This window comes from Corvus kubaryi, unplaced genomic scaffold, assembly GCF_017639235.1.
Source record: "Corvus kubaryi isolate FWS band 111438036 unplaced genomic scaffold, C.kubaryi_AGA036_p1.0 split3-73, whole genome shotgun sequence".
In the NCBI taxonomy this organism is placed as follows: Eukaryota; Metazoa; Chordata; class Aves; order Passeriformes; family Corvidae; genus Corvus; species Corvus kubaryi.
The window spans coordinates 37,123,469-37,194,819 of record NW_024582091.1 but is presented as its reverse complement, the minus strand read 5'-3'; the positions used below and the strand labels follow the sequence as shown (position 1 = coordinate 37,194,819).

General features: G+C 42.6%; 2 protein-coding genes across 4 annotated transcripts; one reads left to right on the top strand and one right to left on the bottom strand.

Moving 5' to 3' along the window:
* The first annotated feature begins 13,437 nt into the window (after positions 1–13,437).
* On the top strand, positions 13,438–43,520 carry SLC22A3 (solute carrier family 22 member 3). Its single transcript, XM_042017090.1, has 11 exons — positions 13,438–14,198; positions 23,247–23,350; positions 25,313–25,467; positions 27,901–28,066; positions 29,045–29,162; positions 33,789–33,886; positions 34,024–34,238; positions 36,639–36,747; positions 36,991–37,103; positions 38,283–38,382; positions 39,114–43,520. Exons 1-11 carry the CDS (start codon positions 13,785–13,787, stop codon positions 39,169–39,171), a joined length of 1,650 nt encoding a protein of 549 aa, XP_041873024.1. The 5' UTR covers positions 13,438–13,784; the 3' UTR covers positions 39,172–43,520.
* Positions 43,521–43,529: 9 nt separating this feature from the next.
* Positions 43,530–67,944, bottom strand: LOC121659186 (plasminogen-like). 3 transcript variants are annotated; one of them, XM_042017084.1, is made up of 19 exons: positions 67,835–67,944; positions 64,482–64,617; positions 62,018–62,124; positions 58,255–58,369; positions 57,266–57,405; positions 56,553–56,673; positions 56,312–56,430; positions 55,284–55,446; positions 54,572–54,702; positions 53,652–53,817; positions 52,734–52,900; positions 51,680–51,828; positions 50,098–50,191; positions 48,429–48,549; positions 47,630–47,704; positions 47,153–47,293; positions 45,973–46,079; positions 44,991–45,136; positions 43,530–44,218 (listed from the first exon to the last, which is right to left on the bottom strand). In XM_042017084.1, the coding sequence occupies exons 1-19, from the start codon at positions 67,881–67,883 to the stop codon at positions 44,057–44,059; spliced, it is 2,409 nt and encodes an 802-aa protein (XP_041873018.1). In that variant the 5' UTR covers positions 67,884–67,944; the 3' UTR covers positions 43,530–44,056. The 3 variants fall into 3 exon arrangements, 2 of the variants coding, with proteins under 2 accessions (XP_041873018.1, XP_041873020.1); XM_042017086.1 differs by having other exon boundaries at positions 56,553–56,670; XR_006014199.1 differs by lacking the exon at positions 43,530–44,218 and adding an exon at positions 45,339–45,844 and having other exon boundaries at positions 45,046–45,136.
* Positions 67,945–71,351: the final 3,407 nt, after the last annotated feature.

Here is a 71,351-nt window from a genome sequence, read left to right as displayed (position 1 = left end):
CAGCCCTGCTTCACTTTAGCCCCAGGACTGCTGAAATTTCAGTGGGACTAGCTAGAAGTACACTAAAGAGGCTGGTCAGAGAAGTGAGGGGAGTCAAGGATAAGGACACTAGCTAGCATGAAAATTTGAAGCCAAATGCATACCACATGAAATAGGAAATAGAGAGCAATGTTTTCTGGTTGAGTCTTCCCATGCTAATTGTCCATCTGTGCTGCCCAGTGGGCTTCAGTGCTCCCTTCCCTGCTGCCATAAGTGCCTTCATAATGGCCTCCACAGTAAGAAATGAGGCAGTAGGTGGACATTGGTGGTGGAAGAAGCAACGAGACAGTGATAGTCACCATCAGATATCCTGTTTGGGGCAGTGGTAGGTGAGTCACATGCTTCAGTGAAATGTGACCCTTGAGCACTGTAGGGTTGATTGGCTCTTCAACAAGCATCTTTTGAAGTGAAATATCCATGGGAAAACTGAGCCACTTTACAGCTAAGGGAGTGGGTGGAATGAGATCATTGAACTTGGCACTTTGTACGGGTGAAAGATAAACCCAGCATGGGGACGCTGCTCAGCCAGAGCAGGTCCACTTTTGATTTGGGAAGAATTGGCTAAGTGAAGGCAGGGGAGCTCCCTGTGAAAGAGCCATTCTCAGTGGACTGAAACTAAGACATGAATTCAAGCAAGTTAAGTCACTGCTGAAGCTCAGCTTGTTAATCAGATCAAGATAAAAGCAAGGACAAAGTGTAGGAAGCATTCACAGAAGGAGCCACAGTTTCAAACAGTAGAACAGCAGCATGTCCCTGTGTGTGTGTACATGGGGGCAGTGTTTTTGCAGGCAGGGTCTGGCACTACTCAGCAGGTGATGGCGAGACAGACTGCCCATGCCCTGCATGGCCAGCCACGCCAGCACCACTGGTCCCACTCTGCTTTCCCGAGACTGAGGCAGCAGAGCTGGCAGCACTGGCAGTTTTACAATGCACAGGCAGCTCTCAAGGGAGGTATTTTGGACTAAGTGACCTTGTAAAACGCATGTCCTTACTCTCCTATGGAGCAAGCTGTCCATTCAGTACAAGAGATTACTGATAACTTCTGAATTATTGGGCTGCTCCCATAAATACAAGAGTAAGTGGCCTATGAGTATACCAGGAAATTGTGAGCCTAACTTGTCATTAAATTTTCTCTGAGTCCCTAAGGTTGGAAGTGGGTGGGAGGAGTGGTTAGTCATACCTGTGGAGATAGCCAGGTGAGTGGCTATTCTCAGACACACATTCAACCAAGTATGTAATGCACAATGCATGTAATACTGTTGGGCCAGGTCACAGCTATATCACAGAGATGTTAATTTTTAACTGCATCTGCCCCTTGGTAAGAGCAGAAGATACTGTGATCTCAGCTTTCCCTCCTAATTTCAGGGCATGTTTTCTCTGCGACCTGCAGCCAAATTGTCCCACACCGGTGACACCAGTGCTGGTTCCCGGTTCAGGCAGCATTCAAAACTGGCCCGGAGCCCAGCTCATGTTCCTGTCAAATGAGTGCACGTGACATAGGATCTATGCCAGCTCTGCTTTTACATTAGTTTCAAGGCCAGCCCTGGCATGACAGTTCATACCCAACCTGCAGATAGGGAGGGACCTCAGCCAGCACGGATACTGTTATGTCTCTTCAATACTTTCTGGCTAAACCATAATCAGCTGAGCACGTTTATGCATCATCTTTACCCAGCACTAGCAGCCTTACAGCCACACTGACCACAGACTCTGTGCCTGACGTTGCTCCTGGTAGCGCATGGGCACTCCTGTGCATCAGGCACTTCTGGTGTGTGGGACGTGTGGCTTCACTTCTTGTTTTCTTGAATGCCACAGGCCAAAGGGAGTAGCAGATAGAAATACAGCCATCAAGGACAACACCCAGCAGGAGTTTCAGTCAGTTTGGGAAGGTAGAGCTCAGCAGAGACTCCTTTCCCAGGGTGGATGTACTTTGTGGTGGTTCACACACAGGTGCTCTGTTGGGCTGATCTGTGCTTCCAACAGGCCGCATAGCCATGCCCAATGAAAAATAAATCTGACAGATACTGAGCAGGGAGAAATACACTGCAGACTTCCAAACTCTGACGTTATCAAGAACATCCTGTAATACTTGTGTGTGCTCTGAGATAATTACAGGTGGCAATAGTTAAGAGGAAAGCTTTCAAGTGAGTCATATGATAGCACACAACAACTTTGTTTAAACTTCAGTTTGCACTGTGATTTTCTTGGAGTTCCCAGAAACAGTGAAATCTATGAAAAAATAATCTCAAAAAAATAATCTTAAGAAATAGCCCCTTGGTCTAAATGAAACTGCTGCATAGAAAGTGAGAAGTTAAAACCTGTCTGAAAATTTTCAGAAGCTCCAAAGGAATGACCCAAGGTTTTCTAAGCAGGCACCAGGAGTGATCAGAGACACAGGCTGAATGAGAGGGTACAGGAATACCATGTCCCTACAGATGATATATGAAAGTGGTGGCTGTATTAAATCTGCTCTAACAGTCAACAACGCTGAGTTTCAACATTATTTATCTGTACTTGAAAGTGACAGCCACTGGATGAGCAATTGTGCTTCCCCTTACTTCTGCAACCTCATTAGTCCCCTCCTGGGGACAAGACTTCCCTGCTCCCATGGCATGGCAGCTGGCCAGGAGCCTGTGCTCAGGTGGTTCCCACCACACCATGGCGACACCTGGTGATGCAAACCCCTGCTCTGACCCTCAGAGCTTCTTGAGTTCAGTGTGACGTGGTGAAGGTTTTGCTGTTAGAAAGATGCCACTCTGTACCAGTCTGGCTGATGCCTGTGTGCGCATGAACTCTTACAGGGTTTTCTCTCCATCCCTGCACCTCATTTTTCTCCTTGGTCCCAGGGTCACACTGCTCACATGTTGTGTCCCCATAAAGGCTCACTGCATTCCTGCTTCTTCTGCAAACACTCCTCACGATTGAGTTTTTCTAGCCAGGGGCCTTTGCCTCAGGTCTTGTCTTTCATCAGGTCTCCACAAACAAGCCATCACCTCAGTGATGTGCCACCTTGTCTGTCTGCTGTCACAGTCTGCTACCACTGCCAGCCAACAGTGTGGCACCACTGAACCAACAAGCCTCAGCCAAAGGTGGGCACACCCAGGCACACACACACCTGTGTATGCATGCATACAGTGTTTGTTCTTTCCTCTGAGAAAAATGAATGGTAAAGGGAAGGCCACTTCTGCCAGGAGAGCACCAGCTGCATGCCTGACCTCACCACTGTGTCATGGGCACCACAGCAGCAGATGTGGTGTAAGGAGGACACAGTACAGCAGCTTCCCTGTCACGCCTCTGATGTAATTTTCCTCTGCTCAGGAGAACAACTTCTGAAATACTGCCCTCAGGGACAGTCCTGGAGACACTTCGTGGGCACTCATGGCTTTCATGAAGACAGGTTTTTTCTACCCCTAGGTTGTGGCTTGGCATCACAATGCTGACAGTCAGAGCTGCCTCCTGAGCTGTTCACAAGGAGGACCAAGGAAAAAGGACACCTCCTGCCTCTTTAGCCCATCAGGAAGCCCTTCTCCTCTCATGCCCTTTGGTGAGGGTCTTGCCCAGGCTCTTCTTCTGCTAGGAGCCTTCAGAGGTGGCTGCAAACCTCACTCAGCTTCTCTGTAATTACTCTATGGCTGCAAAGCATGGGAGGAGTTGAAGGCTGCATCAGCGGGGAAAAGGATGCCTGGATGCCAGTGTGAGCTGTGGCAGTGAGGACGGAGCCGTCTGTGGCTGCCACGGTTCTGGGGAAGGTGGCACAGTGGAGCCTCTGCCCTCAGGAGGAGGTGGAAGTGATCAATGCAGAGCTAGGCATGACCAGCATTCCAAGGAGATGATCACTTTCTCCTCTGCCCCCTGACTTGTCCCATCTCTTCCACAGCTCCTCAGGGTCTGCACCAGAGGAGCTCAGCAGCTCTCCCATGGAGAGCTGGCCCTGCACCGTCATTGTGCCAGCTAAGCTGTTCCCTCTGTGCCTGCTGCCTGCTTTGCACATCTTTCCCTTTGACCCGCTCACATGGGTGCACAGAGTTTTAAGCAAGTCTTTGTTCCACAAGCTGCTCTTTGCTCTCAGCAAGGCCAAACCCACCTTCAGGCAGGGAGGGAAGCAGAGGCAGCAGCAAATAGCAGCCTGGGACAAGAAGAAACCAAGGAGCCCTGGCGAGAGTGAGCAGAGACTGCCAGCCACCTTGCATCAGAGCAAACTGGCAGCAGGCAATACTGTGTCCTCCCATGCCCTTTTCCTTAACCATCTTCATCCCTTTCCAAACAGGCTGTCCTGTTTGCTCTTAACCCCCAACCCCAGTTCTGCCAGTTTAACAGTGGTATGTGGTATCAGTGGCATGATAGCACAGAGTATAACCTCTGCACTTTCTACCTGGGTCATCAATTCCTTTAAACTACTGCTTCCCTTTCACCATATACTTAATCCTCCTCTTTTATGCAATTTCTCATGTTGCTACTTCACAACTTCTTGTGCAGTTATTTTGTTTGTGTAGGTTTGGGTCAGAGCTGCCCTTTTTCCAGGGTGCCCCAACAGAGTAAGCTGTGGTGGCTTAGCAAGGCCAGGCAGGATGGGGCTCTGAGCAACCTGGTGACATCCCCACCCATGGCAGGGAGGCTGGAACTAGATGACCTTTAGAGTCCCTTCCAACCCAAGCCATTCTGTGATTCGATGGTTCTGGGACAGCCTGGAGGTGAGTGAAGGTTTGTCCATCTCAGGTATGAGCGTGACAATCTCTCATGGGGGTTAGACCCACTGCCTGGTGAACAAAACTGGTGTGGCACCCCCACGGCATGCAGAGAACAGGAATAATTTTGCTATTTGGCACTCCCATATCTTTTTTTGCACACACAGAGTATTTTTTGACAAAAGCATAAGAAAGCAGAGCAGAAGTCAGGCAAACCCAACTTGCATTTCCGGGGGAATGAGTAAGTACAGGTGACACAGACTACTGCTGCTTGGAGCTTTGCAGGGAAAAAGAAACACAGAATCATCACAGATTGGTTGAAGCTGGAATGCACTTCTCAAGATCACCTGCTCCAGCAGGTTCACCTAGAAAAGGTTGCCCAGGATCACTCCCAGATGGCTCCAAGGGTGGAGATTCCACAACCTCTTTGGGCTGCTTGTTCCAGTGCTCAGTCACCCTCACGCTAGAACGATGTATCCTCGTGTTCAAAGGGAACATCCTGTGGTTCAGCCTGTGCCCACTGCCTCTTAAAACATGCTTCTCAAGAATGTGCTGTAATCCCTTCCTGGCAAAAACTCTGCAGCCTCTGTACACAGAAGTCTGGACACAGCCCGAGTCAATGAACCTCTAGAAAATCTTGGCACAGTATGAACTATCAGGGATCACAGCTGGGACTGTGGTTGCAAGGCCTGAGGCTTCCTTGTATTGGTCACAAGGCTAGAGTTTCCTCCTGCACTGCTGGCTTTATGGAACAGGAGAGCAGTGGGAGCAGGGATTTCTCATATTGTACACAGAGGTTTTCAAGTTTCTGGTTTTGTCCAGAAGCAAACAGGGCTTTCCTGAAAGGTTCATTCTCAGAGGAAGGAAAACTGAAGTGGAGCAGAATAATATCAGAACAAAGCATCATGTGACGGAAAAAACAAGAGAGAAACTTCCCTGGATATAGAAAAATCAGTGAAGGATTAGCTGGGAACACCTTAGACTTCCAGAAGATAAACAAGGCGAAAAAAGCTGACATATTGCTTACCAGTGCCACCTGTCTGAGCAAATGCTGTTACCAGGAGGAATTTGAATGAGGCATTACTGGTTCTTTAGTACAAATTGCCATTTTAATCATAATGCTGGAAAGAAAGAAGAAGAATGATTTTGAAGCAGAAAGAGTTTGGTGAAGTTGCCTTTAAACATCCCCCAAGCTGGGATGAAGGCTGGGAGAGTGATAACCAGGGCGTGCCAAGCATGAGGTGTGTGACAGACAGCCTTCCTCGGCTCCACAAACTGCTCCAACAGGTGTAACACCTTGCACCCCTGCTCCACCAGCCTGTGCTGGATGGGGCAGTGAGTGGGATAGGCTCTGCCCCCCTCACCCCATGGGAAGGTGGTGAGGTCTGCAGTCCTACTGTAGATGAGGAGAGGGTAAGGTCCATGCTGGTGCCTGCTTTCTATGCAGAAACATAAATGTCTCCTTGGCTCCACTGGCCCAGGAGCAGTTTGCTGTTGTACACAGGACTGCAGGAGGATAGTAACTTGAGATGTCCGGATGGTGCCAGCTGCTGTACTGATGCGTATATGGAAAGTATATGGTAATGTTGCTCTTTTCATTTATTAAACAAACCCAAAGTAAGCCCTTTTTGCTTTTCTTCAGCTATCATTTTGCTAAAAATACCATATGAACTAATCCTCTAAATAATCTTTTCATAAAGTTTATCTCTGAATAAGACTCCTAAATCTAAGTTTCAAGCAGCTGGCAGTTTGTCCAGGAACTTCTTGTTTACTGAAATTGGTCCGTTCCCCATGTCCTCATCTCAGTGCAGAAGAGCAGATACGTGGGACTGGCTCCCCTGAAGGATGGATGGTGGGCCTGCACCCAAGGAATGCTACCCACCCTGGCAGCAAATGGCACAATCCCAGACTTCACAAGACCTCCCAGAGTCCCCACTCCACTGCAGCTGGCCAGCATGGAGCTGGGGGAGCAGTGGTGCCATCCCTTCTCTGTGGTTGATAACGTCCCTTCATCCTCCAGCAGCCCCAGTTCTTGGCTATGGCATGGCTGCAAGCATTGAGTCAAAGGCTGCACTCCTTCTGCTGAGACCAGCTGCCAAGGGGAGCAACCTTGCAGCAGGAAGAAGTCTTTTGCAGACGATGCCTTCCAGTTCCCGGTGCCCCGGGCTTTCCATCTGCTGCATTGTGGTCACACTGCCAGGGATCACCTCTCCAAGTTTCCTGGTCACCGTACTCCCCTTACTTAGGGTTTTCTGTTAAGGCCTGGGTTTGGTGACTGAAAGCTCAGCCTACAAATACAGAATTCATCTCAGGGACTTCCTTTGCCACCTACCTGGGCCATTTTACCCGGGCCAGCTCCCCACAATACAGGTGTTATGTTTTCCATCCAGTCACTGCAGAATTGTTTCATGGGAAAATGGATACAACTGCTGCATCCTTTTCAGATATACTCAGCTTGAATGGCCTTTGTTTCAGTTCATCTATTTGCTTGGGGTCTGGGGATCTTAGACCAATGTAAACAATTCCTTCATTTTCGAATTTGTTGAATCATCCTTGCTTTGCGTCTCCACATCAGATATTTACATCGTTATGTTTTTTGCTTAAATACACTCAAATACACCCAGGAACATTCACTACGGAAGGGAAAATATAATAAATCCTGTGTAATAAATATACTGACATTTAAAATTAAATAAACATTAAAACAACTGAGTAACTGAACTACTCTGTGGTAGGGCCACATACCCAAAAATGCCCATTTTAAGTAGTGTGCTAAGAGCTGGATCATGAACAGAGAGCATGTTCATCCAGCTAAGCGGCCTGATGAGAGTAGTCTGGTCCCTCTTTCTATTAATAAAGCATGCTAATAAAGCAGGAGGTGAGAACCCAGCCATGAAGAATTCCTTTGGGTTGGTATTGTGCAGTCAGGACAAAGGACATGATGTTATAGCAGAGATAAACTACAAAAACAGAGTGAACTATAAATAGATTGTAACTGCTAAGGGTTTCCAAAAACAACAGGGAGAATAGAGAAAGGCACTGAGGAATTACTAGTTCTCATCCATACTTCCAGGATGACTTGAACGTTCCCTGGTCCATTTGGAGCATGCTGGGTCTCTGCTGCTGCTCTGAACTCACCCTGATCCTGTAGCTTTTTTTAGTTTCTGCAGAGCTGTTTCTCAGTTCTTTTTCAGTGGCATTAAAAATAACTTGCAATTGTCTTGGAAAGACAGAAACAAGAAATCTGTTGAGATTAGATAATTTTTCACATAAATATGAAGCATGTATTTGTTCTCCCATGTGGACTTGATCAACTAAATGTTAAGGCTCATGGGGTATTTTGAACCTGAATTCTCTTCTGCAGCAGATCATACTGCTTCTACCCAAAGCTGCCCATAAGATGGACAGTAGTGGTCTAGGGGGATTTCTCTGTTACTTTCTTCTTACATGTATGAATGCTGGCATTTTTGTTACACTGGCCACCTTAGTGGTCTTTTACATTCTCAAGAGTTCTTAACCAAAAAAATGCAATAGAAAGGCCACAAAAAAAGGCTTGTTTGGAATACTGAATATAAAAGTAAAACTGAGAAACAGTATGAAAGTAGATAATAAAGTCTAATATTAAAAACCCTGGTTTCGTGTGATTTTTTCCCCCCTTTTTTTAATAGAATTCCCCCTTCAGAAATAGCTAGGCAAGTAGATAGCTAGAGAGGGGCACTCTCAGAACTCTTCATTGCACTGACACCATCCTTGATAAGATTTAAAAGTTTCATCTTTATTCTCATAAAATGGACCTAGAAACCTTAAAGGAAAGTCCTTTTCTTATTATTTAGAAATGTTGGCTTCCAAGCTTAATGGAAACTGAGTCATAGGGGAGGGATGTGCAACAATGAGGAATCACAGACAAAACTGAGGTGATTTTTACTGACTTTCCAAGCAGAAGTTGAGGTCCGTGCAGCTGAGAGAGGAAGCAACCTTGTGATTTACACCTGTCTGATAACATGAGAGGGAACATTTTCATTTTATTAGGCCTTTACAGCCATCTCTGGAAATATACTTTGTTTGTTCCATTGTGTAAAATACCCTCTGGTGAACTTGGCTTGTCTTATCTTATAGCTGAAATGCTTGCTTATTCTGAGTCATTAGCAAGGATCCTGATAAAAATTCTGTGGAATTACGGCATATTTATCTGAACAGGAAGGTAGAGCCTGGTGTAACCTCCTCACTGGCCGCCACTGTGACCGGGTGAAAAGAAAAATGATGAGGGAAGCCACATATAGACTATGAAAATGGATGTGTAGGAACCCTTTATCCTCTGGCTGCCTTTCCTTCAGCTGGCCTTGAGGAAGCTGGTGAGCCCTTTCGGTTCCCCAGCCTGTCTCAGATCCTGACCTGAAATCCTGGCAAGCAGGTGTTCCCACACATGCGTGTAGAGACACATTGCTGCTGCTTTCCCTCAGTATGCTGAAAGTCAGTGAGGAAGGCTATCATCTGCAAGCACACAAATGTGTGGTACCTGATCTTCTCCAACAGGCAAAGATGAGTGGTATGCAGCCACCATGGGGCTGAAACAGCACTGGGTTTGGGTAATAAAGCACAGGCCCAGCATCATCCCATTTGCCTTGAGCAGAGACTGCTTCACTCCAACAGTGAGCCTGTGCAAGGAAGGGTGTGGGGTGTCAGGGAGGGAAACCTGGTGGCTGCAGAGGGGATCAGCCTGGGGGAGCCTCAGGGGCTGTTTTTTTCCTCATTTCAATTTTCCCTTCTTTCCCCATGTGTCTATTTTCCTCTGCTGTTTCAGCTGCTGTCTTAACAATGAGTACAGATTCCCCTGGTTGTTGTATTCTACAGTTCCAAGTACTACAGTTATTTATATTTGTTCCTGGGATCAAGATGGTAAAAATAGCTTGCAGTCCATGGAAATAGTGAGGGAGGGGAGTATAATATATTGTGCATTGCTTTAATGGATTGCCAAAAGGTGGAAACCCTGTTGATTGGAATTGACTCTTCCCACGTCTCAAATTCAGCCTACAGCTTCCTAAGTTGATCTAGAGGCCTGGGAAAGGACATATTTCATTGAGTACAGTTGCCACCTTTTAGAAAGAAAAAGAGGAAATCTGGAAGAGGAAGAGGGAGATAAAAGAAGAAGATGAAAGTGGGTGTGGGAGGAAGAAGAAAGATCAATAAAGCAAAGGGAAAAAAGCCAACAGCAACAAAAGCCAAAATACAGGAACTGTCAGAGAAAAAGCTACATGTAATTTAGTGTCCTGACCTGGAATGTAATTGTACCATGTGTGGGAGAGGGGAGTCTCAGCATCTCTAACTGCCCCATAAAGAGGTCTCACTCTGATCTTAAAAAATCCACTATGTATTTAGTCTCCAAAACCGAGCTCTGATATCCTTTCTAATTCCTGCCATCTGCTGTGAACCAAGCCTTGCCATTAACATCTGTGCAATGTGCATTGAGCTGCTACTGCCTGGTTCCCTATTGCAGTCTGTGCTGTGGGGTCACCAGTGAGCAGAGGCTCAGGTAGTCCTCAGATGCAGGGCTGTGGAGATCCCCACCCCTTCTCCTGGCATGGAGAGCGGAAGAAAAGGCTGGTGTAGGCAGTATCCTGGGCCTAGGTGTGAGGCTGACTGGTTTGCACCCCTGCTGCTTAGGGCTATCTATTCTCAGCAGTTTAGTCTGGGGGACAAATATTTGGTACAATATGAAGCTGCATTAGGCGAGATAACAAGCAGGGTGGATGGCTGCTGCCCAAGCTTGTTCATAGGCACTCTTTTATTTAGCAAGAGGATTACGTCTGTATGGATCTTAAACCTAGGTCATGGTTTTCTGCAGAACTTTATCAGTGCTGTTATGTAGGATGGTGCCCTCAAGTGCCTGCAAACTGGGTGATGTCACCGCCCCACTGCTGACAGTGTTCCAAGAAGGATTTTGAGGTTTTTAAGTGATTATCTGATGCACTGGCAGAGGTTATCCTGGGTGTTGCAGTAAAGTTTTAACTTTCCAGGATTCAGTCAGAGCAGGTATTGATCAAAATGTCTCATGCTGTCATCCAGGCATGTATAAATGGTCATCTAGTGCCACATGTGTACAGGGTGTGTATGTGCCTTCCTCTCTAGACTACATAGTTTTCATTCCATGTCCAAAATAGCTGTGACATTTGGGCTGCTAAACAGAGCTCCAAGTGAAGATGCCTGTGATTGTAATTTAGTTGTATTTCTATATCTCTTTCTTCTCTGCTCCCCTTTCATCACCACTTCTGCATCTGCTCTTTCCCTGGCTTGCTCTGTTTGCACTCTTCCCCCTCCTTCTTTCTGTTCTCCACATCTATTTTTACTGCTTCTGTTCTTCTCATCACTCAACATCTTCCTTGTCATCAAAGAGCATAATATTTTACTGTATGCATAGGCTAGAATGTTTAAAATGATGACCCAGAGATCTGTTCTCAAAGATTTAAATCATTCTTTCCATGAGGTTACAGTTACAGGCTTTGTGTACAAACCCATTATCCTCCTGTCCTTAGATGTGCTCAGCTGCCACAGCACATGAAGCTGAAGTTCATGGAAAACCACACAGAAGCTAGGAATTGCTTGCTGTGGAATAAATGCACTAATGCACACTCTCACGCACCTGCCACTGGGATATTTTAGATTTCTTTGACAAACTGGAGTCTTGCCGTACACTGATATGGTGCCAAACACTGATAAGCTGTTTTTGGACAGAGGACTTAAAATACAGGTTAACACTGAGAAACCAAGGTTGCTATGACATCACGTATGCCAGGCAGTGGAAATGATTTTACTGAATGAGTCCTTGCCTCTATGACCAGCAGTGTAGCTGCAGGGAATGCTAGGGAGAATCCCAGATGTCCTCTGCCATGACCTTAGCACTGGTCCCTCCCAGGCTTTCTGGCTTCTGGTCTGACAGACTGCAATGCATGTGCTGTGCATGACCAGAGCACAATGGACAAGGATGTGTGAAATTTCGACAATGGGTTACTAGACCATGCTTTCTTTTAGGGAAGACAGTAACTCCAGAAGCAAGGTTCCAACAGTGGACTGAATTCTCCCTCAACTGAATCTGGTCTAGCTCCACTGATTATCAAAGAGGTGGCCACAGTAATGACACCAATGGATTTCTGAAAAAGGTGGAATGCTGGGCACAACTATGTTGGTGCAAGGGGACTAACCCTCATGATTCAGAGTTGAGCTAATATTCTCTATGTAATAGTAGAAGGTGTCCCTGCCCATAGCAGGGGAGTTAGGACTAGATAATCTCCAAAGTCCTTTCCAACCCAAAGCATTCTATGATTCTACGGTAATATTCAACAGGGATAAAACCAATATTTTTTTTATTGGGGTAAGGCTTGAAGAGCAGTGGGTGTTTAATACACCCTTGGTCGGATCTGTGAGAGCAGCACACAGCCTGATTATCAGGCTCTGTCCACATTTCTTCTCTTTATGGTGTTCCCTACATAGACAATCTCCTCCCCAGTCACTGGAAGCTGTTGGAATAAACATAATACCTTTGACATCTCAGCATGATTGACTTCCTAGTTAGCCCTATTGAGATAAAAGAACTTATCTTGTTTGAAACCAGCCATCAGAGTGTTCCCCATCTCCACCTGGACCCAAAGGTGATACATTCATGGCCTCTACGCTTGAGTACTAAAAAATAGCATAACCAGGCATCAAACCAAATTCCCTCAAAAGCATATTCTGATGCAAGCACAGGAGTGCACCCACCTAGAAATCTGCATCTCTGCTGAGCTCACACTACAGTATCAGTTTTCATGCCAGATAGCCTGTATAGTAATCAAAGCCTTCCTTGATTTGCACCTGTTTTTAAAATTGTATTTTGTTTCCAAACCGTAGACAACCATAGTCAAAGACATCAAGTCAAAGGTAACCAAAGACAAGGCATTGCAGGAGGCATGTTTGATAGGTCCTGTCCCTCTGCTCCTTCTCACAAGAGAATTGAGTTGCCATGGACCTCATGATCCTGAGGTTCAAAAGACCCCACTATTGCATCTCTGCTTTGATTCACGGTGTTCTGTGCAAGATGCACTCACAGGCACACAAAATGCACCCTGGTCCTGGCTCCCTCTTCCCTTCCCCCCCTCCTCAAACAGCTGAGTAGAAAAGTGACTTAACTTGTTTTCCATTCATTTTTGATAAAGAAACACTGCCATTTCTCTTTTAAATATTTGAGATATTTTTTTGAATAATATTTAACAAGGTCATATAAAAGCCTTCTTGAACAGATAGATCAAACTTCAAGAAGAAAGTCTTGGATTTTGGTTGCAGTTTGTGACCTTCACTTTATTTATGCTACAGAAGGAAAAGACCCTTGTGAATTAAGTGTGTACAGATGCCGAAGTAGTGCCTTGGAGAAGTAATTAAACTTTGCCAGAGTATTAATTTCTATTTGTGGAAGGAAAGACTATAGGTCTTTTAAAACAACTTTCTTCCGGCCTCTGCCATCCTGCAGAGAGCCTGCATCACTCACTGATGCTTTTTGCAACAGCTTCTGTGCTCTTTCCTATTTAACTTTCAGCTTTATCCTTGCACCTATTAATTTATCGCAGCCGCTGCGGGAGCTGGCCTTTGCAGCTGGCTCGTCCCTTAAGGAGTTAACCGGGTTTATTGCATAAGCTGTTTAACATTCGGAATGAATAGGAAATGCACGCCCCTCCTCTCCTACAATCTGTTTGTTGGCTTCAGCTCGCACTCCTCCCCGTCTGTGTGTAAGCCCAGTGCCACTTGTCGTGCCCTGAGTCTCCTCGTGTGTGCCTGGGTGTGTGCTGGGTGTGCGCCTGCATGTCCGCCTGCCGCCGAGTCCCGCTCCGCCTCCGCTCATGCCACCGGCAGCATCCTGGTGTCTCCGTGCCTGCCTGTCTGTCTGTCTGTGCGTCTGTGTGTGCTCATGAGAAGAGAGGAGCGAGGGGAGGCGAGACCGTCACGTTTGTAGGAAGTGTCAGCAGCCGATGCGAAGTGTGAAAGAAAACTCTGCCATCTCTCGGGCTGCTGCAAGAGGACAGACCACCTCACATAATGCCATCTTTTGATGAGGTTTTGAAGGAGGCCGGGGAATTTGGAAGATTTCAAAAGAGGGTCTTTTTCCTCCTTAGCCAGACAGGCATAACTTTTTCTTCCCTGTTCGCCAGCGTAGTTTTCCTTGGGCAGGCACCAGAGAACTTCTGGTGCAGGATCCCTGGGGCAGCTGAGTTAAGTGAACGATGTGGCTGGACACTGGAAGAGGAACGAAACTTCACGGTACTGCCCCTGCACCTGGGGAACAAGTCCATCAGTGGGGAGTGCGAGAGGCTGGATGTCACTTGGGACACCTCTGTCAGCTGCACCAGCCCGCTTGCCCGCTATGGCAATCACAGCACGGGCAACCTGCCACTCGCCACTTGCCACGATAACTGGGTCTATGAACAGCCCCACTCATCTGTTGTCAGCGAGGTAAGGAAAACACCCATCCTCTAATCGGTGGTGTCTATCCTGGTGTGGGATTGCAGCAGTAAAATGGGATTGCCAATGCAAGGGTCATTGCTTTGCTGGCTGGTTTTCCTTCCCAGATTTATTTCATTTTGAGTCATGAGCAAATCGGGACAATGAGTATGATCAAGTGCTGGCATCAAGCTTTTAGGGAAAGGTGAGCTGATATGAAAGGTGGCTATTCAAAGCCAAGTGCCCAAGCAAAGCCAAATATCCTGAAGAGATATTGCTCTGTCTGTAGAGGAATGTCAGATTAAAACAAAAACTTAAGTCCTTGCAGCTGAGGCTTCTGCTGCTCAGTTTTGGGCCAGCAGCTTTGGCGGTGTAAACTCCAAGGGTACTCTATGACCTGGATCAATGTAGATTATCTCTTCTCTGTATTTCCAGTATTGAATATTTAAGTTTGCAGGTAATAAAAAACAACAGGTGGCAGACTGCCTATCTGAGATCCGGCAGGAGTCAGCAGAAGTGATTGTGCTTACTGAAGAAAAACCAAACGCACATTTCTGCCCAAAGCTGACATTCATGCTTTTCCTCAACATCAGTGTCAGAGAACAGCAGGCTATTGTCACTAGTGGTAAGCACTGGCAAGTGCAGTGATTTTTTTAATGAGGCTGCAAAAGGCCATTGCAGATTCTTTCCTAGGAGATCCTCTGTGTAATCTGTAATTGTGCCATGGATGTGCTGTGATTTGGCTCCAAAATACAGTCTGCACTCTAGGAGTGTGTATGTTAGGGTCATTTTGACAGCAATTGTCACCCACGCAGTGGTGAAAAATACAAAGTGTGCTTAGAGGGATTGGCTCAGAAATCATCAAGGTGCACTGCAAAATGTGTCAGCACAGCTGAGGGCTCTGGTTCCTCTCTGTCTCAGGAGCCTCCCACTGTGCTTACACCGGAGCTGTGTCCTCCGAAACACAGAGCAGGGCACAGCAGGCAAAGCCCTGAGCAAACACTGAAAAGAGATGCCTATCCCATCCTTTCAATTCACCATCCTTCTCCCATCCAGCTGGAACTGCTGTATCCACTTGCAGGCTTCAGGCTGTCCGTTCCCTGAGCACCGCATGCAACCTGAGCAGCTTTAGCCAGGGTCTACGCTCAGGAGAAGAGAAATCAGAGCACCTGACTGGCCCTTGAGCAAAGGTTCAGAATTGGCTTTTGTGTATGATCGATGAAGTCAAGGCTGCTCAGAGGGCTGCAAATGACACGCAGGGAGCTGGTGTCAAACTTTGGTCCCTAATAATGATGTATATCTGCCCACATTGGCAGTGGAAGGTAGGGCTGGGTGGGCAGGAGGCCAGATGGTGCTTGGGAGCTACAGCCTGGCTGTGGAACAATCCATGGGACATGGATGTGGTGGGAAGTTTATACTGCCACTTCCAAGGCACCTCTGCTGGGGCACTGTGAGGAATTAATTTTAATTAATTAAAATTAAAAATATAGATTCCTTTTCTGTTGATGTCCCTTTTTTTTCCTGTTCAGCCTTGCTATAGGTGAAAGCATGTAGGTTGTGTCTGTAAGATCATGCTCAGAGTCTGTTTATGGCAGCACTTTGTGTATCAACAGATACACTGTGATTTTCCAGCAGTGATGAGTACAGCTATGGGAAAAGGAAACCAGTATTTGTCTTGCAGCAATAAATAGGAGAGAAAGGTTCAATGTTCTCGGGCAAATACCTCATCCATCTTCACCTTCTTCCTCTTTTCTGCTGGGGAGACCCTTCAGGGCCAGGGAAGGGAGGAGGGATGAAGGGATGCTTGGGGAAAGCACTTCCCACCTGTGCTCCCAAAGGTGCATATTGGGAAAACCATGAAATAACAGTCTGCAAGGAATGACAGGCTGGGACTCTCTCTCCCCTGTGCCAGGGCAGCAGGTCCCACCAGCGGTGTCACTGTGACTCCTAGAGGTACTTTTGCTGGCCAGGTCCACCTTGGATAGAGGCTGCTGGGCTGTGACCTGTGCCACTTGGAACCTCTTCCCAGTTTTGCAACATTTTCTGGATAAATCATATCCCACGAGGCTTGATTTCTTCATCTAAAAAGGAAGCTTGTGGCATGCATGTCCTGACTCAATTGCTCTGAGATCAGCTACTAAAAGGGGCTTCATATCTTATTAATGAGTTATATATCCAGCAAAGACAATTTAATTCTCAGATTTAATTTAACCTCTTTTTTTCCCAGCTGAGTCTCTAACAAACCATGACTCAATTTAGGCTCTGTTTAATTAGCTCACCAAAGACTTGTTTTCTTATCCATCTACTTGTAAGTGCTTCATTTTGCCCATGTGTGCAGAGATGTTTCTTTCAACTAAAGATTTATGGCATGTCTTGTTGAATCAACAGTGGAAGGGACTAGGGAGACAAAATTAAAAGGATGAGTTACAAAACAGTCTCAGGATATACATCCAGGGAGAAAGAGAGAGGATGGGGGGAAAAGTCAGTGTGCTCAAGTCCTTCCAGGCTTATGGCAAGCACAGGTCCAGTATGAATTTGCAGTGTGACAGGGGATTCAGAGGACAAAAGCAGGCATATAAAGCCTTCTCTGAGAAAAGATGTCACATAACACCACAGGTCTGGCAGCCAAACCACAGGCTGTTGCAATAAGTTCTGAGCACCCTTCAGATGATAATCATGTGGCTGGATGGACTGATTCATGAGAAGTTGTGAAACGAATGGCATTGTGGTACCTGACTTCACTGCTCATGTTGCTCACTGGCCATTCTCTCATCTTAGATAGTTGTCTTATGCAAAGGTGTTCACAATAGCATCAGCAGAAGGAAGCAAAGGAAAAAAGGGGAGTGTGGATTGATAAAAAGCACACACTTCTCTATATATAGTACTTGGGGTATCTGCTGCACCACCTGCTACTGAGTCTCAGTGTTGGGGTAATGTCAGTGAGGTTCTGGGAGAATGTACAGGACTTTCCTCCTTCAGCATTTGAAGAGAAGAGCAAATTGTATTAAAAAGTCATCACAGGACCAACACATGGCAAAGCCAGTGACCTTGTTCTAGTGATGGGCAACACAGTTATTGCTAAAGATTCCCTCTTAAAATCTTCCTTTGGTGTCCAATGGGCTCTGACAATAGGTCCCTACTTCTGCAGTGACATGGCCAAGGGTGTCTGTTCCATTGCTTTAGGTCAGGCCTTTCTGTGAGGGCAACACAGGTTCGAGGAAGTTGTCACTGGTGCTGCACACAGAGATCTGCACTGTTGGAGTTGAGCAAAGCAGACCTGGGTTGACATAAATGTTTCGAGATACCATTTTGAGACACAGCTCCACTGAGGTGGTGGATCTGTGCAGAGGACCTGAGGTGGTGGATCTGTGCAGAGGACCTTCCACTGCCAGAGGACCTTGGTCTGGTTTAGCTGAGCATGTCTTGCCCATCTCCCTGTGAAACTGCATCAGCAGCAGGATAGAAATGCAGTGGCTTCTCAGATTTTTCTTGGAGAGAGAAGCTGACAGGGTAAATTATCAAGGTAAATAGATTCCTGGCTCATGCCAGCTGGTGCCATCTGAAATGATGCTGGTCCCAGCAGGTGGCTGGCCCTGCTCAGGAGGGAGGGCTGCTGACAGCAGCAGCTCTTTTAGAGGGAGGAGGGAAGGGAAGGGCTGTGTTTCTGTGCAGTGGATGGAGATGGAGAAACAACAGGTGTGCTGGGAGGCTGCAGTGGACTGGGGGCCACAAACTCATGCTCTGGCCCAAGGGTCTGGAGGGGAGCCCAGGTCACCCCCTGAGCTCTGTAGCACTTGAAACAAAAAGTGTTTTGCCTGCCAAGACCTGCTGGGTGAGCCTTGTGAAGGACCCATGTACCCAGGACATACCAAAGTCAATAAACCTAACTTTTCCAGGAAACTGTGCTGAAGTTGGGATCACTGATCTTTAATACTGCCAGGCTTTGGCACTGTGTACTTCTAACCCTGAGGAGACAAATCTAGTACTTTGTGACAGGGTGGCTGAAAATAGTGTGCAAAGGGAGAGCTATTTTCTTCAGACATTTTTGGCATTGATGACTCCTTGAGGCATGGGCATGAGTTACAATTGCAACTGCAATGAAATGGCCTGAGACACTGGAGGAAAGGAAGAGGGAGGTCTATGTGGTCATCAGCAGCTACAGCACAGCTGGGCCTATTTTAGACAGCATTTATTTCAGCCTTTGTTGGCAGGAGTTGAGCAGAAGGGACAGTTCCCAATATGTCCTGTCTGCAGCAAGTCTTCATGCTGGAGATGATGTCATTTTGAGACCTAACAACAATTTGTTGCCGAAGTGTGAGGTCTGAGGAGGACAAATGATCATCTGAACATAGCCTATTGCACCTGCTGGGAATCAATCTTCTTACTTCTCGGCTTGCCAGCCACCTCAGAAAATACCAGCCAACATTTGCAGAGAAACCTGTAAGGCAACAAATATTGTTTGTCTCATGGTTTTTACAGTCCCTCAGAGAAGGAGATAACATGTCAGTCAAACTCAGGATGGAGAAAGCACAGCTGGTCCTTCTGCTATCCTCCTCCAAGGGAATAAACAACTCAATTTACCCTCAAATTGTTGATCTAGTGTGACTGCTGTTATTGGCATGGCAGTATATCCTGACTTATTTTCACTGTCATGATGGGATTAATATTAATTAGGGAAGGGAAAAGGGAAAAGGTCACAGAGAGCAGAGGGAGCAGCAACTGCTCGATTTCTCATGAAGCTCTGACTAAGATTTGTCTGTATGGGAGGGGCTGGAGCGGTTGCTTGCAGGGGTTAAGCCAATGGGGTGGTGTTTCTTCCATTGCCATCAAGCCCACTGGTACTAGCTGGGGGTTTAATTTTTTTCTTATTATTTTGCGGACAGCTGCTGCTTTTCCTCCGTTAGGAGATGAAGAGTTTCTCCACCTCCCTCTTTTTTTGGCCCTGAAGAGACAGAGAAAAAGGAGGAGGACAGAACAGGTCATTTGTCCTAGGATACTCAATGAATGAGGTGATCCAAATGTCAGGGACACAAAGGTCATGGGCCTTCAGTCATGCACAGCAGAGAAACTTAAAAAGCTTTCAAAGCTAACTGGTCCCTCAGGCTCTGAGTCCCAGTGCCCTGGCAGCAGGGTAGTGACTGACTCCTCTTGTCCTGTTAAGTGCTCAGCTTGAAACAAGATACGCAGAATGACAGTTGCTTCATCCCTTAGCACTCTGAGAGAAGCTTTAACAGAAAGAGAAAAAGAAGGTAATTTCTCCCTTTCCACTGCACTCCCTTGCAGAGGGGTTTGTTGCAATAAGGATGTGGGAAAGCTAGTAGTTTGAAAGGCCAGTGGACGGGAGAAGAGCTGCCCAGAAACAAATAAGGAACATGCAGCAACAGTCAGCATCTCCCCGTGTTTCCTTAAACTATGAATATCTCACTGAACCATTTGTCACTGGGAGTGAAAGGGTAAACCAAACACTTTTTGGTCACTTGTATGAATACCATTTAAAACGTGTCTGGGCTCTGGACATGCTGCTGCAAATGGGCTGGGGAATCACTGTAAAAGTTTATTGATCATAGAGTTTAATCCATTGTTTTGTAATTTAATTGTAACAGGCAGTAAAGCTCTTCAAAACTCCTACCCAAGGCTGCTACATTTTGAGGAGCTGTTAATGGCATGTTGCAATTTAAAACAATATATTTCTACAGGGATACGTGTGCTCAAGTGAATAAAGGTCTCTCAAGTACCAGGAATTACAAGTTTGTGCTTACTCTGTAGGTCAAACTTAAATGGAAAATGTTTGCCTCGTTTCAAAGCTACGAAGAAAGGAGAAGTTGCCACAGCCCCATATTTCCCAGTCATTAGTCATGTACAAGCTCATCCAGTTGCCACTCTTTCTTACACTGATTACACCACTAATGAGCTACAGGGAGCCAGTGCAAAGCCTCTTCCTTCTCCTAGAGAAATCTCACTCAGGTGGTTTGCTGCTCCTTTATAGATCAGTGAAGCACACCAGTGCTGTTCCTTCCAGTCATGCCACTGCTTCTGTAAATCTGAGCATCTCGTTGGTGTCCAAGCCTCAGCAGATATGCAGATATTCATGACAAGGATGTATTTCCAACCAGCAGTGGATGGCTGCATGGACTGCAAGGCTGGCAAGGAGGACAGAACTGTTTTTCCCATCTGTTAAGGACACTATAGAGGAATTCCGGAAGGCGCTGGTTCCTGCTGCCTGTCTGTGATGGCAGTGCCTCATTTCTGCTTACAATGGCAGCTCATCGTCAAGGCTAAGAGAAAAGGAGTGAGGAAGTGGATTGTTTACCACTTTGGGCAGTTTTTCAGTCAGCTCCCTAAATGGAAAGGGTCGGTATTCAGGTGCACAGTGGTTTGTGTCCTACAGTGGATAGAAATCCTGCAGGTGAGGGCAGGACTGAATACAGAGGTGAGTTGTAGGGCTGTGCTGGGTGCCTGCACTAGAGCAGTAAGAGGCTTGGCTGAGAGCACAGCAATGCCAGGAAGGGGATGTGCCCTTAGCTGGAGCTGGCCAGCTGAGCTAGATCACCTGCTTGGTGATTACAGTGAGGAGCCAGCTCGCTGCGTTCTAACAGGCTTTACTTTGCTGTTTTGTATCCTTCTCCCCCCGGCTGCATGGCACTGCAATAAATGCTTTAGCATTTTTAGAAGTGTAAACACCAGCCCCTGCATGGATGGGCACATGAACGTTCAGAAACAGACAGGAGGCACCATGCCACTACCTTTTGTGGAGGCTGCTAGCAAGGAACATGGGAAGTGCTTGGTAGGGGTGTCACACAGGAGGACTAAGGACTAACTGGAGGCAGTCTGAAAACGTGGGTAAACTGTTGCCGATGATTTTTGTCCAAGGGAAGCATATAGGGATAACTTTCAGGCACAACCAAGCCAGGTCACAGCTGAAGCAGTGAAGTGGGTCTGACATGCAGCTTGGATAAAGGAAAGATCTCTGCGGGGCGTTCAATTCTCTTTTAAAGGTTACATTCCCCTCTAAAGGTTATGTTTGCAAATGAAAAACAAGACATTAGCGGGGTGATGACTTCAATGCTAGGTGTTACTGTCAAGCAAACAGAAGTGCTTATCTGTACCAGAATTTATTTAAATACTTAGAAAATGGCAAAGTGCAGGACTAACTTAGGAGAACAGTTAGTGTATTGTCACTAATCTTCAGGAAGAGCCCACAGCTCCTTTAGAAGTTTTCTGTATGTTCCTATTTCCCAGAATATATACAATATTTGATGATATTGTTAGTGTAGAGGTAGTTTCAGCTGCTGCATAAATCACAGGAAATTGCTGTACAGATGAAAGAATCCTCTCCGTTAAAGATACTTTCCCCTTCCTTTCTGGCATGCATTTGTTCTTCTGCTTTCTTTCATGATAGTTTATTCCTTGCCTGTTTACAGCAAAGAGAGATAAAATAATTTAAAAATAAATACAGTTTTTGAAAAGGGGTCGAGGAGAGTCCCAGCCTCTGGCATCAGCACAGGGAATTGCATTGTGTTTTAAAAGTCTTCTTTTAGTGGTCGTTCTCAGAAATCCCCACTGTTTTTCAAAGATACATCTTTTGATACTATTTGCCAGGGTTTTCATTGCTTCAAAAAGCAAGAGGTTAAGCAGCATTTGAAATCTGAAAGTGCTGCTCCATGTTCAGGCTATTTTAGGAAAGCATTTCAATTGCCCTTGAGTATGACAGCTGAGAGCTTTTATTCTTCTTAGAGGCTTCTGCAGCTCTTGCTCAAGATTTACAGAAGTGGAAGCCAGTGCTCATAGCTTGAGGTGGCTGAAAGGTGGCCAGTCAGGCTCCCTGGAGTAATGGGGTTGCCATCAAAACCATGGCTTTGCTTAAAGTCAGTGGAGGTGGGATATCTATCAGGTTAGAGACCTATGAGGTGCCCCTTGTATGTCCTGTGTAGGCACCTCTGAGCCCTCAGGCCCAGATAATACTCTGGGCATTACAGCATGCAAATGGGCTGAGATGGAGCTCAGGCACATGACACTAAATTTTAGGGTCTGGAGAACTGTGAATGGCAGAAGAGGCTGCTATCTCTCTATCCCATCCTGTGGCCATTCCCTTTGAGAAGAGTGCTTGAACATTGGTGGTTTCATGTGCTGGTGAGCACAAATGTGGCACACTGTGTGTGCTTCGGCAACCAGCACCTTGTTGACAATGAAAAAAAATCTTATAGCTCACATTTGAAAGCAAAAGTGTGTCTCTAGGTAAATGGTGGCAGCTGCTGTTGTCTGTGGCTTCCTTTGGTCCTGAGACCTCATTGTTCAAATGATTACCCCAGGTATGGATTGAAACCTCCCAAATCCCATATAGTCTGCAGTGTTTAATATTCCTTTATTCTCCAGGAACTGTAAAGTAATTTCCCATGCCATGCTGTCTATGTTAATTCTATTTTTAGTTCCTAGTCTCTCCCTTCCTCTCAGCCACTTCCCTCTTCCTTTTGCCTCCATTCATCCCCATCCCCATCCTTGTTAGTATGCTAGGGAGCTATGGATGCTGCAGTATAAGGAATAGAAAAGTCTGGGAAAGCTACACCAAGAAAACATTTGTTCAATGTGTCTGAAATTGATCTGAGATCTGTTTGCAGTTTCCTCAGGGACTACATGTTTTTGCTTTTATCTAGAAGGCACAAAGAAGAATAACTAAACAATTTCTGTAAGATGCTGTTTTCACTGGCAATAGCTGTGGACCCTTATTCTGCACTAAACAAAGTCAGGACTTTGCCTTGGCAATGTATTTAACAGTGTTGTTTGCAGAAGAGTGATTTGCTGTCCAAATCTGGACAACTGATGTATGAAAGGCAGCATCCTTTTGGCAAGGAGGAGCTCTCCCTGTTCACGGCCACTTGAAGAGTGCTTGCTATGGGCCTACTGGTGCTTGTTATTGAGCAAGAGTATTTGAACTTCCCCTTCCCCTCCCTCTTCCCCTTCCTTTTCAGCTTCCCATGTGGACCTATGCAGTTCTGTAATGTTTTGCCCTGAGGGTGACAAATGACCCACCTGGGTGTTTATGTCTCTCCCTTGTTCCCACAGTATGATCTTGTGTGCGCCAATGCCTGGATGCTGGATCTCTCACAGGCTATCCTCAATCTGGGGTTCCTGGCTGGTGCATTCATCCTGGGCTATGCTGCAGACAGGTACAGTATGAGTTCTGCTGTCCTTTGGTTTGTTGGGAGGTGAAATCACTTCCAGTATCACCTGAAATAGGCATGTGTCAACATTTTGCAGGTTTAATTCCCTTTGGATAAACATCCCCAAACGGTGCTAACAAAATCCAGCCAATGTAATTTTTGCTCTGATTTGGGCTGGAAACTTTATGTGATTGTACTTACTGGTCCTGTTTGGACCTCAAAATTCCATGCAATGAGCTTTTCTTGTGGTTTTTGATGTTTCCTGTGCACATCTGGACCCAGGAACGGCAGAAATAAAAAGGAAGAATTCAGAGCAATTTTCTGGACTGATGTTTACTTGAAGGATGGCACCATTAATAGGCACCATTGATGAAGAAAGCAGCTACTTGAGGAAAGAAGGAAGGGGCTCAGTGGGTAACTCTCTCCATTCACAGGCTGTGCTCATATACTTACCTCTGAGGTCACAGCTCTTGCCAGGCTCTCTCTGAGAGCTGGATGAAACCAAGGACAAGTCCCTCTCAACCTTACCTATTCTGTGATTCTGAAAAGGTGTGGGTGACATTCAGGCTTGAGTACCTAACCTGTGCCAGAGGCAGAGCTCCCATGAGCTCTACCTTGCTCTGAGAGTAAAGAAGGGAGCCTAGTTTGTGCTTTGTGCTGCTACTTAACAGTAGTCAACCTGTGCATTGGGTGAGTGCACCACTGATGATTTCAGTGACAGAGCATTTTTCTTCAGTTTGTAAATTACTTTCTGCCTGGTTCATATTTTCTTTTGTATCTCTAGTAATAATAATAACTTATAGTACAACTTCTTCATAGGTAGAAATACTTACAGGCTTATCTTCATCTCAAATGGAAAATTTTGAACTACCAAACAAAAGTAGTTTCAAGGAGAACCTCATCTTTCCAAAGGATATAGTAATAAGGGAAAAAGCAAGGCAAAAAAGCGGCCACAGCATTGAGTAACTTAAAGTATCTCTGTTCAGTGTCTGGCTGGGCAATTGTGACACTAGCACCTCAAAACTGTGAAAAAGCAGAGATATTACAGCCAATTATTAAAAGAAAATAATACATCTAGGAGTATGTGTGTAGTAAGCCTAATGTAGCCTACTGTAGAACTGTGAATGTTGTTCATTGACAGCACTGGGGGAACGTGCTGCAGCCAGATCATTTCACTCTTGTCTCCTTGACAGCACTCAAAAGAATGGATCTTGTTGAAAATTTCCTGGGTTTTGTCCTGCATTAATTCTTTTCATGAAACCCTTTGAACAAAATGAACAAACAAATACTGTTGCAAATACTTTATGGTAATATAAACAGCTGCATCATTTTTCACTGTTTCTTCTTAAAACAATGAGAAAAGATCTAGTTGTGTTCCAAGGACACAATTCCATGAAACTACAGGAAGACTTTTTTTTAAGTTATGGCTTACCTTGGGCACATAATTATGTTTCTTGCTGGAGAGTGAGATTCCTGAATACATTAGGCGTATTTTGAAAAGAAGTGATCTAAACCTAAACCAAACCTAGAAAATCACACCGAGTAGGTAAAGCAGAAATTATTTTCACAGAACTGGCTGTAATTATTATTAGAAGACTAATTTGTGAAAACAGAAATTCCCAACAAAAATTGCCCTTATTAAAAACCTGATCAGATCAAACACCTGAACTGGAATGTATGGGCCATAGTTTAGATACAAAAAGACAAACAGTTTTCTAAAACAAAATGAGGGCTGGTGAAGACATCACTAGTTTTGAAATTAGTGATATAAAGACAGTGATAACTACTACAGGGAAAAGAGTTCCATATCCCAAGGGCCAATACTACAAAATTTCAGAGAGCTACCTTTCGGAAAAAGGCTGGTCTCAAAAAGGCACTTTCAGATCTATCACTAAAATGAAATGTTGAGAAAAAAGAAAAATATTTGTGTCTTTTCATGATTTCCACTTTCTTTTCCTTTTTCAACAGATATGGCAGAATCCTCATCTACCTGCTGTCCTGCCTTGGGGTTGGGATATGTGGTATCATAGTGGCATTTTCACCAAATTTTACTGTATTTTTGATCTTCCGTTTTCTCCAAGGCATGTTTGGCAAGGGAACCTGGATGACATGCTACGTGCTGGGTGAGAGCTTCTTTTTTTCTTGGTTAGGAAGAGTGAGGCATTTCTGGAGGACAAAGACTCTTGCTACATCTGCTTGTCATAATATTTTTTCGTGGGAACAAAGCACTGGTCCTAGAGTCAGCAGAAAAATAATTACCCAAATCCATCCTGGTTAATGCATTTGTCCTCCAATGATTAAGAGGCGAGGGAATGGATTATTCATATATAAACGTTTTGTTATTACATAGAAGATAACCAGGATGATAAAAATCTACAGAGCAGCCCCCAAAGAAACCGGATACACAAACAGGGACATGGTTTATTTTGGCAGAGTCTGAACATCTTCCACAGATGCTCAGAGGAGTTTGCTTCTCCTCACTGGGAGGACAGCTTGGCTGGCTGCTTTCATTCTTTAGCTGGGAGACTTTGCTTAGTGTCAGGCTGGACACCAGGGTCCTTATTAGGGTTATTATTTTCCTGAAAAGGGAAAAGAAAGGGAAACTTTGTTATAAATAGCATCAAAACAGCAGGGATACGGAATCTTTGGTACATTATAATTTATCAGTCTATGGTCTATAGCAGTGAAGCTCCTTGCATAGAAAGCTTCCTTTTGACAGAGAAAGAATATTGTTGTGATGTCTTGAATGACTTCCAGGTTCAGTAAGGCAGTCATAAAGCCTGAAAAAGCCAGATGGTGAGGAAGACCTCCTACAGGAGATGGGATGTCAGATTTACTTAAAAATAAAACCAGCCATTTGGTGATCTACTGTTATAAACCAAAACATTGTGATAACATCATGATATAGGGCAAAAACTTGTATCATTGCTGTTGTCTGTGAGGCCTGTGACAACTGTTTAAAATTCCTAGTGGAATTTAGATGAATGGGAGCGGAATTTTAGCCAGACATAAACACTTACAGTGGGACCTGGGAGCACTGGGGTGATGTACGTGCAAACATACCAGTCTAGCCCTATTAGCATCTAAAGCCCAGAAGAACTTTGTTTTTCTGGGCAAAGTTACACTGCTGAGCAGCTCATGTTCAATATCCAGTGAAAGGACCAGAAGCTGCTTTTCCTCTCACTTCCATGCACATGGCTTAGTTTTAAACTGAGATCTTATCTTGAAACTTTGGCAAGTGCTCTAACCAGCAATGTGTTTTATGGCAGATCCATGGCTTCCTTAAAATGGCCAAGCTTGAAAGGAATGTTTTTCTATGCTCAGATCAGGCTGCCTGACTTTAGGGAAAGATTCGGAGATCCTGAGATCCTCAGGTACACTGTATTACTGCAGACCTAAGCAAGGTGCCTAACTCTTGGATAGGGTGCTTCCTTCTAAATCCCTCCAGGGATTAACTCTTATCTCCTGGGATTACCCAGAGTGTTTGCCAACCTAACATCTCTTAAGAAACATATACAGACCATAAGTTGGTTTGCACCATGAGGGTGGTTGCTATTAATACATCTCCAAAGCTCTTGATCTGTGTTTCAGGCTGACCCAATAACCTCCCTTTGCTTTTACATACGACCCAACTCTTCTGGGGGGCAGTGCTAAGCAGCTACCTTTAGGCAACAGAGTTGCCCCTGAGCTATGCAGATGTGACGAATAGTCAATAAAAATGTTTGTGGTGTCATATCTCTCTGCATTGCAAGACAAAGCAAACCATTGCTACTTGTAAAATTGTGCCTGCTTTAGTAAAACAAACAAACAAATAAATAAATTTAAAAGAAAGTGTTTTCTGTGTGTTGCAAACCAAGGTAAAACCCTCTGCTTTTAGTCTGAAGGTGTTGTAGTGGTGACACTTTTGGAACAAACAGGAGACACTTTTTCATGCGTTGCTCACCTCAGTTGTGGATGTCACGGCCATGGGACATTGCCTGAAAGACAGGCATAGGTTTCACAGCTATTAGACACAGTCACAAAATAAAAAATCCACCAAATAATTATAAACCCCCCCCAAATAGCAAAAGCTATAATTGTCCTAATAAATAAACCAGACTGGATCATACCTTACCCTCAGAGCAACCAGCATGGTGTGGTTTAATTCTTTTCCCCACCGGTGCCTTGTCTATATTACCTGCTGGGAGCAGCCTCTGCCTGAAGGACCCTCTTGTCTGGGGCATGTGCCAAAACTGCCCCAGGCAGAATGCTAAGAATTGCCCACCAAGCATGATCGTGATGCAATCTCAAACCTGTGTTGTGGCCCTATGTGGATCAGTAGTAAACACGCAGACAGAAACCCCTCTGGCTGAAGGAGGGTGCGTGAGTTGATGAGGAGGTGTCACCAGTGTTTGCCCTGGACAGCCTGTGACACTCCTACACTGCTGAAGACAAGATGCTGGGCTAGACAGACCTGTGGCCTGATACAGAATAGCCTTCCTTATATTCCACCTCTTATAATTTTTTTTTTAATTGGGTTTGTTTCTGTGTTATTTATTTTCGTTTTGTCTGCTCAGTGACAGAGATCGTTGGTTCTGATCAGCGGATTGTTGGAATCGTGATTCAGATATTCTTTACCCTGGGAATTATAATTCTCCCTGGAATTGCATACTTGATTCCCACCTGGCAGGGGATCCAGCTGGCCATTTCACTGCCCAACTTCCTCTTCCTGCTCTACTATTGGTAATGTTGCTGTCATTGCTCTAGTCTTTATTGCTATTGCTATTTGAGCACCTTGAGACTCCTGCTGTGGTCCCAAGTCTCCAGAGTGGAAGATGTAGGTTAAGAAGAAGATATTTGCATATTGTTGGCTTTGTAATTTGTGACTCCTTTTTAGTGAACCACAGACATACATTACTTTAGTTTTTCTACCCAAAGTTTGTCTCTCTGATCAGCCACAGCTGGCCCTTCACAGAACCCTGCTCTGTTTATAAGGTTAATTTGACCAAAGTTTATTTTTCCCATCAGCCATGAGACCCCACTTCTGCCTCTCATTATCTGCTCAGTTCAAATCTGACCTTGCCCTCAGGTCCCCTGAAGGACAGCTGATGAGAAAGCAGAGCACTGTGCCATGGTAAACACCTGTCTCAGTGCAGCCATCCTATGGGATGGATCCGAAGAAACTAACTCACAGAGCCTCTTCCTGAACATTGCTTCCTTAAATGTTGCCTGCCTTGAACTTCTAAATTGTGAATCCTCTTAATCCTAGGCTAGCAGAAACTGAAACACCCATCAGTGGTATTGCTTTGTGTTCAGTTTATAGAAGATGTGTGTGTCTGTCTTACAGTGATACAGCCAGAAGCTTCCTGATCTGCCTGGACGTGTTACTCTACGTGTTTAATGTTGGCTTTCATTGCTGCTATTCTACAGGAACCTTCTTAGCTTGTTGGTTATACTTTTGACAACCATTGTGCAGACAGTTAGATTTCTGGTTTTTCAGCTTTGCAGAGTATAGATGTAGTCTATTTTCCTCTTTCTTGCCCACTAGGATCAAATATTTTACTGACTGACTGGAAAAACACTCCTCAAAAGTGTTTCTGTATCCCAAAGACTGAAAAATCAGTGTGTTTTTTGTTAACACAGGGTAAAAGATAGAAGACTTTGGATTACTTACGATGTTACAGGGTAAAAGACTAACTTATGACTTTTGTGTTCTTACAGGGTGGTTCCTGAATCTCCACGTTGGCTCCTGACACGCAAAAAGGGAGAGAAAGCGTTAAAAATCATGCACGACATCGCCAAACACAATGGGAAATTTCTCTCACCACATTACTCAGAGGTACAGTCATGTGTTTGAGCTAGGGTTTTATTCTAAGCTTTCTTAACCTTTGGAAGGTTCAGAGGTGTTAAAATGCATTCTCTTTAAGGCACAGACAGGACTCTTGAAGGGTCACACCAGAACAAGATTGCAAGTCCTACACCTACTTTGTTAATTGCAAGATGGTAAAAGTGGACTGGCTGGAAATATACGGGCTGAAAAAATAAGTTTGCAAAACAGGTGTTTCTTTTGTAAAACTCCTACCTTAAAAACTTGTGGAAAATACCAGAAACTAACCTGAGGGACAATAGTATTTCACAGCAGTTTCCATTTTAACTGACAGAGCAAGTGGAGATAGCAGGATCCACTTCCCTGGCTCCTTTTCTTGAACTTTCTTTACAACTCAAAGAGAAGATGAAATTAGAATTTAAGTATCAATTTTCTTCCATCTCAATAGAGAGAAAGTACACTGCAAAGTTCACAACTGAGGAAGCTCTCTCTGAGATCACTATTCACCAAGTAGGACGATATGTGTTAGAGTTACAGACCTTTGGCCAGTGGTCATGACAGAACTGATGCATTTCCAATAGCATGGTTGTGGCACTGCAGCATTTGGCTTGTTCTGTGTTGGTAGCAGTGTCTGGCTCTCAGACCATGATTATTGCAGTATTGGCCTTATGGTTCTGTGACAACAGATGTGGTTTACTGGAATGATCATTAAAGTTCCTTTCAACCCAAACCATTCTATGATTCCTGTGCTGGGGACCCCGGAGCTGGATGCAGCACTCCAGGTGGGGTTTCACCAGACTAGAGGGACAGAATCCCCTCCCTCACCATGGTGGTCATGCTGCTTTTGAGACAGCCCATGATACAATTGGCTCTCTGGGATCCAAGTGCACATGACTGGGTCATGTCCAGCCTCTCATCCACCAGCACCCCAAGTCCTTCTGGGCAGGGCTGCTCTCCATCTGTTCATCCCCAGCCTGTGTTGATACCCGGGGTTGCCTGGACCCAGGTGCAACACCTTGTTAAACCTTTTGTTAAACTTCATGAGATTATGAAAGGACATAGACCTTTTGGAGTGAGTCCAGAGGAGGGTCATGAAGATGATCAGAGGACTGGAACACCTCTCCGGTGAGGAAAGGCTGAGAGAGGTGGGGTTGTTCAGCCCAGAGAAGTGAAGTTTCCAGGGAGACCTCAGAGCAGCCTTCCAGTACCTAAAGGGGAGTTACAAGGGAGCTGGAGAGCAACTTTTGTCAAGGGCATGAAGTAACAGACCAAGGGGCTTAAACTGAAAGAGGGCAGTTTCGGATTAGATATTAAGAAGTAATTCTTCACTGTGAGAGTGACGAGGCACTGGAACAGATTTCCCAGAGAAGCTGTAGATGCCCCATCCCTGATAGTGTTCAAGGCCAGGCTGGACAAGGCTTTGAGCAACCTGGTCCAGTAGACAGTGTCCTGCTCATGGCAAGGGAGCTGGAACTAGATGATCTTTAATGCCCCTTCCAGCCCAAACCGTTCATGATTCTATGAATTACTGTCTTTTGCTGGGGCATATACACCTGTGAGATTCCCACATCCTGGTCAGTATTATGCAGTGCCAAGCGTGCCCCAAGTCATGTAGCAGGAAGTTTGTGCTGCTGCAGCTTCCCCTCCACATTCAGCCCTGCATTCCTACACCCACTTCCTGTCTAAACATCAGCATTTTCAAAGCATCATGTCAGAAAGATGCGTCTTTCCTTGCTTTTTAAGTTGTATTTATTTTTTTTTTTCAAAAGTATCCATGTTCATGACCTTAAGCCACTCACAGCTGCAACAGATTAACCTCCACACATCCAGATTTGTGCTGGATCTGTTCCTGAGACCTTTTAAATGTATAATCTCTGTCCTCCTTTGTGCTGTGCCCAGAGGAAAGAGAGCATCTCAAGGAAGCACATGGGTAATGGATCAAGGGTATTTCTCACATTAACAGATATCAGACTTTTCTTTCATGAAACAACTCCAGAATTTCAGGCTAAGTGCTGCAGGTGTGGAGGCCCAGGGAGAAGTGAGAGGCATTATCCCTCAGTGCACTTTGACTCAGATTTTCCAGTATGTCTGTATCAATGTCATTGGCCAAGTCCCTTGCATAGCTCTGGATGTTGCAGCTTTGGGTTTTTCTTGGCATGCAGAAACCACAGATGACCTTTCTATGAAAAAGGATAAACATTTGCTGCTTTTGCTCTGTGAGTTATGACCCTGGTATAGGTCAACTCCAAACAGAACTCATTACATTAATTGTAAATTATAAACTCTTTTTTTCCTAGTTGCTCATATTTATCCTAGCATGGAGGATTTTTTCAAACTAATTTTCTAATTCTTGGTCTCTGTCCAAAACCAGAATGAGCTGCAACCCTCTGAGTAGGAGCTGCTTCTTAAGAGAATTGTGGATCAAAACCTGTCCCTTTATATAGAGATTTTTTCCTACCCTATAGACCATATCTAAACATGTATTTCTTACATACATTAACTTACATGTGTAAATGTTATATACATGATATATGTATAAACATGCATGGCCTATGCAGAATTAAGCATGTGTAGAACTATATACATAAAAAATAATTGTGGGAAAACTGGTATGTAATTTTGTTGGAACATGAAAATATGAGGGAAGTTATAAAACTTCATCCAGGGTTTTCAGCAGTGTATCTTTGGAAACATGTGCCCTGTCACTGAATTCCTGGCTGCACCGGTGTGAATAGCAAAGCTCTCCTTGACTTCAAAGAACAAAAAGAGGATTTCTTCCCCTGCAAAGAGTTGACTCTCCATAGTGCTTTTTTTCTTCATCTGTAAAAATGTGCTCAGTCATGCTTCGGGTTATTTTGACTTTATTAAGACATAAAAATACAAGTGGCACTTGTGCTGAATTTATCTTTAGTCCTCTGGAAAACTAAAACCATATTTGCACAAAGTCACAACTAATGGCTGGCGGCCTGTTCTTATAAACAACAGACATGGCAGCTTTATAACCATGTTATGAGAGAGTCCAAGAGCAGTGCAGAAACCCAGCAACCTCAGCTGCCTCACTAAGGGCTCTGGCATGCAGCACAAGTGGCAGTGCTTTGAAGAAAACTTTTGGCTCTTGTTACAGAAGAAAAGTGAGACGGAGTAGAAAGGAAGTTCAAACAAATGTGGGGTTTCTCTGTCTTACAAAGCTTTGTGTCAGTCAGTTATGAAAAAGTCATGTGTAAATACATCCAGCCAAATCTCATCAAAAAGCAGTTGTGCTACCTTATAATACAATAAAACAAATAAAGAGTGAAAGCTTTGGGCTCAGCCCTGGCTGAGCTGATGAGACCCTCAGGCAATGCCTTTGGCTTTACCTGTGTTCTCATCATGGATCTTCGTGTTGCCTTGAGCTTCTCCATCCCTTCACCCCTGTCTACCCCTGGCCTGGGCTCCTGCACCTGTGTGAGCAGCAGGTGCTGTGGTAATAAAGAAGAGTTTGCTCCTCTCTTTGCCCTCTTAGGCCTCCTCTCAGGAGGGATCAATAATGGAGAGTTAAAGCAGCAAGGCTCCCTAAAATCCTTCTAAAAGTGGCCCAGCAGGTTTAATCCCATGTCCCCCACAGCTGCTTTGAGGAGCTGACAGCAATCCCAGCTGTGGCTGCCAGTTCTTGGGCAGTCATGTTCCATCCCTGCCTAAAACCACCTCTGCCTTATCTCCCTTGCGTCTTCCTCACTTGCCAAACGATCATATGAACAAAGGGTTTCCACCTGGCTTGGACATCATGGTTAAAAACTGCTGGCCAGAGTTAAAAACAGGCTCAATCAATGTAACTAATCCCTTTTTGGCCCTGCTAGTATTCTGGCTGTGTCATATCTATAGCAATGAACTTCAATGGGTAAACACAGCCTGTGTGAAATGCTGCTCTTTTCTGTTAGTGTTAAACCTTCTAATCAGTAATTTCATTGAGTGTCTCTTTGTGATTGTATTGGAGGCAGCTGAGAACAGATTTATTATACTTTGTAGGCAGTATGAGGACAATTAATTCATACTTAGCAGGTTTTTTTCTTTCAGGGTAAAAGCCATGTTCAGCACAGTGCGTGTGTGTTTGAAAACACTCTGAATTTCATTAGTTGAATATTTTGTAGCACCCAAGCACTGTCACAGATCTCTCGCTCCCTTTCTCTTCTTGCTGTCCAGCTGTGCCACCAGTGATATTCCCAAGCCCATTTCTTGCTGCTCAGCCCCCCTCTCCCTGCTTCCCTCCGCCCATTGCTTTGCCGTGTCTCCTCCTCTCTGCCACTCTTTGCAGAAGGCAATTCTGTGCCCAGTGGCCCTGATGTGACAATGACAGCTTATTACTTTCCAAGAAAATCCAGGTCAACAAGGAGGAAATAATTTTTCCATTCTCAAGTAAAGACTGGGGATTTTTTAATCGATTTTTGCACAATCATCATTAAGGAAAGCCCACAGCCATGTCCAGTTATTAGCTGTTCTAGTACCTGTGCACTGCTCTGGAGTGCTATGAGCAGCAAACTGGCTCATCAGCACCTTTGCTTGCAGGACTGGAATATTGCTGATCACCGTATTTACACGGGAACTCTGCCCCAGTGCCTGCCTGATGCCTGACAGCTGACTACTGCTCACTTATCTCCTCAGATAACTATTAGCAACGAGGAGGTCAGTAACCCCTCCTTTCTTGACCTGGTGAGGACTCCCCAGATGAGGAGGAACACATTCATCTTGATGTACGCCTGGTGAGTGCCCATGTCAGTCCAACTTGTTACCAGGGTGGTGGGTTTTGAGGAAAGATTCCCTTGTGACTTTTAGGGTCTCTCCAGCTTCTTGCAATCATCTGTTTGCCTCTCAACACTTTTCTCCCTTTGCTGTTTAGGTTCACAAGTGCCCTGATCTACCAAGGGCTTGTCATGCGCCTGGGAATTATCGGAGGAAACCTCTACCTAGACTTCTTCATCTCAGGAGCTGTGGAGCTGCCCGCTGCTTTCCTAATCATAGTGACAATTGATCGCATTGGCCGGCGCCTGCCCTTTGCCATGAGCAACATCGTGGCAAGCATTGCATGTCTCATTACTGCCTTCTTGCCAGAAGGTAATTCCCTTCCCTGTGTCAGGCTCTTCAGGTCAATGGCTTCTCTCTGACACCCCCTGAGCAAAGATACTGTGACACACAAAACTGCACATAAAAGAAAAAGCATCTGGTGATACAGGCAGCACCCAGTCATGGAACAATACACCTTATTTGCACATAGATGGCCCTGCAACATGGAATAATCATATCTTTGATGGGTTATGAGCAACAGCTGGGGGCAGTCTTAGAGAAAATGTCTGTAAAGGCCCTGTACTCTCTTTAAAGACAAATGCAAGGGAAGAGTATACAAACATAATGGAAAATACATTCTTTGACATGGAACACACTTAGTGATGTAAGAAATCAGTCATTTAAGCGAGTCATCTTGGTAGTCTTTTCCTTTACAAACAAAACAATGCAATCCTCAACACAATGTAGGGGCTGTGGGACAACACAGAGATTGTTGCCCTCACTTTCGCAGGGGTTTGGACAATGCTAAGAGGCTGGAAGAAAGATAAGGCTTTTGATTAAGCCATTCTTATCTGGTTTCAAGGACAACTAAAAGGTCTGATATTGTACAAAGGCTTCCCAGCACTTCTGTCTTTTCTTTAAATTGTTTTCCCTACCATGTTTTTTTGGGGGGGTTCTTCTGGTTGTTTTTGGTTTTTGTTTGTTTTTTCTTTTTAATCCCTAGGGAAGGATTTGGAAGTGCTTTGAATTGTGTATAACCACAGGATTATGCTTTCCCTTACCGTAACTGGGGACCAGCAGCTCAGTGGACATGAGAAAGGCTTTTTCCTCCCCAGAACTATTCCTGTCAAAGTGAGGGACAGTCCCGGCCATCCTAAGAGGCTTTAGTTCCTCAAGTTATATCATGGGGCTGCCAAAAGCTTTCTTTCAGTAGTGGTGAAGTGCTGAGAGGACCCTGCCCAGATGAGGAGAGGACATCTTGGGGATTAAGATACTTGCAGATTGGACACTTAAGGTCCAAGTCCTGCTTTGAAGAAGTCTGTTTACACAGATGGAAAAAAATGCAGCTCTCAGCTGTGATCTCCATCATACTGTGTTGCTCACACGGTTCGAGTCCCCTGGCAGAGGGAGGATCCACATGGACGTCACCATCACCGTGGGAGTCTGATGGACTAAAGGGATGCCAGGGAGATGATGTGGATTTGTTTTGCTCTTTCCAGCCTTTGTTTTTCTTACATGTTTTTGAAAACAGAACTTTTCAGGACATAGACAGTGTCTCGCAACATGGGATGAAATTTGATGGGGGTTTGTTTGGTTGTTTTGGAAGGGAATAAACCCAAGTGTCTCATTTTTTGGTTCAGAGAAAACTGAAGTGTTTTCTTTTTCTTCCTACTGAAAGTTTGAAAAAACACAATCACTGCCAGAGCCCTCTCTGGTGGCAGAGCTCCTCTTTGTGCCGAGTTCGGACTTGTTTCACTTGCCTCCTTCTCTGTCTAGTCATGGTTAGACCATGCAGGAGACTGTCCTCTCCCAAGGGCATGGCAAAAGTGCTTATCACATTCCTTGTGATGCACTTCCAGAGATCACCAGCTCTCCAGAGAGAGGTTGCTCACAATGAGTGGGGCAGCTCTGCCTTACCGTGTGTGGGTGACCACTGCACCCCTGCTGATGTACAAGGGCTTCCCACTGATGTATTCAGGGAAGTGGCTGCTCACTGGAGCTTGAGTGGAGCTGGGAGAGCTGGGCAGAGCCAGCGGAGCAGTGTCAGGTACAGCCCACGCCAGTCATGCCAGGCATGCTGGAAGGGGACGGGAGGATGACCAGGAGTAGCATAATTAGGAGTGTATCTAATGTGCAGCGGCTAGAAAAATTACAAGGGGTAGGTGGACTGCTCTAGGGACAATTATTTTACTGCAGCCTCCCTGGAAGTTTTTAAGAGATGTGTAGATGTGGCACTTAGGGACGTGGTTTAGTGGTGGAGTAGGAGGGTCGTGTTAACGCTTGGACTCAATGGTCTTAAAAGTCTTTTCCAACCTAAATGATTCCATGATTCTATGCAGCTTTAGAGCTACCTTCCTTGTGGTCAGAAGGCTTTGACAGTGTTTCTTACAGCATAACATGCTTGTATAGATAAGTACTCCTTTGTGGAGCACAGTCGGATGTGGTCATGGAAGTTTCTGATGGTTATTCTCCCACCCATGCTGTTATGCCCCACCAGCATCTTGAATCAATCAACTCCAGTGATTTCTAACTCTCCAAAGCAGCCTTACATGATGTTTGAGAGCAATAAATGCCAGTATAGATTGATACCTTCAACAGTGGCCTTTCAGTCTGATTTGCAAAGTGTTCCTATGGTATAACTTCTGCTGACAGGGCCTGGGGCTCTCAGAAATGCTCTGCTGGTGTGGCAGAGCACACTTCACACAGAAGTGTTTCTTTTTGTATGAACAGGTATTCCATGGCTCAAAACGACAGTTGCCACACTGGGAAGACTGAGCATCACAATAGCTTTTGAAGTTGTCTATCTAGTGAACAGTGAATTGTACCCTACGACACTGAGGTACGTCAAAAGCTCCCAGGAATCGTTCAACTTCTCCATCTGCTTTTCCCCATTTCCTAGTTCACTGTCCTTTAGTTAAACTTGGTTTCCTCCAGAGTTTTCCAGCTGAATAGCCACTGCTTAATGTGGATGGCATATACTGAAGAGATAATTTTGGAGCTAAGTCTACATTCTACTCCTTAAACATCTGTTTATTCTGTTTGGTAGCACTTCTCTAATATCTGGTATTTTTGTCTTTTGCAGAAACTTTGGTGTCTCCCTGTGTTCAAGTCTGTGTGATCTAGGTGGGATCATAGCCCCGTTCCTGCTTTTTCGATTAGCAGCCATTTGGTTGGAGCTACCTCTAATTATTTTCAGTAAGATTTGATTTACAATGTACTTTTGGTTTAAATATCCTTCTCCTAACAGAGCTTTTCTTTTGGGGTAAAAGTAGTGTGTGGCCTCATCTCCACCTCAGACCAGCGGTTCTCTACCTTCAGGCCTAGAGCAAGAGGCTGAATGGCAAATGGGTGAAATGTGAGTGATTTCACTGCACAGTGTGGAAGAGCTCAGGTCTGCTTAGGTAACTCCACTGAAGGAGCAAAAAAACTATGTGAAGTGCTGTAAGACTGAGAAAGCTTACAGCTAGGTTCTGTAATTGCATGGGAGTGTGTGGCTAAACGAGACGTCTAGGAGGTAGACGTGACTGGAAAAAAATCAAAATAAAAAGGATAGAATAAGAAGGAAAAACTGCGCCAATGACAACTTTAGGTGAAAACAAAATTGGAAAGACAAAAGACTTTTTAAAAGATTACCATTATTTCAAGAAAAGACATAGATAGAAGTACAGTGTTCACATTATCTAATTATTAAATTCTGCTGCTTCTGAGGGACACATGAATTCCCTCTATCTTAAGTAAACAGCTACGAAATCAGAGGAGATCAGAGTGAACTGTGCAACAGTCAGGGAACATTTGATTTTTTGCTCCAGCCCTTCTATTTTTGACTTACTACATTATGTGAATTATATCTATGAAGGAAATTATTCCAAAATATCCATTTGTAATTCAGCTTGTATCTGAATGCTGTTCCCCAAGGAGGAATTTTTATTCTGAAACACATAATTTACTTTGGCCATGGATAAAGGAAGAGAGTATTTCAGGAAAATCTCAGTGGTTTCAGGAAACACAGATGCATCTGCATGACAAAGCCCTTTGAGCAAAGGCAGATCTGTTCTCCGTGAGAAATACCACCCTGGTTCCAGTGCTGTTTTTATACATTTGCCCATGTGCACTTATCTCAGGTTTTTGACTTCTGAGATCTCCCTTTGGGGAGATCAGGCTGCAAATGAACTCCTAGCCCTCAAGTGATTTTGTAGTAGGCTAAATTAATGTAACATAGAGGTATTTGATTAGAGTTAATCAGAAATAGCTGATGCCCTTAAAATGTCTCACTTCAAACTTAATCTGAATAAGCTTTTCTTACTGGATAAATGCTGAAAATAGAAAAGTAACAATGTTCTTATTGCTTTTGTATTTCTTCAATATCCATTGTAGGTATTCTTTCAGCTGTCTGTGGGATCCTAGTATTGCTTTTGCCAGAGACAAAGGGAATCTCATTACCAGAGACAGTGGAGGATGTGGAGCAGCTTCCAAGGTATCAGATGTATTTTCTTCCTTATAGCTGGATGAGGTTTCCTGAGGATGTTGTCCTCCAGCTTTACCAACTGCCATAAAGCATTGACATTCTCCAGTGTCAAAGTAAATTTCCTAGTTAGGCTGATGCTATGAGTAGGTGGTATTTTCCTCAACAGAAACCTGAACTTCACAGTATCACTAAGGAAGGCTGTTAAAAAAAGTCTGGTGATAAAATCTGTATTTTTCTCATAGGGACACAAGTTTTCCTATGCATCTCTGGAAGCAGAAAGCAATAGTGTGCAAGAGAGGTGCTGCAAAGCATAGCCTGCAACTCTCTGCTTGAGAAAACCAGCCCCTTACCTCAGTCAAAGCATCCTGTGAAGAACGGTCCCTTATCACAAATGCAATTCCACAATTTATGAAGTCATTTAAAGGTCACATATGAGATGGATTTATAGGTGAAAAGTTGTAGGCACAGCTTTCCTGCTCCTGGCACACAGCAAGCCAGACTCTTCACTGCCCTGCAGATATGAGGGGAATATTTACACCTTGGCTAAATAATTTGAGGATCTAGTGCTATATATTAAGGTTTCAAGGAGAGGCTTTGGATATTATTAAGAACTTTTGCCTGATTCAATGTACAAAATAAAGAAGGAGGAATGTATCAGTACTGCAGCTTGGACTACAACTTGAACTATGTGTTTTCCTGATTTTTCACACTTATATCCCTCTCCCCTTCTGTTTCAACAGTCATTTTGGAAAATGTGGCAAGAAACGGAAACACCGGGACACCAACTCTTACATTTGATTTTTGAAGGACAGCACTGAGCTAAGAACTTTGTTCCCATAATGGGAATTTGTTCTCCACCTGCCACCACTTCAAAATTTGCTGCAGAATATGGATTAAACTTCATGTTCTTCTTCTAAGCACAAGGACATTTAATACAAGTAGTGTATTTTTCTATGAATATGGAATAAATTCTTTTTTTTTTCTGAGTAAACTGTTTGCAAGAAGGCACTGTGGTTCTTCAGAGAGAACAAACAGCTTTAAAAAGATGCACTGTCCAGCTCAGTGCCCTTGTATTTATTTCTTTATCTGAGACATTTGTTTATTGTTTTGTTAGGATTTCTGTTTGGGTGGGAAGAGTTTAAACAGTACTGCTTGTTTAAGATTTAGATGACCTTGAGGAGGAGAGGATGACTATTTCAACCTGACCTCCTTTGCCCCTAAAGAATTTGGACAAATAGAAGACATGATAGCTCAGAAAGGAGGGTACTGATCAGGGTGATCAGACCTTTCCCTGGTTGGGAAGGCTGGGAATCAGCAGTGTGCATCAGGAGAACTTCTCTATGGTCTGATTGTCATCCATAGGGACCCTTTTCAACAAAAGCCCTGCTTCCCTCCTTGTTCAAGGGCTTTCTGAAATGCAGCAGCAGTCCTCCTCGCCTTTCCAGGGCTTTATGTAGGGTCATACCCTGCAGAGGGCATTAGCTCTGTGGGACAGACTGTCCTGCTGCCCACTAGTGCCTTTCCCAGACACAGCTGGGGTTCATGTGACACCCCTCATATCTCCAAGGGAAGGGATTCTCCCTGCTCTCCTCTTTTAAATGCTTTTCTAAACACCTCTCTCAAGAGCATGCTGATTTTTTCCTTTGCAAATCATGCTCTCTGCCCATCCCTACAAACCAAATTCCTTTACCCTACCACTGCCAAGGTGACCTGCAATTTCTGTCTTCTGTTCATTATCACTATTTGCCATCTTTCTGTCCTGGGGATAATTTTTTTGGGCTGTTAACAGAGATGTTAAGCTGTCTTGGGCAGGGCTGAGACAGGAGCTTTGGTTATGGAGGGAAGTGTTAACTGGTCCTTTGAAGACGATGTAACAGAGTAACTCTCTGGCTCTGCAAGCGGATTCCAGGGACAGACTGCTTTTCCTTTCTCCTGTATGACCTTCATCAAGAATGGTGTCCTGGCCACTGGCTGGTGAACAATACACTCCTTACAGGGAAGGACTTGAAAAGATGTGGCATTCAAAAGGTATCCTGTTACCAACAGAGAAATAAATAAACAAAAGAAAGTCAGTGAGCAGTGGTTAAGGGCCTTATAAGCTCAGAAAAAAACGTATTTAGCCTAAGCAAATATAGGACTGAGTTTGGAAGGTTCATACCACAAATGAGTAGCACTATAGTACAGTCAGTGAAACTCAATGACCACTGCTCCAGTCTTACAATCCTAAGAGCACACAAGGATTTCCTATGGTAAGGAATATACTGTAATTTTCGACAGTTCCCAACTCTCCCTGCCTTTACCCAGCAACTGCCCTTATCAGCAGCCCTTCTGGAGGAAAACAGGACCTTTAATAATAACCCCAGCCTAATGTTTGCACACTTTAGGCAGTTAGTGATAAAGGCCTGTCTTTCAAGGCTGTTTCTAACTTACTCTGAGGCATGGTAAAGGTCAAAGGTATGCTTAGCAAAAGTCAGTAATGACTTAGAGATATGAAACTAAATGAACATCTCACAATGTATCCAGCTAATCTTGAAGACAACCCAAGACTGGAGCTACTGATACAGGGAGAAAACTTCTCCTACACCCTATAGATAGCTGAAGACAATAGCCCAAGGCTGGCTGGTAGAGACCAGCCCTGAACTGGAAGCTTTGGGCTGGCACTGGCCAGATGCTGTGTCTCAGTGCAGGGTGGAAAGTGCAGGCACCCAGCCACAAAACTCAGCCCAGCCAGCCCCTACTGAAGGCACCATGGAGAACCAGGTGAAGTAATCACATGTGATGCTGGATGAGCTGAACCACTCTCTTCCATTTAGTGTTTCTTCTTTGTGACTTCTTTTTTTTAAAATCAGTGTCTTAAACACTTAAGCAGTTTGAGAAGGACTGCAGAGATCTTTTAAAGCTTCGACTTTCCAAATAAATGTGATTAATATTTGCCAGTTTCTTCTGTTTGTGGACAACTAAAACATGTTGAGAAGTGAGAGATGCAAAGACTTGTTTCTGCCTTTGAGATTATGCTTTGTTTTTCATAGCGTTATGTGTTGCTCAAAAGATAATATAAGTGATAAATTTTGATAGGTGAAGTGGCTAGGGGCAGTGTCAGAATGTTTAATATATTTATTTCTTAAAAATTAATTTTGTAAAGGACAGCAGAAAAAAGCCTGTGCGTATGTTTTGACTTCTAATCTAGTAGCAGTTAGCAACTTCAGGTGGTGTTTGTATTTGATAATTGCTCCTGTGCTAACTCTTATCCCTAACAGGGATTTTGTAAACTGAAAAATCCTCCCATCTCTGTGAGACTTTGTGTTGCCTCATGAAGGTGCAGTGGGTATGTAACGTGGGGTATGGCCAGCGGTTTGGTGACAGTGGGGTTCCACTCCTGTGGGCGAGGGAGGACAGATGAGGTGGTGGAACCAGATGAAGAGCTTCAGTGAAGGAGAACCCCAAGGAAAACCAGCTGCACGGAGGTGGATGCACGTGGGCATGCAGACCACAGGACAGGCTGTTTGTTTAAAAAAAGTTATTCTAAATTCATGTGTGCCTCAAAGCGCTTAATACTTACAGGGATGTCCTACAAGCTTCTCAGGAGGCACAGCAGTGTTTTCCTAAGGTGCATGTGTTGACAGTAAAATGGCTGTTGTGACCCAGCTCACTCAGTGAGAGGCAACTCTTCAAGGAGGGCCCTAACTCTGTCAGCTATAGCTGTCCTGCATGTGTATCCTCCAGAGGCTCAGTGAGAGATCTGAGGTACACAAGAGACAAAGGGTCACCACACCATCACCAAAGGCACACGAACAATGTGAGCTCAGAAACACAGCTGTGTTCTTCCTGCCAGCAAAGAGGTTTCTTGGACCAACAAGCAGGGGGAAGTGCTATTTTGGGTCAAATGTGCCACTGCCACCAAATGTGCTGAGTTACTTCACCCAGACTGTGCAAATGTTTGCTGCAGAAAGTGGCAGTTTTTATTGCCGCTGACAGTCTGGCAGAAGGAAAAGATCACAATTGGCACTTTTTAAAGGGTTGTGAGGTGGGACTTTTGTGGCAACTCACGCATGTCCAGGCACTTCTTACCATTTTGGCAAGGAGAGCAGGGCCAATGGTTTCTCTGTCTACAAGCCGGGTATTAACCATGCATTCAAGAGTTCACATCTGAAGAGCTTAACAAATCACAGACCAAGCTGCAACACAGAATTTCTGTTGCCAGGGAAGTATTGTACAAATCTCTTGGCTGGCTTAATGATCAAAGTGGATATATATGGAAAATATGCAGGAGGGTATTTGTGTTCAGTGAATCCCTCTGACCAGACGGGGTGTGGGATGTGCTTTATCAGAGCTACTCCTGCTCAGAAAGGCACTGCCCTGAGATGATTGCATCTCCCAGAATCAGACTCCAGGTGTAGAAACTTCAAAAATCACCCTGCCACCTAACTATGCTTTATAATTCTCATCTCCCTTTAAGGCAATGTGAGAAAACACCAAACCAAACCAAAACTCCTAGGATACAAAACATCCCTTCTGTATGTACAGGCATACAAAAACATAAAGACAATTTAAAAATGATGCACAGTTTGGCTTGTCTGGGGGTGCACCTCTCCAGTGCATAAAATGGACAAGACAAATCCCACCTCAGGAGGGGATTACTGTTACTTGGAGTAGACTCAGCACATTCTGGGGATGCAGGAAGGATGCTACACAGAGCTGGGGGTCCCCAGATGCCTGTGGGGAGCTCCCTGGTTTATATGCAAGAGAGTCGGGATGTGAGCAGGAGTTCATAGTCAGCAATTGTTTCACCTTGGCAAGCAGGAGTCAAGCTTTTCCTGGAAAGCATTTCAAAAGGTTTAAGCTTTCACTTCCTATAACCACATGTGTACATAATCTTCTTTTAGAGAAGAAAAATGTACATCTTACAGTTACGTAGTCAGATAATGCTATAAAAAGAAATAAATGGGTACTGTGGACAACTAGATTTTATAATATGTAAATGCATTGTCACTACTTGTGGTAATCATTGATAGCTATTTTCCTTTCTTGCTAGGGACTAACTTCAGGGTCAGGCTGTTTTTTATTCACTGTTTTATATCTTTGATGCAACATTTATACTTTTGCTGACACATGTATTTCCATGACAATAAAAAATACAAAAACACAAACCAAACGTGTTTCCTTCTTTTTTTTCCCCATCCCATGTGTTTAATGCTATCAGATATATCTAATAAAACTTTACAGGCATATAAGACATGCACTGTGAGATTCTTCTTTGGTTTGTAGCATCAAATTGGTAAGAGGTTCAGAAAACTCATAGAAAATGAAAAGTGTTCTCATTTCTTCATATGTTGGAAGCATGACATCTTGCAAATGATGACCTTAGAAGAAAATGTCATTGTAGAATCTAATATAAGATTAAAATGCAGGTGTCCAGTTACAGTTAAGGTTGGGATTTTTGACATGTATTTCAGAGCTGGGTAGGTCTACTGTCAGACATAGAAAACCACAGAACATATAGAAAGAGGGTAACAGATGGTCAGTTGGGCTTCTTGGTAATGACTATTGATTTATAGCAATTTAAAATGGATGATCATATTTATTTTGCTTTCTTATGAATGATTGTAGCTTTAATATTGCACTTGGAATCTTGTACTTCTGATGTGCATTCTGCTTTCCAGGAGAGGGCAGTCCATACCCAGGATCAGTTGCTTTCCATCACAGTTTTAATCCAAGGAATATAGTTGGAGACTCGAACATAAACACCAGGTTTCATGGGTTGGGCACAGCCAAGGCCCCAAGAGGTGACTCCATGCTGGACAAATTTACCTTGGTCCAGACAGACTAGAGGTCCTCCACTGTCCCCCTAAACAGAGAAAGAACAGGATGATTCCTTCTTGGACAGACCCATGTGGCCTTCTCACAGGAGGCACAGAAACAGAAGTACCTCCTACATGCGAAGGACACAGAAGTTATGAGGAAACACTGGAATTCTAGTAAGGTAAGAGTTCTCTATCCATGTTGTTGAACACTTTTATAAAGTCACTTTTTCATGTCACCCAGGCATTACATTTATTTTTGAAGTAAGTGGATTTATTGAGAAAGAATCTGATTGCCCTTATTAACTTAAACTGTGCTTCCTCACTCAGTCTCTTTTCTGAGATCCTCTTGGATTCCTGTTGTTACTAGATGATCCAGTGGCATTGATACTTGGAAATTCATAGTTCCTTTGGCCCTCATTTTGCCTGCATGGCAGGCTCCACTGCATCCTTCCTTGACTGCTAACTGAGATGTTGTTAACTGAGCTACCTTGGACACTTGAGATAGTCTGGCTGAGGCAAGAAAAGGGGCTGGGGAAAAAAAAATCAGACCTTTTGTCATTCTAAGTTGGCTTCCATACACCTGACTTGTGTTACCATGTGCTCTGTAGTTCAGGCTTATCTGAAAAACTGTCCCACTTCCCAGCAGCAGCCAAGGGAGCAAGAAAAGAGCAGAATATATGGGCATTTTTCAGCTCAGATACCACATGGTGTGGTAACATCCTGAGGATAATTCTGGGCCTCTAAAGACCAAAAAGCAATGCCTTATTTGATTTGAATGTGCTTACAACCAACTTTCATGCTCACAGACTTTCTTACCTGGCAGGTATCTGTGCCACCATGAATATTCCCAGCACAGAGTTCATGATTGTTGACTCTACCATTCAAAAATTCAGGGCGGTTGCATATTTTATTCTCAATTACAGGAAAGCCAGTTTCTTTTAAGTAGCCATCACCACGAGTACCTTTGCAAATAAAAATGAAACAAAAAAAGAATGACAAAGGTAATTACCATATTCACAAAACACAAATGTCAGGATATAGATAAGCATTAAAATCAGTGTAGTGTGCACTGTGCATACACTTCACAGGCACAATATAAAGATATACCAAAATCAGTAAGCATTATCAATATTATGGTATTTATTATCACCCTATACCACCCACCATTGACCTTCCTGCTCTCACAGTAGATCCATGTGGATCCAGTACCCACGGATACTTGTGGGAGTCATTCCCAAGCCATTTTATTTCTCTGTATCTGAGTTTTCTGTGGAAGAAATTAGGTAGAAAGTAAACAGTTGAAAATGACATGATGGGCAAGGAGGCAGAGAAGGTACCGATGCACCTCTCCACAGAGACAGAGTGGGAGGTTTGAAGATGAGGATTTTGTTTGTGTGAGATGTGAACCAGGCTGGTTGGGAGAAAGAATCATTCAAGAGAATGAGCAAACTCACATTTATGTGATTGGGAAATCAGCTAAATCTAGAAAAACTTTCCATCCAACTGGGCAAAAGCCCATTTTAGGGAAAAGCATATGGACTGAGAGAGAAGTGACTCCTTAGCTCTGCTTGTCCTCTTGTAGCATCTATTTAGAAGGTTTCAGTTTACATGGCATTGAATGATTTAGCAGAATCCTTGTCAGAGAGAGATAGTGGAAAGACTGGCAGCACCTGATGAATTTTGATGAAATAAGTTTTTCATCAGTAGCTTGTGTGGGGCACAAAGAGACTCTACTTTGAGTACAAGTATATACCAGTCTCCAAACATGGAGCTTTTAAATGGGTTAATGCTGTCTCACCTTTTGTATCCCCCCATCCCGTCACATAGCACTCCTCTCTTCCTCCTAACACAGAGTTTTCTTTTGGTAAACAAACTGGGATTACATGATTATTAATGACTGCTGGTCTGAAATGAACAAACAGGAACAAGCATTAGCACAATTATATTTAATAGTACCTTCAGGATTCTAAACAGACCTTACACGTATTCAGCCTCTTATCATTTAAATCCTTAGTTTCAGTTAAGGTTTTTTTCTGATGTGCAAAATTGCTTTTAGGCTCTAAACCCTCAGAAAGTGATACACAAAAGGGAAAAGCCTGAAATGGAGAATGACATAAAAAGAAACAACATTAAGCCAGGAGAATGCTTTGACTTAGGCTAATGCATAGCCAACAGAACCTAGTTACAAAACTACTACAAAGGGTATGAATCAGCGGCATTTAACACCTGGATGTTAGCTTGCTCTGTCTGCATCCAGTCTGATTATAAATCACTTTCTGTCAGGACACTTAGCACACAGCAGAACCATCTGACTTGCCTTTGGGTGCAGCTAAAGCTCACTTACAAGGCCACATTTTTATGCTGACCCTGCATGTGTTTTGGATGTGCACTGCAGCCACAGCAGTGGAAGCCCAAGCACCACACATTCACATCTGCTTGCAACTGCACGGACAAATTCCTTTTGATTGCACAGTTCCACTGAGAGCATTTCTGATGAATGAGAACAGATGCAAGAAGGGCCATACTGAGTATTACATCAAACTCTTTGCCTGCCCACTGGCCAGACCTGCTGGAAGAAGAAATCTCCACACCAAAGCATGGAAACAGCATGGAGTGACATCATGCTAATACTGCAGATTTCCATCATTACCTTATCAAGGTAGAAGCATGTAGAAACACAGACTGAAAGCTCCTCTAGGCATTACCGCCTCCTATTCTGCTGCCACTGCCTCACCTTCCAGCAGCTGACACCCAGTGCATTTCCAGCCTGGGTAACTGTCCCTAGCACTCCTCTCCTCCCAAGGCAGCCTTTCCCTTTCTGAAATCCTGGAGCTTTTGCAGAAAAGGAAGAAAGAGAGGGTCTCAAATCACTAACTGAACAAAGAGTGTGCAGAAACACTCATTTCTACAACACCAGCAAACACTTTTTAGTCATTTTGTCCCACCAGAACGAAGGAATGCTTCAGGTGAAAGGGTACCTCCTCAATTTGAGCAGAGCAATATCTGCTCTGCGTGGCTCCTTGAACAACTTCTCTACATCACGGATTTGTACTGATGGCTCTGTTGCTACTTCTTTGTGTAATCCAAGGTATACTTTATATGCAGCTGGTCGTGAGGACCTATTGGAAATGATTGCACATGGTGAGCTGATGAATACACAACCAGGACATAGACCACCTACAATATTATTGGGCACCTTGTTCTAGCAAAGCCAGATAGCCAGCTTTGGAGTGAACTTAATCCCTTACAATGGCACATGAAATCAAATTGGCAGAAGTTATCACTGTCACTCTGTTTTGCAGTCAAAACTCAGCTTTAATGAATGACAAATAGACTTGGCTCAATTCTCAGCTGTTTGCAACCAGCTCGGGTTGGTTATTGGGTGTCTTTTGTTTCTCCTGTGATTTTCTATCTAGTGTAAGAAGTTGGTGGTGCAGACTGTAACAGATACTTACTTTTCTAAGCAGTGGGCGGCAGTAAGAACCCATTGAGGATCTATCAGAGTTCCTCCACAGAAATGCAAGCCAAAACTGTAATAGAGCAAAAAGGGCAGTGGTTTAAGATGGGGAAGTTAATCCCACTGTATTTATTGGGTAATATTTCTAACATGTGTGCCTTTAAAAACTAAAGATATTATTTCCACAATTTCATTAAGAAATGTTTTGCTTTCCTTGTATAATGTTTCTTAAAATGACAGTAGGGTTCTGCGGACATTTTTATGAGGCCTTACATGAAAACACCTAGATCTTCGTTTTTAGTCAGCATTTCTATTACTGGAAAACCCCATGTGCAGTGAGGTTCACTTTTTTAGAGATTCTGATTTTTCTAGCTCTAATCACAGCCATAAAGCTCTGCAACTGGTCTTGATTCCTAGTTTTATTAATAATTTTGCCAGTAGAATCAAATACTTACATGGAAGCACTGATCAAGGGGTGTACTAGCCATACTGTTGCTTTTATTCATTGGAATCTGATTCTATTGTAGAATACAGTGAGAGATTTAAAGTCATTCTGCCTTCTACTGAAAATGTTTTTGAAATTAACAATTTTATTGATCTTCTCATTGTGTGTCACAAATTAGAGAGTTCTTGGTTGTCTAAATGACCTTCTTTAAGAATAGCACATACAATGCTTAGCCTTGAGCTATTTTAAAATTAAAATCAAGTTTAGAATGCTTAAACCACATACTGTAACATCCTACGAGAGGCAATGTTTCCTTGCATGTAGAGTCTAATGTAATGGGGAATAACCATACCTGGTACGGAGACTGATCTGCCAGGGCCAGGAGTGTGGATGTGAAACACACCCTGCAACAATCCTTTGGGCACACAGTTTTGGTCTGAACTTGGATTTTCCACATTCATACTGAGGAGGAGCTTCAGAATAAGAAAAAAAAAATCACTTTAAGGAACTTTAGCAGTTTGATTTACATTCACTATGAACTCACTAAACTCGCAGGTGAACCTGTTGCATTTGTCACTTCAGCTTCTGACTCTCTTCAAGTAATTCGATACCATACATCAAGTATATTTTGTTAGGTTACCTTCATCTGGAACACCTTAAAATGCCTAGTAATTTTTTTTTTCACATACAGGTCTCAGTGGCCAACGAATTACATGAGTAGCTCTACAGTCAGATAGAAAAAAAGAAACCCAAACCAAAATAAAACAAAAACAGAAGGGGAAGGAGAAGAAAAGAGAGAGAAAGAAGAAATAAATTCTCTCAACATTCTTAAATGGACTCTTATGGACATCAGCAGTGCAGAAGCTGCACTGGCAGATGTTTTAAACTAATCTTGGTGGTACAGCAGGTGAAATTCTATCACTGTTTCTAAGAACAAAATTTTGTTAACTTTTATCTCAGGATCATTTGGCACTTCAGATGTCTCTGAGTTATTAAAAAAGGTAGTTCTTACTTCGCCTTGGTAAACTGACTCTTATCAACACAGAATTTAGAATTTTGTCAACAAAAAGAGCTAACTAATGTAATTAAAGGCAAAAGCCACATTTCCTCTGTTCTTTAGATTAACATCTCAACAAAAAAACAGTATTAATTTAAAGAAGAAATGGATCATCAAAATTGAATACAATAGTCATGTGAAAATGTAATTTTTTTGCTTAAGAGTCCCAGCCCAACACGTTCACTACAGTACTACTTTCACAGCTACAGTGCATACAGAAAAACTTTATTTTTTTTGTTTGCTCTATTTTTGGGTTTTGATCTGAGCACATTTTCTTCTGCTCACCTATTAGAGGATAAAGCAGCAAGAAAGGCACCCTTCTCTTGAGAGCTACCTCTCTTCCTTAGCATAGTTTTTGTTGTTGATGGACATAAAAGGACTGGAAACCAAAATGTTATAAAATTTTATCATTGTATACTTTGTTGCACCACCTCATTCAGAGTATGGCTTGATTACAACTAACAAAGACAAAGGGCATCTTGTTGAATATTTAGGGTCAGATGCACTTTGCAGACATCAGATATGGTACAATATCAGAGGAGGGACAATCTGGTTATCATCCAGAGCAGAACCAGAGACACATGAACAGGGAGTGCAAAAATTTTGCATGGATAAGAGCATGCCTTGTTCAGCAAGGCCACACACAGAGTTATGCCAGGAGATTAGGCAAGAGCAGGGAAAATTTCTGCTGGAACGGCCCATTTTGAAACACATGGCAAAACCCCATGAGCTTTAGTGGGCTCCCTATCTTGGGGCTTTCAAGGAAGACCAATTTTAAGACTTCAGACAGAGACCTTGAACATCACTTCCCAAGAGCCTTAATTTCTAATCTAAAGCTATTGCACGTAGATCAGTCTTCCAGACTAATCACCAATTATTCTCCAGTTGTTATAAAAAGGTACAGGAAAGGGAGCCACTAGTCTTTAAGGGAAAGGGAGACACTAGTCTTTAAAGGAATAATTACGGCACTTGGGAATGTCACAGTACTCCCAGGCTTTTCTCGGGTCTGTTGTGTAGCACCAAGGTCCATTCACATCTCCATCAGGATTCCTGCAATACTGTAACAAAGAATAAAGACACCAGCTATTAACCAGGAAATAAAAAGCCAACCAATTAAAGTTTCCAAATAAAATAAAATTAAATTTGGGAAATATTTTTTAAATTTCCTTCTTTACAAGTGATTTCCAAATCCTTTTGTCAAAATTTGTTTCATTTTTCCATTTGGTCAGTGAGTTTAGAAAAGGATAATAAAAATCAGACTTCTTCAACTGTCTTCAGACAGCAAGCTTCTCTAGGGCAACCTTGGATCTCTAAGGTCTCAAAAAGTAGGAGACCTTGACCTTGGATGAAGCTTTCTAAAGCACAGAAAAGATCTTCTCCTGCTTTCACTGCAGTTAATAGGAGCAGTAGGATCAGTCCTGAGGTCTTTTCACATCCACTCTGGCTGCATGACTCGGGGACAAGTGAGTATTGTGTAAGCTGTTCTTGCACAGCCTGGTGGTCTCCGTGGTGATGCAGGGCTGCAGTGTTCACCCTCATGTGGGTGCTGGTTAGCTGAATTGCTCTCTAGATTTTTCCTGGGCATAGTGATCTCTGCTCAGCACAGAGATCGCACAGAGAACACCTCACACAACTGTGTGCTACCAGGTATCTTTTCTAATTCCCTTCCCTATCCTGAAATATATCCCAGGTCTTAGAAAAAAGGAGAAAATATTTGCTACCAAGAGCCCCTGACAAATGCAAGAACCAAGAATTTATGGCAGGCAGCTTTTTAGATGGAGTTTCCCCAGTCTGAGCTGGAATTCAATACGCAGTATGTGATTCCATCAAAGAATTGACTAAAGCAAGTTCTAAAGTCATCCACCTGGTAAAAAAGTATTCAGGCTGGCAGCATCAAATAAGCTCTTCTTATCACATACAAAGCTTGTGACAAATTAGGCAAATACTGTATATGGGATATTACAAGTCTAAAGAACTGGTGATGAGTACATTTGTAAGGACTAGGGAGATGAAGGTTAGAAAGGGAGATTGTCTTACAGGATGGTCAGGTACATTCAGGGCTATCCCTGAATAACGGGCTGCGGCAGAAGCTGGAGGGCTGAGGGGGAACTACTAGAGGATAGGGGGGCTACAATCCATCAGCTTTATATCTCAAGGGACTTGCACTGAACATAGGATTCATCACCATCTCACCTGTCCCTGGTATTACTGAAACCTAAGACCCCAGGTGTTCTTCCTGTCAGAGGAGACAGAGATGCTGCACACAGACCAACTCTGGTTAGTCCTTGGTAGTGGGGAGAAGAAAGTACCCATCTGAAGCCCCTTGGCTGTCCTGCAGAAGCATTCAATAGAGCTTCTGGGCATCTCTGTGTCCCACAGAAGTACAGATTGGTCATGCCAGCAAGAATTATCACAATCAGGTTTTTAGACTGGACTGAGGAAGAGAAATTAATTAACAAAGACCTGTCACAAAATGCTTGCTGAGGGACCCTGAAAAAGACAGGCAAAGCTCAATGACAACAAGTATTGAATGAACAGTTGTTTACGTTTTTATCCAGGCCTGCTCTTGGATGAGTTGTGGGAGTGAAATAGTCGTGGCTATGAGGTCTCTGAGAACTCCACTCTTGACAAGTCCTGCCCCTTGCAGTTTTTGCCACTGTGCCACGGTAGTCTACACCATTTTCATTAATGCAGTCTGTGAAAAGTGAAGAAAAGGAAATGGCTGTTAGCTGTGAGCTATTGGGCCACATTTGTACTTGGTGAAGCAGAGAGAAATTTGAGGAAATACTACTACAGTTTGCAAGTCCTACACAATATCTAGACAAGGAAAGAAGAGCAACATAGTGTCAATGATGACTAATGATGACATTTTAATTTCCTTGTATTTTAAGAGTTTTATTTATGATCACAAAAGTCATAAATCAAAGAAGCCTACATTCAGTTGATCCTTCATAACTCCAGAAATCAGGAATACAATGACTGTACACTCACATAAAGTGTTTCCCTTGCAGACACTGATATCTGTCCATTGCCCCATTTTACAGTAGGTAACAAGCAGTAACACGTGCTCAGTCAAAATTATTAACCTTCTAACCAGAGAAACGTGTCATGGCAAAAAAAAAAAAAAAAACAACCCCAAACATGAAAGCTGCAGTACTCTAACCATCTACTGCATAACAAAGTTGCATCTGAACTGAATCAAAGAAAAGCCAGCTGTCCTCTGAGGGGAAATGGAACCCTGGAAATATCAATGCATGGCACAGGAAGAGACTTTTTGGAGCAGTTGCCAGCAAAATGCCATCACTGCTGCATTTTCTGTCATTGCTAGTTGCCCTCCCACAGTAGTGTGGTGACTGGTAGCCATCCTCTTCCTCGAGTTTCCAAAATTGTCAGATGTAGCAGGTAGAAGATGTGATATTAGTCTAAAATCTAATGCAGAAACCCCACTATAAAATGAAGAGAGTGGATACAATACTATATTAAATTCTGTATTCATTTAGAGTTTCCTGTATTTCATGCTCATTAAATTCTTGAAGATGCTTCCATAAAAACCAGCTTCCTGATTATGAGCATTTCTGGGGAAGCTGAAAGTATTCTCACCAGGGCTTGTTTCCAGTGTTGTCTGAGGAGGCTGAGGTGCAGTCTGTAGCCCTTGGCCATCACACTTCTTCAGGGCACAATACTCCCACCTCACACTGGGGTCGGTGGTGTAGCACCATGGACGGCTGTCGGCGTCTGGGTTTCTGCAGTAATTTTGGCTCAGGCCCCTACAAATGCAAACATATTATATTCCTATCCATGCCACTGCTCTGGGGAGAACTCAAAAGAACATTTTAGAAGGCAGATCTGCTATGGAGTCATATATCATTTATTATGTGCATTCTGTCATGGCCACTTGAAATCATTTTGGCAGCAGAAAGAAATCAGGATACATATAGCGAATATTTAAATACGCCAAATAGTTATTCACTGACTAACACTTATAGTAGAATAAAATTTTAAAATCCAGAGAAGTAAATTCCTACATTTATAGCAAAGATATTATTTATTTTCTTTTTCAAATGCAGTAATAGCTTTTAAAAAGGAATAGTTTTTTGCATTTTGCAAAAAATGAATGATAAATATTAGGAATAAGAAAACAACCTATCCCTTCCTCAAAGCTCTAATGACTTGCAGACTAGGAAGCAAAGAATTAAACTCATGAATAAATTAATGTATAGAAACGGTTCATTTCAGCATAAGGGAAAATTTATGTCAACCATTAATTGCTTTAGAAGCAATGCAGAAACACACAGTTAATTAGTCTAAAGTATAATAGTGACAACTGTGGTTTCTTTCAAGATTAGGTTGATAAAAAACATTTCCATGATAAAAAAGGAAGAAAAGGAAGGGATTATTTTTATCAAGTACACTCCCTTCCCAGCTTTATAATCACCGTTGTGCAATGATGATGCAAATCAAAACAAGTTCACGAATGATCATTGCCCAATGAAACCTGGAAATGGGAAATACACATACGCATTTGGGAAGTTCTCTGCTGTTTTGTTGTGCCGGTGAGGCGACATTGAGCTCCAGGCTTGACATTTCTTTCCCGTGAGAGTGAAAGAAGCTGTACCACGATAAGTCACCCCATTGCCCTGATAGCACTCCTCAGTAACTTGAGCCTGCTCAGGCACATCAACAGCTGTAGTGAATAACAGAAACCAATCTCTTGCATCTTAATACTTTGACATGTATACTTGAGCATAGAAAGACAACAGAAAACAACAAGCCAGAGTGTTTCATTGACCACCACAGCACGCTCTCTGTAACAGAATCCTTCTCAGACAGTAGATCAAAAGGAAGATTTCAAAGGATGTTTGCAAAAATTTAATGATATGCTATGAAAGCACTTGTACGCCAATTTTGCTGTCATGCATGCAGATTTATTTCGGCTCACAAGCCAAATAGTTAACATATGGATCAAAATTTTTTCAGGATAGCGGCCTGGCTGTGTCTTTGCCATGGACATATGTGTGGAACAAGACTACCTTGTGTAAGGAGAATTTCCTTCTCCTTGTTTTCTATGGAGTCTTGGTTCAGTGCTCTTAAATTATCTTAGGTTTTGCTTCAGATTTAGTTTTTAAGGAACTGGCATGTAAAGCTAACTAACTTTTCCATGGAGCATTTAAAATTTTAGAAGTGGAGGTAACCACCACTTGGCAAAATGAAAAGACATCTGTTACTGCAATATTTCCTGATCTGAGTCGATAGCTGACTTAAAACCTTCTACACTTAGCCACCAGACTGAATATACCAGCCTGGGCTCCACATCAGACCCAGGAGTTCAACCAGACATGGCAATGCTGACAGTTATAGCAGCAATGCAACTGAGTCACACAAGGTTTTTCAAAATAAAGCATGATGAGCCTTCACTTTCAGTTGTCTCCTGTTCTTACCGGGGGCCTCTGGCTTGGTACTGTCACAGGAGGGGATGTTGCAATATTCCCACCGGGCGGTTGTGTTGGTGGTGTAACACCATGGCCTCTGCTCACCATCGGGATTTCTGCAGTAGTTTTCATCTAGGCTCCTAAAACAGAAAACTTGACTGATAAAAGTCTCTCATGGAAATCTATTAAAGGTTATGAACAAAAGGAGAATCTGTTGCTGCCTAGTTTACTGTTGCATTTACTGGTAGGTAACTGTGGCTCTCATTTATTGATGCCATCTATTACATGAAAAATTGCAATTCACTGGTGTTTCCGATGTGCTAAACCAGGCACTCGCTTGACTGATGGAAGAATTAAGAGACTGTAGTACTTTGAGGCCAAAAACAGCACAGTAGAAAGAACTAGGGTGAAAGAATCTAGCCCCAAGCAAATATTATAATTGTACCTTTCTTACTCCACATGGTTTCATCTGAGCAAAAGGATGAAATGAGGATGGAAAAATTCAATCAAGCAGAGCTTGAAAGTCAGAAGAGGAGACACCAGTATTCAAGAACAAAGAAGTCAATTAAAAAAATGTACAAAAAAATGGAAAATATTAGATCCAGCAGGTGATGAATGCTGGTGTAACTGAAGAACTTTGCAATATAGATGAAGAAAACTGAAGTAATTTTGAGACTTGGTATTCCTCCTGGACACTGAATAAGAGAGGGGTTTCACTTACTGGCAGGGATAGTTTTCAGGAGTGCGTGCGTGTCTGTGGGGAGATTGAGAATTCCAGTGCTGACAGGTATTTCCCGATTCAGTAACAGATATTGTGCCTCGATAGTCTTCTCCTCTTCCTGAGAGACACTGACGCCCTGGTGCAGGAGGTGGTGGGGGTGTTGCTGTTACAGAAAAAGGAACTCAAATTAAACAGTGCCTTCTAGATATAGTAAAAAACTAAACCAACAAACCACTCTGAACTTAATAATTAAGTGGGCATTTTAGATTTCTTTGCAGGTAAGTTCTAAATGTCAAAATATTTGAAAAGTCCGAAAGGCAGAGAAAGATCTAAAGATATCTTTCTTAACTTTTTTTTCTCCCATTTTAACTTCTTCACAAGCAGTCAGGCTGCCAAAAAGGCATTTTCATGTGCCCCTTTACAGCAGCCAGGATACAATACAGGATACAAAAGTCTGCATATGGAAATGCTAACAGCCTCATCAGAACAGAGCTGGAAAGTGAGCAAGTGGTAATACTGTGAAGAAAACCGGGGTGAAAGTGTCAGGCCCATCACTGATACATACACTTGCAGGTGTAAAATAGACATACTCTAACTGGTGAGAGACAGCAAGGATGAGGTCTGGTGAGAAGTCCCAAGGAAAAGTATAATGGCAAGGACAGGCCTTTAGGGGAAAAGGAAACTGAAAAGGTGGAGAATTGATTTGGAAGAGCGAAACAAAAGCCAAAGTATTTTCAGGAAGAGTGAAACTGCTTGGCATCAAAAGAGGAACATCAGAAGGAACACCAGAAATGCCTGGTCATAGAAAAACGCATCAAGGAAGGGAGACGTGCTCCAGACAAAACCATTAGAAATGCCTATGACAGAAATGTCTAGCCTCAATAAAGCTATCAGAGATTCATTTCAAAATGATTAATTATTTTCTTTGAGATAAAATTCAGCTGTCTTTTATACTTTTCTTTATCTGTTCTGTTTGTTCTAGATTCTTGAACCATTCTGACTGGAAGAAGTCTAAAAGTCAGACTCACTGCAGCGAGGAATGTCACAATATTCCCAGCGTTTAGTTGGACTGGTAGTGAAACACCAGGGCCGAGGTTCACCATCGGGATTACGACAATAATTATTCTTCAGATCCTTCTCTGGAAAACTGAACCGGAAAAATAAGTTTTAAGATACATTACTAACAGCCATAACAATTATCCTGTCCGGTGCAGGGTGGTCTTCAGCCCACCGCGGATGAGAAATAGACCATCACAGAACCTGACTTACTTTTCCGGGAGGTATCCATGAGAGTGAGGTTGCTGGGAGTCCCAGCGCTGGCACTCAAGCCCAGACACCGTTGTTGCAACTACTCCATGGTAGTTTTCTCCACTGCAGTGCATGCACTCTACTGTAAGAACAAGGCAGAATAAGGACAAGAGAGACAGAAAGCCTCTGATGAACCGCTCCGTAAACACTCCCAAACACTTCATCTCACATGAAGCTCCAGAGCCTGATCAGAGCACAAGGCTGAAGTACAGTCATTTTTTTTGGCAAAGCAAATCCTTGGTGAGATGACTTTAACTAGTTGATAACATTTCTAGTATTCCATTAAAAAACCCAAATCAACATTATAGACGACAGGTTTTAAAAGAGCTAAATTGAATCTACTAAGATATAATTTAAAACCTGTGCTTTGCTGCTGTCACATTTTATTGAGTTTTGCACTAGCAACTGTCATTTGGTTCAATTCTAAGTTTAAGATATGTGAATACACCCATATGCCATGTTTTATCTAGGGAGAATAAAAGACTTTGTACAGCTGTTTTCAGGGTCTTTTGATATCTTCCTTGCTGATGTTGAAAATGTTTTGGAAAGTTTCATGTTGAACTAAATTCAAGTTTGAAACAAATGCTCAATTGAAAATAAAAGTATCTGAATAACTTCACATTCTTGAACACATCTTGCAAAAACAGAAAAGAAGTCAGTATGTGTATCCTGACCTTCACACTCAGGGATGTTACAGTAGTCAAATCTGGTATCAGGATCTGTTGTGTAACACCAGGGTCCCTTTTCATCCTCGTCAGGATTTCTGCAGTAGTTTTCCTCCAGTCCTGCATTGGGATACTTTTCAGGTGTGTAACTGCAACAGAATTAAATGGGATTACAGAATAAGGGAAGTGTCCCTGCTGTTCAGACGAGGACTCTAAAAATGAAATCTTTATCTGAGGACCATTTTGTAGACGTTGGTCTTTAGAGGGCTCCTAATTGTTACTGTGTGCCATTGCTGAAACATTAGAAGTGCTGCAGCGATAGACTTCAGGAAGTATGGTGCCTCTAAGGCCAGTCATGCCTCTAATACTTGCATTTACTTTAGTTATTGGTTTCCAGCAGTTATTGCTCAGTCAAGGTACCATGTAGCCTGTAGTGAACTGTTTTCCTCTGGATGTGTTCCCTGGGAGATGCAATGAGAACATACTTGCTGAAATGTGAGAGTCCTCTGTAACCTGAATGCTATAACTTTTGAATAGAATGTTACTAAATAAACCGAGTCAGGTATTTTTTATTAAATACAAGAAATACTGCCTTGTTAATTGTGGATTCACTGATAAAATGAAGCACATCTATCTCATCTGCCACATGTTACACCTTTGGCCAAGAGAAGTTCTTGCTCTGGTGAGATTACTGAAAAAATCTGATTTCAGAAGAACCAGAGGTGTCCCTGTCTAGTGCTTTGCTCATGTAAAGAGCATAAAATTTAAATGGGGCTGCCAAGGCTTACAACGTCTCTATTAATCATAGTCTCACTTGGAGAGCACCACTTGGAGGTCTCTGAATTACAACTGAGATTAGAGAATGATATTATTTTAGATAGGTGTAGAAAAATAATTTATTAGAAGACTTTTAACACCAAACAAGTTGCTTACAAGACTAATTAGCCTATATGTATGGCTTGACAAAATTTCAGAAAAACATATAAACAGATACTTACTTTGGTTTATGTGGGTCATTATCAGCCCACTTCTGGCACTTCACACCTTTCTGAGTCCTGGCTTCTGTTCCTCTGTAATCCACTCCTTTTCCCTCCTTGCATTCTAGAAGATAAACTGAAATATGTGCTTAATCAGTATCATGACATATTGATTGGATTCTAACATGTACAAAATCCATTTTCATACTAACACACTTAAATATATTTGATCATATTTTGACTTTCTTATGTTCTCAAAGCTAGACAGTTCACATTGTAAAAACCTACTAGTTACCTGATGTCTAAGTTGACTTAATTAGGACTGAAAAATGTATGTGAAAGAAAAAAAAGTTCCACACCAGAATTCCAGACAAGTAAGTGTAACACAATCTAGTTATTTTGGGAACACACCATGGTAGATTTAAATAATAAAATATGCTTTTAACATTTACATAGATACTACAGCAAAATAGAAACACATTCTCTTTTTCTTACTTCCTATGACATTATTATAGTTATGCACAGTAATACTTTAAATCTTTAAAGACAGTCCCTGAATTCAGTTGAAGACAAGAAGACAGTTTCACAGATGCACAAATAGACTATTTTACCAGTTTAAATAAGCCATTTTTTAAAGTTCATTTAAATTCCGATGACATTTTTTCATTAAAGTTCACCATGTAATGAATGAGATTTAATTAATTTATGATATGATGAAACAATGATTTTTTGCTGTTCAAAATAAAATGGATAGTTGGTTGAATGTGTATATTATATATATCTTTGCACTCTTATATTTTGGAACTTAATAGTACTTCCATGAATAATAGAAAAATAAGGACTGAATGAATTAGCGATTAAATCCTGTCTCTGTATAAGACAAAGGATTTTAATTTTAATGCTGATGAAATCTGGGGTTAGTAAGCTTAAAACATAAAATTGTTTTAAATGAATAATAATTAAATTAAAGGAGAACTGAAAGCTCAGTGTTGCAATTTTTTTCCCAGGAGGTGGGAGCAACCATAACCCCACTGAAGCCCCTAAGATTTCCTAGCAGACCTGGGCAATCACCCTTCCCAGCACAGAACTTGTGACTGCAAGGGCAGAGATGGCTTGCAAGGGGCATCTCTTCCAAGGCACAGCTGAAGGAACTCAGATCTTGGCATATTCCCTCAGAGCTTCTGTGTCTGCAGTTCAGGGACAGTCACTGTCAGGCAACGCGTCCTCTGTCTTGAAAACTAAGTAGGAAACTCATTTAACATTTCCCTAGAGAAGCAACCTCTCTTTTAGGTTGTGAGCTTGTTTGTCTCAGTGTCTTTAAGTAGTGTCCAAACCGAGTACTTGTAGAGATGCAGTTTTGATAGTTTTTCTCAGCACCAAAGTTGTAACAAAGCTGACATACAAGCAGAAGATTAAGAGAAATCTGGAGAAATAATGCCATTTTACACAGATCTGTCTTGCCCAAAGTGAGAAGGACTAATACTTGAATCCAAAGTATGGTTCAGCTTTTCTGAGGGCTGATAGTTTAGACCTGAATTCACAGATGTACCTTTAGGCATGCTTTTATTTCAGTGTATGTATAGAGTTTACTCTAGAAACTTTAGCTGGAAGCCATTTGGATCCCTCAAACAATTTCGCAATAAAATAACATTAAACCCCTCAATTACTGAACATTGAATCAGTCAAGTGCTGACTCTTTTGTTTGTGTAAACTTTTGACCGTTTATATAACCTTTAGGGCTTTTTCTTTCTGATGACAAATGACTAACTTTGATCCCCAAACTCAACCCGTGTCCCTGGGATTAACTATTTCCAAACAGATATGTAGGTAACAATTCCCAAATGCGACTTTAATTCTTATTACTTTTACTATAACTCAGAGAAGATTAACCTTCTCTTTTATAGCACATACTATAGAAAAAATAACTTCTGAAACTGTCTGTTTTGTACTAATTTTCATCCTTTTCTTTGAATGCAAGGATAAAAAGCAACTAGGTCTCATTGAGTAATTGCATTGACTGAAAAAATTACTGCAAATAAAAAGATGAACAACACAGAAACCTTCTGACACATACACAATAGGCTGTGTTTTTGATGTTTACGATACCAAGGTCCGTCTTTTGGTTTCTGTAGGTAGAGGTGCAATTTTTGGAAATTTTGGTTATGTCAAACAACAGTTTTTAACACTTTTAGTGGTGTGGGTCTGTTATTTCAAGAAACTAAAACGCATGCCTATGGCCTCAAAAGATGTAACAAAACCTCAATGAGTATTGCAGGACCAGGTTCTACCCTGAGTAAATCCAAGGGATGACTCAAAAATAAACCAAAATCACAGTCTAGGTCCTGATCACCATAAGCAAAACCAATACGATTATTTACATATAACTCATTCAGTCTTTTAGCTTTGTTAGTTGCTAATTGATTCACTCAGTTTTCCTTCTACATAGGAACTGCAGAAGAATTTTTAGCATTACTTAGATGTGATTTATGGAAATTCCCACCTCCTTCTGTGTATAATAAAAGAGCTAATGTTCTAAACATTAAATTACCTACAGAAAAAATGCAGCTTGACATAGGCTTCAGAAAACATCAGGTTGAAAAGGACCCTCAGTGGTCTTTGGTCCATAGCCCCAGAAAGAGCACATTCAGGTTCAAAGGTGGATGAGACTGCTCAGAGCTGCATACAGTCAGTATCTGCAAGGGGAACGCTCCACGGCCTCTCTGGGAAATGTGGCCCAGTGCTTACCCACCTTTCTGTGGAAAATGACTTCCTAATATCCTAACAATGTCTGAACAAAATCTCATTTGGATGTTCAGCTGCAATCCAGCTAGTAGTTCAACAGATAGTTGAACTACTATCTAAAATCTCCTTGCAGCTGCTATAGAGACAGCATTGTCCTATTCCACAGGAAGGGATAAGGGCAGGTCGACAGAGAAGTAAAGATGCAGTTCTCCAGAGCTCATGGGTATTTACGGTCAAGTTATTATGATTCTTGCCTCTTGCTTGGAAACTGGCCCATCAAAACAACTTCATGATTCTCAGCAGCTGAGAACCTGCTTCATCTTAGCTTTTGATGCACCTTTCTTTGTTGAAGGACACCAAAGCCTTGAGATAACATAGTTTCCAATTTCTGAATATTTTCAAATGCATTAATATTTTTTTCAATCTTAAAACTCAGCAAATGGTCAAAGATAGTGTTTATGAAGTCATTTAACACAGAACAGAAGTAATTCTATTCAGAGTTTATCACATTATCTTTTATCTGAATGATCCCTAAGGAGATCTTTTCTCCTTTCTATATTACTAAAGTCAGGGAACAGGACAATTAAATTTATGTTACATTAAAAAATAAACCACATTCCTTCTTTCCTGTATATAGCAAGAGCTCCATGCTTGATAATGCAGTTCAAAAATAGTCTTAAAACCCAATTGTTTCCTTCCATTATCACCAATAAGGTGATAATATTTGAAACAGGATAAAAAATTGGATAGCTGACCTTTCTCAGAGACATACTTTGTATTTTCAGAAATAATTAGAGACCATTTCTGTCAAATAATCCTCACCTATTACAAAAATATTAATAAATAAAATATGTACAAAAGGGGAATACAAAAATTCACCATGTCAATTAATTATGCCATAAAAATAAGAATAGGATAAAAATGCCACCAATTGGCACCAACTGAAGAGTACAAACATCATATAGCAATATACAAATATTATAAAAATAGATCCTTTTTATCTGAAGCACAGTCCAATAATATAAAAAAGACATAGACATACTTCTTTTTTCGTAAAGAACTGCATTTGCTCTTCTGAATATCATTGCTGTTTTGGTGTTCTCAGTCAATGTTAAACACTGTTGGTCTTTACTGGTAAATAAGAAGGCCCTGTTGAAATTAAAAGGAGAGAGCAATGTAAGAAACAATGGCTGGATAGATGCTTATTTTCCTGAAAACATTTTTGAGTATTCAGTTGTCATTTTATCAAGCACTACAGCTCAGTGATATTTAAGACTGAGAAACTGAGCTCACATTTTCAGTGGTGATTTTCACTTCTAAGCGTTCATATCAAACTTAGGTTGAAATGGAGCAACAAGAACAAATTATAACAAGGGACAAAAGATTTATAACCTGCTAGACGTTCAAGAGATCATGCTGAAGGGGATATATGCACAAGGCACCTTGATCTTATTTCAGAAATATTAGTGGTCATTCGAGGAGTGGGACATTCCACAGTATGCAGCAGTTAGCAAGGAGCAGGTAAAACACAGGCCAGGACCTTAAATTATTTTGTGGTAACTGTTCTGCATCTTTGTACATGAAGCAGTGCAAGCACTTTTTAAGACACAGCCTTCTGTCTTTTCAGCAAGTGCCTACACTGTAAGCTGCAAAACTGAAGCAGATGGTGTAGCCTTTACAAGAGCATCCAAGGAAACCTTCTGACAGGCTAAGCAATTCCTACAGCTGGCTTTTCTGAACTAGGAAAAGAGCAATAGCAGCATGGCATTCAGTGGGTAGATCCACACCAGGAAAGGAGATACTGACAAAGCATATTCTGCAGCCCTGTGACCAGGTGGCATGGCCCCAGTGGGCCTGTGCTTGTAAATTCACACAGCCTCTTCCTAAAGGTGCACGATCACATCTGGACTCATTGCTGGCAACCATATCCATGAGTGGTCTGGAGAGTGCTGCCTGTCCTGGGCCAAAACTACACCAGGGCTGCTGCCCCCAGTTAAGCCAATTAAGCTGTCAGTAATGTTAAATTTGTAAGTAGGGAAGTAACTAAGGAGCTCAGCCCAATCCACCTCTAAGGTGGGATAACATGTCTGAAGTATTGATCCGAACAGGTTGGGCTGAAGCGTTAATGTGAGGATGCTGCAGTGCTGGCCTGGTCTTGAGCTCTGCCTTTCTTTCCTCAGATCCTTCCTGCCAGATAGCACCTGTTCTAGCTTGATTGTAATAGATCTCACATAATTAATGTTAATAACTGATATTATTCCAGTGAAAGGTAATGGTAGGCTTAGACCCCAGGACAGAGGCTAAGGAATGATACAGTGTCTGAATACGCCTCAAAAGGAAACATTAATTCCCTGAAAACTGCAAATGTATAATCTGAATATATAGACTTGACCTCTCTGCCTTCCTCCCTACACTCCTGAACCACATGCTACTGAAGCTCTGCCCTCTTTGTGGTTTTCAGAGCGAAGCTGGCTCAAAGGTAATTGGTGGTACTTCACACTCTCAGCAAACCCCTGTAATCCTTCAGGGTTACACCTTTTTAAAGTAAGTCCCATTTTCCCTTTTGAGTTAAAACACAAAGTTACAAAACACATTTAAGAAGCCAGCACCACTGTATCCCTGCCTTGAATAAAAGCATTAAGTAGAACCAAGTACTTGAAACAACACTGCAGACAATCACTCTGCTGAGTTCCAAAAGGTGTGCTGCAGAAGTGGTAGATCAAGATCTTCTGAAGACTGGAAGAGAAAACCCCTCTGCCCCATGTGTGCAGATTGCCTCCCACCACAGTAAGGGACCTCTCTCCTCACTGCCCCAGTTTGCTGCTATACTGCTGGAGCTCAATGGGCTCTGAGGCGTTGGTGCAGGAGATCCAGAAGCCCTAGGCTCAGAGCAGTAGGCTCCACTGGGGCAGAAGCCTGAGCAAAGAACAGTGGTACAGACTCATCAACACATTTCATGCTTTCTAGCCCCTTGAGCCTGGTTAATGCAAGTGCAGAGAGAGGGCTTGGCTGAAAGTAGGGTTTAGGATCATGGAGGTTTAGGTGGCTGTCTCTTTCTCAGAGTAAGTAGAAATTACCTAAGTGCAAATTCTAGTAAAATTCAGAATAATGGATTTATCCGCAAGATAGCCAATGCAATGAACATAAGCAATGCCATTATTGCTGTCCTAAATTCCCAAGAAATTAATTGTGATTCCTTGTTGCAGGAGTGCAAGAGTCTTGATAAAACCATGTTCAGTTGGTTTGCAGCGTGTCAAGCTGTGCATCAAGATATTGTAAACTTTTTCTATAATAATTCAACTTAACTTTCTTAATTTCTCTATTTCTTCTGTCTTCACCTATATGTCCCAGGCATTCTGTTTCTACACATTTTTTGTTTTTACAGCAAACCTCAAACCCACACATAGTCATAAGGAAACACTTGAAAGTTCAGACTGCTGATAAAAAAGGCATATTGTTCCATCACTTGCAAGGAAAGATGCATGTGGGAACCAGTAAAAAATTACCTGCAAGCAAACTTTTCCTCATTTTCACATTTCTCCGCACATTCTTCTTCACTATTTGCTCTATAAGCCTGCTTCATTGGGTTCAGCAACCAAGCTCCCTCTGTTCTCACATAGCGGTCTAGGATGCCTCCTTGCACTAAAGGGAAAAGAGAGAAAAAGGAGTGAAAATGGGAATGACAATTTGATTTATTTGAAACCCTCATGTTAAATTCCTTATCACCTAGTCATGTAACATGATCATTTAATTGCTGCAATAATTTGGTTAATGGTGACAAAATATGGGTAAATCTAAAATGCCTTCCTGGTATGATAAAAGGTAGCATCACTGAAAACCCAGTGTAAGGCAGGACAGAGAAATGGCTTAGACAGTGCTTTGTATCATACTGAAAGTCATAACAAGTAACACAAACCTACGGTATAAAGTGATGGGAGCACAGAAGACAACCCAAGGAGGAAAAACAGTGAGGTGTTTCAGAAAGAAAATACTGGCCATGCATACTTTGGAGAAAGGGGACCGATGGGACTCAAGAAAGATGTGAAATAATGTTTGTCCATTGCTGTTCCTCTATCCACATGGAATGACTTCATACTTATCAGCCACCTCTTCTCAAAGGCTCCTATGCTTGCATGAAACAAACCATCCTCAGTCACTGGGGTTGTCAGATGTTCAGTTTGCCATTTTTGTAATAACCCTGTACTGAATTTACTTAATAATCAAGGTAGCAGTTGTTGCCCTCCATTGCAATGAATTAGCACACAACACTAAACTGGTAAATAAATTCACCTAACAACCTCTGGGCTACAGCTGCGTGTCAAACACAGAGGATACTACAAAGTACAGCTATGTTTAATGGTAAACTCAAAAAATGTTCAAGAACAGTCCTCCTTGTAAAGGACTTTTTCATTTAGTATTTTCCTGTTACAGCTCTGCAATCTCTGAATTAGTGCACAGCACTGACTTCCATGACTTCTAGCTGCAGGGTCATGGAGTTGCACAAGTCCTGTGATTTTTACAGTTTCTTTATCAGAGGAGCATATGACTCTTCTGATGAACATTTGGCTCTGGGAGCTACCTGTTCTGTATGGTTTCAACCCCAAACAGACACCCTGGCCCCTGGTCATTGCAGGACATCTCGGTCCTGCTCTGTGTTTTTGTGCCTGGCCTTATGCAATTGCTGAATAAAAGGCAGACAGGGGATGAACCAGACCATGGCTGGCATTTCAGGAATAGCAGCCGTGCTGCAGAGAGGAACTTCTTCACTTTCTCTGACCCCTCTCTGTCTCAGCCATGGCCCAATGCCAGCAGGAGGGACAAAAAGCCTCCCTGTCCCACACAGACCCATGGCCTGTGACCGGGAGCTTCACTGAGTTGTTCAGTGGTGTCTTTCCAGCTGAGAAAGGCAACAGCTCCTGCCTTTCCTGAGTAACTCTCTTTAGTGTAAAGCAGGCTCTTATGCATCCTGGTATTTAATAACCTGAGAGGTAGCTCAGCCTGCCATCGGGTATTTTCTTGAAGATCATTTTGCATCTACAAGTTGAAGATGATAAAACAGGGATAAAAGCCAAATTGTGCTTCCTCTCATACAATTGCAAAAGCAGAGAAGTTCCTGCAGGGGTTTTTCTGCATGTAGACTAGGGAAGAGTTCATCCCTAAGGGTTGACAGTTACTTTAACAGTATGCATGGAAGAAAAGGATAGCTGCTGGAAAAGAAAAGAATAAGTGAAAAAAAATACAATGAAATTTCATGTGGCAGGCAGAGGAATCACAGATTCCACTAGTTATTTCAAAACAAAAACATTGAGAAGAAATGAGTTTTGAGAGAAAACATTAAACTAGGTTAAGACAATGTCATAGGGATGCTGCAATGCTCTCCACAAGGAAAAGAAAAACAAGTAAAGAATTCCTACTATGGTACAGCTTCCATGCAAACTTAATTCTGTTCTGTTTTGACATTTTGCAATAATATCGTCATTAATATTACAGCATTTTATTTTAGAAATATTGACAGGGTCATAATTAACCTGGGTCATAAAAATATTTTCCCCCTTTTCTGTTCTATTTATGTGGCATGGCATAATACTTTAAGAAATAAGAAAGGAAAATATGCAATCGGAATAAAAATGCAGTAAATTTTCTAGCTACCATTTTCCCTATATCTATGGTATTTTACAGTCGCAGAAAGATGTATAACTATCTTATTCAGAAATGCGAATATTTACTACCATTTGATAAAGGATTTGCAAACAAAAGTATAGTATTTCAGATAAAAGCCCAAATAGTATATTTTTCTCCTCCATATAAAATCCTTACTTAATTGAGAAAGGTATTTGATTTGACTGAGGCTGTTCATTTGCAAAAACAATGCTTAAAAACTAGAATTTAAACTAGGATAAAAATTCTTAGCATTAAATAACAGGGGTTTTTTACATGCTGGGGCATGTCTCTAATATTTCCAGCTAAAATCTACCCATACTTTTCCTAACTTCATTTTTATGTTTTAAAACTACACATGTAAAATGTTTATTTTATTGCATCTTTATATATGCATTAGCACACTCATAAGTGTGTTTTTTACTGCAATCATAGCATACTGTGAGGTTATACAGACGGCTGCAAGAAGATATGTGGTCTGAATCTCATAGTTCATTGGACTTTAAGGTTTTTAGGACAGATAATACTCATATATATGAAACCCATACAAATATATCTAAAGAATCCTATTCAGTTCTTATGGGTTAAAAACTTTTTTGCACCATCTTCCACAAAAATATCTTTTCATACCAAAAATATTGCAGAAACTAACGCTGATCAGATTTGGTCTCCCTATCACATGGAATGAAAAATCTACTTGTGGTTATGAAAAAGACTGAAACTGCAGTGTGTAGAACAAGCTTTCCCTTCCTTTGTATTCTGTTTTGCACAAGCATTAACAAATTTTAAAGCAATCAAAATAAGGATCACAGTAGCTGGCAGTAACATAGAAAAAATCCCCAAACCTAAGATAAAAGGCCGCTGAAACCAGAGAGAGCCATGCCTTTGTACAAGCCTTTGACAGGCAGCTTCCCAAGGGTCCCCCCATCTCTGGCCATGGGAAATGTTTGCTGGGAGCCATTAGGTGCCCATGCAGACACCAAGGCTGCTGCTTTTCTGGTGTCTCTAATGAACACAACCCTGGAGCAAGCACTGCCCTCCCTCCATTCAGCAGCAGCTCTTGCTGGCGAGCAAGCCCCAAATCCATCATCGTCCCGGGAAGTTGTGACGCAGGGATTTGGGGACCTACCTTCACCACATGGAGCTTGTAAGTGTTTGGCCCCAGTCTGACCTAGGCAAGAAGAAGGCAAAGGACTCTTACCTGAGCTGAGAAAGAACAGAAGGAGAAAGGCAGCTTTGCTAATCCCCATTCTGGCCCAGCCGGGGGGTGCTGGAAGTTGTGTGTGTCGGTGCTCAAAGTTTTATTGACTCGCACTGGAGTGAGGCAGCATCAAACAAACAAGGCAGGAGGATTAAGTTAATCATTCCCCCATGCTGTTCCCCCCTTGCTGTGGTGGGGCCATTCAAACAACCTTGAATTGGATGGATTACCAAATCAGATTCAATCATTTCTACTGGATGCTATTAAATGTGAAGGCACTTTGTTGTCTTACAGGATGTGTTTTGTTCTAAAATGGTTAGGTCTTTCTCTAGAGAGAGAAAAGAGAGGAAAGACAGGAATAGTGTTGCTGGAAAGCATGGGAAATCATGTGTCCAGGATCTGAATATCCCTTGACACTAGAGTCCCAATAGTAAATTCAGCCATGAATACCCATATTGATTTATAAGGAGCGACTTCTATTTAATCTCATGGTAAGCATGATTATAAGATTCAGATAATATTAACTCTGTAAAATAGTTTAATCTTACTTCTTTATTAAAGAATTCCTTTTCTGCTGTCTCCTTGACCTAGAGATTCCCTTTTTTCCCCTCTATTTGGGAGTAGGACTTAATTTTAATTTCATTTAAATTTTAGATTTAAGAGGCTACTTTAAACCTTAAACATTAGGTTTAAGAACCATAGGTAGCAATTTAGTGTTCTTCCTCACCAGACATTTAACCTCACACTGCATACACAAACTCATCCAGTGAGGGTGTCAGACTTTGCTCTGCTGTGTGTTATCCTGATTTCAACATCAGCTCACTCTGCATTTCCCAAGCAGCCTTTACCTCAGAAAAGTTGCACTGAAGCACCATTTCATGGCTTCTCTTGCATGTAAACTCTCTGGTGTTGCTTCAAAACAACTTACTGAATCACATGGGCTAGTGACTCACCAGAGGCAGGAGCAGGATGAATATTTGGATGGGGAGAACGGACTTGAATGGACACTGCTGGATCATGCAATTCAGTCCTCTGCAATTGAAGGCCAAAAGTTTACAGAATCATGAGCTGCTTCTAAAAACTAATGAGGCTATCCACTTCTACATCATCCTGCTTGCTTTAAGTAGAAGTTCCATTGTACTGAGGGCTTGGGATAAAGCTAGGAGTGCAGGAGTAAATATGTGAGAGAGGCATTCTAGCATGAGCAGCAGCTTAGCTTCTATTTTACTGATTATGTGAAAATTTTAAAGCTGATCCTGCCTCTGGTCCTATGCTATTTTTCTCTTGTAGGGTAGTATAACACTATGTTATTTGGTTGTTTTCTGTGCTTGAATCTGTTTTAATGCAACTTGTGAACAACAGCAAAACATGGGATATCTGTAGAGGCTTGGGATACCACTGATGTTAGTCCAGGGAAGCAAAGTAGATGGGCTAGGGAGAGGAGCTGATTGGAGCTGGACTCAGCTCAGGGAAACATTTGAAGGGTGACAGGGAGAGTGGGTCAAGATATAGTGCAATAATATGTGGGATCGGGCTTATCAGGTTTTAGGAACAGTTACTCATTGGGAAAGAAGGGTAAAACAAAGGAGCAGTAGGCTTTAAAACCAAGTAGGCTTTACTAGCAAGCAGGCTTTTGAGAAATATTCAATCCTGGTTTAGCCTCACATATTTTAATCAATCTTAAATCCATTTGCAATTCTTGCTCCAGATCCTGGTTTCCCTCTCTCCTGCTCTATACCCCCTGACTCCCTGGCCACAAACAGCACCTGCTCACCAATCCCTGTGCCTCCTTCCCATCAGATATTATCTGATAGTGGGTTTTTTTCCTTACTCCAATGCAAAACCTCTTTTCTGCTCAGCCCTGCCCTCCCCAGCATCTTTGGCACCTTCCCCATTTTTCTGTATGCCCCATTTTTCTGTATCCCCCATTTCCACTGAGGTAGTCATTGGGTTACTGTGTTATGGTGCACATCTCGTGGTAAAAATCTAAGAAAAAAAGCTGCAGAAGTGGGTGAGTGCAGCTTTTTCTGCTGCATGGAGAGGTTTGAAAGGCTGTGAGTCTTAACTGAGTTTGTAAAACCCATCAATAAACACTACATGTCAGAGATTTTAATCAGATTAGCTCTTCCTACTGGTTCTCAAAACCAAAGAAGCTAATCGTGGTAGCCAAAGGTTTGTTAACACATGTCCAGGATAGTTTGGGAAAATTTGCATGCATCACACAAGCAAACTCTTCTGCAAGCTTTCCTCATGTTAAAAGTCTACATATACTCCTTCAGAATCTATACTCCTTCCTTATAGTCGATAGTTGTTGCCACTTTTAGGCTTGGCTCTGGTTCTTCTCTCAATCTCATTGCCTCAAATCTGATTTAAATGCACCTACATTGGTGTGGATGCTCTGAAGAAAGGAAAGAACACTCATATTGCCATTTCATTCAAAGATGGCAAGGCAGATTTGAAGAAATCTTACTATCTCTGCCTAAATGGATCTGATCCTGGAAAACTGGACTTGACAATATTATCAGCAATTGCTCCTGGTACAAAACCAGTCATTCTGTAAGTTTTTCCACAAGAAAATGACAAAACAGAGGTGTCTTTCATCTGCCACACTGGCACTCCTCACTGTTGTCTTGTGACAAGGATGTGACCCATGAAGGCATTCTGTTTGAAAGGATCTCTTGTAAACTGTTGGTTTATCCTTTTGTGCCTTTCCTTCCTTCCTCTTTTCTCTCACAGATACACACTGTATCTAAATCTTTCCCCAGTTCTGGTCTTGTGGTGTTTGTTCTCATTTATTTGATCACTGTGAGGCCAACCCATAGGTGGAAGTTTATCAGATCTTATTTCAGAGTCAGGGTACATTTGTTAGCACAGTGGTTAAAATATAAACAACAGTAGGAGGCTTTTTAAATAGAAGTTGACCCTTGAAATTGGGTTTACTGTAAGTTCAGAAAAATACTGCCCCCCCCCAAAAGAAATTGCAAACAATGTCAGAGCACAGAGCACATAAATTCACTTAAACATAAATTCTCTAAATTTCAGAACAAGAAATTGTCAGAAAACAGACACTTAGATATCACTTACTTGCTAAGAGAAAAGAACCAAAGGAAAGTTTTAGTTCTCTTTGAATATCCTCAAAGGAAGGGAAAATTTCAAAAGGCATCTCTAAGGCATTGCACATCCACAAGACTGGGGCAAGCATGAAGAAAAGGAGTTTGTGTAGTTGCTCCAAAGAATAATGCCATGACATAGAGCCATGCACAGCTGGGAAACAAGGAAGGCATTTTTACTTTCTTTTCAAACACAACCAGAAAAAGTAAGTTACATAGCCCTGATTCCCAGAGCGAGAGGGAACTTTGGGCAGCAACCCCAGATGGACAATGTGGATGGCTTCTAACATCAGGAGCTGCTGAATGTAAGGTAGGGAGGAGTTTGGGAGAGGGAAAGGTAGCCAAGTTAAAAATAAATTCTGTCCCTGCTCTGCACTTGAAAGAACACAGAGGGCAGAAGATCTGGT

Bases quoted from the DNA above. Each gene is read 5' to 3' on its own strand.
- SLC22A3 (XM_042017090.1), top strand. From the start codon at position 13,785: ATGCCATCTTTTGATGAGGTTTTGAAGGAGGCCGGGGAATTTGGAAGA. The intron at 33,887-34,023 runs GTGAGTGCCCAT...TTTGCTGTTTAG, and splicing joins TTCATCTTGATGTACGCCTG to GTTCACAAGTGCCCTGATCT. The intron at 36,748-36,990 runs GTACGTCAAAAG...TGTCTTTTGCAG, and splicing joins TTGTACCCTACGACACTGAG to AAACTTTGGTGTCTCCCTGT.
- LOC121659186 (XM_042017084.1), bottom strand. From the start codon at position 67,883: ATGGGGATTAGCAAAGCTGCCTTTCTCCTTCTGTTCTTTCTCAGCTCA. The intron at 53,818-54,571 runs GTAAGAACAGGA...TATTCACTACAG, and splicing joins TACCAAGCCAGAGGCCCCCG to CTGTTGATGTGCCTGAGCAG. The intron at 46,080-47,152 runs GTACCCTTTCAC...TGTTCATTTCAG, and splicing joins GCTCTGCTCAAATTGAGGAG to ACCAGCAGTCATTAATAATC.